The following is a 58,270-nucleotide window of genomic DNA, read 5'->3' on the forward strand; positions in this document are numbered from 1 at the left end:
CAGGTCAGGTTTTACTACAATTACTTGAAATGCGCCTTGATAACATTCTTTTTCGCTTGGGTATGGCTCCGACTATTCCGGGAGCTCGCCAATTAGTTAACCATAGACATATTTTAGTCAATGGTCGTATAGTAGATATACCAAGTTATCGCTGCAAACCCCGAGATACTATTGCGGCGAGGGATGAACAAAAATCTAAAGTTCTAATTCAAAATTCTCTCGATTCATCCCCCCATGAGGAATTGCCAAACCATTTGACTCTTCAACCATTCCAATATAAAGGATTAGTCAATCAAATAATAGATAGTAAATGGGTCGGTTTGAAAATAAATGAATTGCTAGTTGTAGAATATTATTCTCGTTAGACTTAAACCTAACAAAAATAAAATCAACACTAATAAGAATAAGGAAGAATAAGGGTTCGACCCATTTTGCTCCCTTTCGGCGAAGTAAATTAACCTAAGGTTAAGATAAATACAGGTTTGATCCGGATTTTTCTTCCATTTAGGTATCATAGACCGAGAGGGAGATTTTCATTCCTTGTCTACTCTACTCTTTTCTTTACACGGTATTTTCTGTACCACAGCCATTAGGAATAGAGAATCCATATCAAAGAAAGGTCTAACTATTGGAATAGTCGTATCCATTGCTATTTGATCTATTGTGGTTAGTAAGATCGATGAATTAGGTGAAGGTACGGAAAGGAAAGAGAGGGATCCGAACCCTCGGTAAGCAAAAGCCTACATAGCAGTTCCAATGCTACGCCTTCAACCACTCGGCCATCTCTCCTACATAATGATTATGACCTAAAAAACTAAAATCGAGTGAATAGTGAATCATTCTAGATTATTGGGTGGGTACAACCAATCAACTCTAACTATAAAGCGATCAAAATCGAAAATTTTTCATCATAGTAAAAGAAGTATCTTTCCTTCTAGGCTGGGGGGATAAAGATAAAAAAAATTTCTTACAAAAAATGTTCTCTCCTCGACCTGATAAAACCCTTGTCTAGCAGCTCTTGTAGCTGCGTAGACAACTCCTGCATCTCTGGGGGAGCCAACCGATACGGTGCATTGGCTATCGGAGCCGTACCAGGGATCAGGTCAATCCTGAACTCGACCTGTCTCTCGGGAGGTATTCCAGGAAAATCCTTTAGAAATACATCCGGGTAGTCTCACACTACCGGAACATCATCAACCGTCAACTTGCCCTTCTCCCGGGCATCTACAACATAGGCAATATAACCGGCGCAACCCTGCTGGAAGTAGCGCCTCGCTCTCGCTGCTGAACACAGAACTGGTCCGCGTTGTGGCTTCTCGCCCTGAATCACTAACTCTCCCTCACTGGGAGTGCGAACCCTCGCCAACTGTAGCTCACAATCTATCACCGGTAGCTCACAATCTATCACCGCCCCATTAGGGCTCAGCCAATCCATGCCTACTATAACCTTATTCCCTCGTAGGGGAATAGGGACCAAGTCCACCAGAAACTGCTCATCGAATAATTGTAGAGAACATCCTCTGTGTACCCTTGCAACCCTAACGGTCCTATCAGCTGCTATCTCAACCTCAAGTGGAAAATCTAGCTCCCCTGGAGCTCTGCTAAACCTCTTGCTAAGCGCAAGAGAGACGAATGATCGGGTAGCCCCCGAATCAAACAATATTGTAGCTGAAATGTCGTTCACTGAGAACGACCCTATACAAAAAATATAACCATAAGAAACAAATAATAATAAATGCAGAGATAAGGGAGAAATACATACCCGTCACCACATCAGGAGTCGCTCGTGCCTCCTCTGCTTTCAACTGAAAAGCCCTACTCTTCGCCACCGGCATCTCAACTCGGCCCTGACGGCCATCCGTAATCCTCAAAGTGGCAGGAGCAGGTGCTGACACCTTCCCCGCAACAGCTAAACTCAGACACTGGGACTTTTTATGTTCCCTCTGATTGCACTGAAAGCAAATCAGATCTGATGCCGCAATGACGGTAGTAGTGACTGTACAATCTCTGCTCATATGCCCAGTCCGGCCGCACTTGTAGCAACCGGCACTCCCTGCCTTGCACGCCCCATCGTGCAATCTCCCACACTTGGCACACCGATCGTGGCTCTGCTGACTCCTAGCTCTGTGATCTGAACCCTTGGGCTTTTTGCCCTAACTCCCTGAACCTGGACCCGCCTCCGGCTTCTTCTTTCTCTCCATCTCAAGGTCAATCTCTCTCTCTCTCTCTCTCTCTCTCTCTGGAGCCCTAGCAATCATGTCATCCAGCGTTTTACAGCTGGACCGGCTCACAAACTGGCAGATATCACTTTGCAACATCTCATGATACCGAGCCTTCTTTGTTTCCTCATCAGTTGTGTACTGAGGAACGAGAAGTGCTCTCTCCCTGATCTTGGCGGTGATCTCCGCCACTGTCTCTGTCGTCTGGGTGAGGTCCTGAAACTCTCTGGCCAACTGCTGCACCTCAATAACCGGTGCAAACTCAGCCCTGAACCTGGTAGTAAAGTCAGCCCAGGTCATAGCATCCAAATCTGTGTCATCTCCAATGGCATTTCCGACCTCCTCCCACCAATCCCATGACCTATCCTTCAGAAGACAGGACGCCAATCTGACCTTGTCCCCCTCCGGACATCTGCTCGTGCGGAAAGCGTTGGCCACATCCACAAACCATCTAGTGCTCGCTATGGGGTCCCGCACCCCGTGGTAATCTGGAGCTCCACATGCCCGGAACTCCCTGAAAATAAGCGTGCACGACCCCATCATGGCCGCTACCTCAGTACGGAAAGTGCTCAACCTCTCGTCCATCAACTCTAAGATGCCCTCCTGTATCGAACTGAAGATCACAAGAGTCTGCTCAAGTATGGTGCGAGTAATCTCTGAAGAGAGAAACTCCCTAGTCTGCTCATCCAACTGCCCGGCCTCCGGGTTTGATCCTGATCCCCCTCCGGCACCTGAACTGCCGACTGCTGGTCTAGGTCGTAATACCACCATTCTGAAAACACATCATAATAAACTTCATGAACATAGATATATCTCGAGGGATCACTACTACCACAAGTTTCCTGGTCTCATCTCAGCTTTCCTTGATTCGAGTACGGATCCTCTGTTTTCAGTAGTACGGGCCCATACTACCTTCCACATTTATCCGTACTTTCCTCAAGTATTGCCTTGAATCCACCAAGTCACTTCTACTGCTACTAATCTCTGCTACTCTCATCCTAGGCTTGCCCTAGGGAAATCTCTGACTCTACCCAATCCAGTCCTCAGCTACTGAAGGCCTCCTTGTAATGCCAATTAGCCATCACCTGAATACCATCACATGTGGCAAGGCTCAGATAATCCTTTGAGTAAAAGGCCCGTCCCTACAACGGTTAGACTCATACAAGAGCTGCGCAATAGGGCCAAATCTAGCACTCTGAGATTATTCAACCCTGTTCACATGTGACGTGACGTATTCACCTAATGGCTAACTCCCATCACTCAGGCCCCACAAAGCACAAAGCAAGCAACATTCAGACACATTGAACTACTCAAGCAATTCTATCCTCATAACAAGGAACTATACTGGCATACAATGCTAAGCTCATACTATCAGGCATAACCTAAACAGGCTATCCTACTGCTGTCAACTCAAAACTAGCATGCAATTCTCATAAAGCTGAAACACATATAGCATGCACATAAGGCATCCTCCTAGATCCTCAGTCCTATTCTAGCATGTTGTTCTACTGAAACTGAAACTGATAATCATAACATAAACTTGTATGGGTAATTTGGGAGTACTTACTTGAGCTCAGCTGATCGCATGCACCACACCCTTTTCCTTTTCTCAAAATTCTTTTCTTTCTAAAAATTCTTTTTACTTTTCTAAAACTCTTTTCTTTCAAAAAAAACATTTTACCACTTCCTTAGTTTGAGTTCAGACACACCTGAAAGTGTGCCCAAATCCCTCAAACCAAGGCTCTGATACCAACTTGAAACATCCCAAAAATACGACCCAAAATTTTTTGTTTTAATAATAATAAAAATCATTTACTGATCGTCATATCATGAAACCATATGTCAAATATCTCAACACAAAATAAAATGTCATGAACATTTGTGCCAAATCAAACCATGAATCAAAACAAACTCCCAGGAATAAGACTGAAGTTGTGGTGTGTGCAATGCCATTATCCCGAGCTCTTCCCTTTACTTGTGGAAGTACCTGAAACCAAAACCGAAACTGTAAGCACAAAGCTTAGTGAGCTCCCTCCATACTACCACATACCATACAATAACATATAACACATACTGTGCCTTGCCCACTGCATCGGACCAAAGTCCGGAAACTACATCGGACCGAAGTCCGGAACTAACCAGGGCCTTGCCCTCTGCATCGGACCGAAGCCCAGAAACTGCATCAGACCGAAGTCCAGAACTGACTGGGACCTCGTCCCCTGCATCGGACCGAAGTCCGGAACTAACTGCATCAGACCGAAGTCCGGAACTAACCAGGGCCTTTCCCTCTATATTGGACCGAAGTCCGGAAGCTGACCGAGCATAACATAGCATAGCATAAACATATCAACTAGCATGAACACATAACTGCATACTACATCGGGCCGTAGCCCGGAACACATAACACATAAATCCTGCCTGAGCCACAAAGGCATCAAACATACTAACTACTGCATCGGACCGAAGTCCGGAAACTACTGCTAGCTAAACGGACCGGCATTGTGGCCTTAGACCCGTTCCTACAGAAAGGAAACTCACCTCGTAGCCTAGCTGCTGAAAGAACTACTCCAGAATCTGTCTGTTGCGTCTCCGGTTTCACCTCGGCTACAATTTCCATAAGTACTCTCAATCAAATACTGATAATAATACTGAGGGTAAAATGACTATCTTACCCCTGGCCAAAGTCAACCTATCGGTCAAAGTCAACATTCAGTTGACTTGACTCGTCGAGTTGGGTTACCAACTCGTCGAGTCCTTACTCTCACCTTCTTGCTTCTGCTCGCTACTACTCGTTGAGTTTGGCATAGACTCGGCGAGTTCCTCTTTGATACTAACACTCAGTCAATCTGCATCCGACTCACCAAGTTGTATGAACAACTCGTCGAATTCTCCTTCATCAGATGAACACTCTGGCTGTGACTCGCCGAGTTGTATGAACAACTCGTTGAGTCTGTTCTTGAGTTATACCTTACTATACTCTAAAATGCCACAAGGATCTTGGATCTCCTTCTTCTCCTCTTGATCTACCTTCCTTCTTCTCTCAAGATCTTCAAAGAATCTCACCAAATCACACAAAATGCTAAGAGAGTTCTAGGGTTTCGAGAAGGATGCTCTGGGGGTGATGGGGGCTGACTTGATGTCCCAAAAATTTGATTAAATAGGGTGCAAACCCTTGAAATTAGGGTTTCATCCAGACTGGCGGACTCGCCGAGTCCAGAATATGGACTCGTTGAGTCGCCAACTTAAACGTGCTCAATATCCCGACTATACTCGACGAGTCATGCTACTGACTCGTCGAGTTCCTCTTAAAAACTTGAAAAAATAATTATTTAAATAACATACTAGAATTTGGGGTGTTACATAGGGTTATAGGTTTCTTGTTGTTCAATCGAATGTTACTTCAATAGTGTTATGACTAAATCTAATAGGTTGCATGTACCCTTAAGTCTACATTGATTTATCCGCGTTATTGCATGTAAAACCCATCATTAAATTCGCCCGTCATGGAAATAGTCCAATTTGGTTCCTTAAGGGATTGAATGTGAGATTTGGGTATGGGTATTTTTATGTGAAGGGTGAGGCGTTGGGTGGGTTTGTATATACCGACTTGCGATCTAGTTATCACGAGATGTGAAGATGGAAGAGGTGCGTAGTTTTGAGAGTTGGTGGTTTGAGAATCGAGAGTGGCGGATGGTTCCGAGGGTATAGGGTTCTCAGTGGAGGGAAGACCGTGAGGGGTAAGATGAGGGGTATTTTCCTTAGATTGAGGCGTAGAGGAGGATGTTTGTTCGATTGGGGATGATTCAGACAAAAAGAGATCATAAGATTTTGAGACAAGAGTCATCAAGAAAGGAATATGATGGAGATTCTTTGGGAGTCATGGCTTGTAAAGGAAAGATATTTTCTTTGAACAGAACATGACGGGAAATGATTGCTTTACGAGTGGCTAAGTCAAAAAAACGGTAGCCATGATGGTTGGAAGAGTAACTAAGGAAGACATAAGGAGTAGATCAAGCAGCAAGTTTATGTGGGGAAGATGGGCTTGGAAGAGGAGAGTACAAATAATGTTGTTTATGGTTCAAATCATGCGTTCTGACTTCCCGTTTTGTTGAGAGGTACGTGGATATGAGAAACGAAATATGATGTCGTTTTGATCAAACTGATTGTGAAATTGTTTGTTATCAAATCCCCCTGCCCCTGTAATCACATTGGAATTGTTTAATGTCAGATTAAAATTGATTATGAACAAATGCTCGAAAGTGAACAAATTTGCTAAAGACATCGGATTTATGTCTTAGCAGGTACACCCATAAAAAATGATCAAGAAAAAGGATATAATATTTTATGCCACTTGTGCTAGCTATAGAAGATTGCCACAAGCCATAATGAAACTTTTCAAAGCATTTAGAAACATTGGAGTTGGAACTAATAAAAGGTAATTTAATATGTTTTCCAAGCTGAAAAGCAGAAAAATTAACATTTAAAGATGTCTTATTACAAGAAATCAAACGACTAGAAACAAGTTTATTGAAAACATGAGCACTATGGTGACCAAGGCGTTGATGTTGTAGGGTATAAGTCACCAGAGCTGTCACACCTAAGTAGAACTTGATGAGTTTCCAAATCATTCAAAGAAAAGCCAAAGGGATTAAATTAAATGTATGCTTTATTATCATAAGTAAAGCGGCGAACAAAGATTAAATTTTTAATAATATTAGGTGTGACAAGAATATTGGGAAGATATAAAGGGCGATGAGTGGAGTGAATGTGTGAGTGACCGATATGGGTAACGGGAATGGAGTGACCATTGCCAAGAACAAGTGTAATACTACTATTATTGCTAACAGACAATAGTCTACCTGAGTCAGAGGCGAGTGAGATCTTGCTCCAGTGTCTATGTACCAAGTGACATCAGCTCCATCATTAACTGTCATTGAGTTGAATGCTTGAGATAAATCAATCGGTTGATCATGATACATTTGAGGGAAACATTTCCAATGGGGTTGAATTGATGGAGTATAAGAGGCATGATAAGCTTGAGCAACGGGGCCCAAAGGAGCAGTTGATGATGAGGTAGGAGGTGAGCCAAGGAGATTGGGCTGCTAATGATGGCCTGCTTGTCTGCGAGGTGGAAGCTGAGAAAAGTTGTTGGGCCTAGGGATCGTTGACAAAAAGTTGTTGGGTAGGGTTGTTGAGATGATCCTCCAGAGGCAGCAGGTGGTTGTTGTTGATGTTATTCGTTGTTGTTGCGTCTTTGTTGATTTTACCGGCGACCACCACGAGAGGAGCTGGTGGTGTTTCGATTGTTGTTTCCAACATGAAGAATAGTGGGTGAAGAGGCATGATTAGGGATGGGATTTAGAACCGGAAAACCGGACCGGAACCGAAATCGGACCGGAACCGGAACCGTTACGGTTCCGGGTTTAAAAATTGGCTTTATCTGGGTTCCGGGTAATCCGGGTTTGGGTCCATCGGGTCCGGGTAAACCGGGTCTAAAAACCGGAACCGGTTTTTGGAACCGGAACCACTTTTAGGGTCGGAACCGTTTTTTTGTCAAACGTTTAAAAGATGCATATCTCATTCGTTTTAATTCCGATTGACATACGGTTTTTTTCCAACATGTAGTTTAGAGTTTGTACATGATTTTAGACTATAAATTTGCCATTTTTAGTTTTATATTCATTGACTTACAGTCCCCCAAAGTCGATATATCAAAGCTGGAAGTTTTTAATTTTTTAGTTTTTTTGTATTCGGTGAAAGTTTTAAAACATGCATATCTAATTTGTTTGAAGTAGGATTGACATGTGGTTTTTTCCAACTTGTAGTTTACAGTTTGTACATGATTTTAGACTATAATTTTGTCATTTTTGGTTTAACATTCAATGATTTACAGTCCTCCGAAGTCGGGATATCAAAACTGAAAATTTTCAACTTTTCAGCTATTTGTTTTTATACTTTGTATTATGTGAAGATATTAACACATGCATATCACATTCGTTTAAAGTTGGGTTGACATGTGGTTATTTCTAGAGTTTATTTTAGAGTTTATACATGATTTTAGACTATAATTTTGTTAATTTTTGTTTCATATTCAATGCGTTACAATCCCCCAAAGTCGAGATATCAATATGAAAATTTTCAAAGTTCAACCCACTAAGTAGTAAGTAATTACTAAAAAATTCCAATTTTTCCGATTTTTCCGGTTCTAAACCCACTTTATCCGGTTCTAACCTACCCACTTTGATGTTTCTGGGTTTTCCGGTTTTAGACCCACTTTACCCGGAACCGAACTGGAACCGGTTCTATATACCAGTCTGGTTTCCGGTTCTACAAAGTCCCGTTAATCGGTTCCGTGTTTTCCGGGTCCGGGTCCATCCGGTCCAGGTTTGGACCCACTTTCATCCCTAGGCACCTAGGCATGATCCATATGGAGGGGTTGGGTTGGGCGATTGCGATTGATAGTGCGTTCCTCAAAAGATAGAATAGATCGATATTTAAGGAGAGAGGGTAGACGGTCCTGGTGAAGCAGCAAGGTTGCAATATTGTCAAACTTTGGTGACAATCCATTGATAAGATATGTGACCAAGGTTTTCTCGGGTACCGGGGAACCAATGTTGGTGAGTAAACCAGAGATGACCTTCATGCGTTCACAGTAATCAAAAATAAAGAGATCCCCAAGGGTAAAAGTGTGAAGTTCATGATCAAGTTCGATCATTCTTGTTTATTTGTTGTCTTTGAACAAGGTTTCAAGTTTATTCTAGACGGAATGGGCAGTTGCACCAGGTTTTAGGATCATATTGAGGAGGCTTTGAGTGACTGTACCATATATCCACATTTTGACCAGATCATCAAAGTTGAACCAGATGTCATCTTTATCATCAGCAACTTCTGATGTACCTGATAGATGGCCTTTGACCCCGAAACTGTTGCAATGGGTTTGGAAAATCTCCTTCCAGACATCATAATTCAACTGATTTAGAGTCGATATCAGGGGGACATGCAGTTTGATGTTAGTGTCACCGAAGGGATTTTGATTCTTGGAGGATTCAGACATCGTGATAGAATGAGCAGAGAAGAAAGATGTGGATAAATTGAGATATGAGAAGAACAGGGGAGGAAGCAGAAGTGATGACAACAAAGAAGAGAGATGTAGGCGGTAATATGATGACAACGACTGTAGGGTTTAGATGAGAATGAGGGAGAAGAAATCGCCCAGCTATGATACCATGAAACACTATTATTTTCCCATGAATACTTTCATTAAACAATGGAAGATATATACAATGTACATATGGCTCCAATGGACTACATAATACACACAAATGGGCTCTGCATAATATAAACAAATGCGCTAAACTAAATATGGAGAATATAATAAATACATATTTACTAATAATTAATTGTATGAAATAGCAATGTATTTGAGTTTAATTATTAATAGGAACCTTTTATACTTTTATCAATAATAACAATATATTTTGTTTTCTATCGTTTATAGCGATAAACAAATTAAAACTTATAAAATGATAACCATTTTAGGGGTGAGATGAACGTTTTGTTTGAAAACATGACATTTAGTGGGATATTCACAAAAATATTTATTAGAAATGCCTAAATATCTCCATCACACCATCTTTTTCACCATTTACAAAAGGGCAAATGTCATGTTAGCCCATCGAACTTATCGTCTTTTTTTTTTGGTATATTAAGGGAATGAACTATCGTTTAACCTGTTAAAAAAAATCACTTAACCCTCTACAACAGGTTTTAATCTCAATGTAGCCTCATTTCAGTTTCTTATATCCAAATCATTCAATCAATCGGAACCGTATCCTTTAAAATAACAGTTTGACCATTTCCAAGTGAAAAACATTTTCATAAAATAGGAATATGTGAAACTCATCATCTATATGCAATCCACGAGCAATTGCATTAACCCTAATTTGGTGCTTCCCGACCTCCATAGCTGATGTCTGATCATACAAAAACAAATCAAAGTTGCTATTAGGATTTTAGCATAGAAATTTACTTCTTTATATCATTTATAAAACGGATTGAAAGGGATACAAAGATCAAAGTTACTTACTCTGACCAACTGATGAATTCCACCCAAACAAGCACCATATGCAGCTGCACCTGGATATATTCCTCTCGCACCACCAATTATCGAGGTCATGAATACGATCGATCCTCTTGATTTGTTATCCCTCATTCTTTTCGGAACAGCTTTCATCATATACCTTCATAAGTATAGCAATTTACTAGAGCATCCACTTTCCCCAAAATACTCCAAGTTTTCTCCACGGCTTCATCAACTACCGACTCTCTCTCCAATTCCATATCTAATCCAACGATTTCAATAGCAACTTCCTTCAGATCGTTGGTGATCCAATCCGTAACGCCCTTGATGACCTTCTCATCTCCACTAACACCAACCTAAACAAAGAAATAACTACATCAGAATTAGTTCAATTCAGATTTCAGAGGTGAAATCCAATCGAAATTTTAGGCGCAAACATACCTGCATCCGCGTTTTGCTAAATGATAAGCGATGTTTCGTGAAACCGCATCACTGTTGACGGTGAGTAAATGCGAATGTTCAAGAAATCAAGGGTTTCAGAAGGATTGAAAACGATGGCGATGAAATTAGACTTACGCTCAAATTGGACTCCGAACCTTGAAGGCGAATTGAAACAAATTATTAGGCCGATCAACAATGGCGATACCAGCATCACCCCCATCGTCTACAACTCCAAGCTCGAGATCATTAGCCAAACTAGTTTGTATCAGGGCTCTAAAAGGGTTAAGACATATATTTTACAGGCTTACCCGGTATCAGGTCACATAAGAATGTTTTAAAACAGGAAAACTATAGTTCATTCCCTTAATGTACAAAAAAAAAAAAAGTTGAGTGACCTTTTAGAGCAAATACGATAAGTTGGATGGGCTAATATGACATTTGTCCTTTACAAAAATGACAATTGGTTTGGTAATAGACATTTTTGACACATTTCGGATTCCAAACTTATCACCTTTTATGATTTTGAATAAACAAAATTTTTATTTTTCTATTCTAAATGATTAAGAGCGTTCTTTTAATATTATTATACAAATTCAATCATTAGCTTTCTATGTTGTTTTGGCTAAAATAGTTGAAAGGAGGTCATTGAAATTTCAAATTCTCACTCCCTTCTAACCACCTTATCCTCATGTATCATCTTAGGTGTTGTTTTTTTTTGAAGTAAAATTCATGAAGTCTGTGGACCATCTCTGCAACCTTCTGCAGTAGAAGAGGTGGACCAAGCGGCTGCAGATTATAATAAGAAGCGTGTTTGTTTTTTTAACATCTGCATGTTGCTACAGATATTAAAAAATTAAAATAAACTGATTTTATAAACCGAAATAGTTTTTTAATACTGAAAAATTAATAATGTATGATATTTCAGCAAGAATTTATGATATTTCAGCAAAAAATAATGATATTTCAACAAAAAAAAATAATAAAGATATTTTAACAAAAAATAATGATATTTCAACAAAAAAAAAATAAAGATATTCCAACAAAAAAATAATGATATTTCATCAAAAATTATCATTATTCAATATAAAAATCGAAAAAAAAAGAATTCAACAAGAATAAATAAAAAACGAAAAAAAAAAAAATAAGATTTCAGCAAGAAAAAAGAAGAAGACGGGGTTGGAAGAGGCAATACAAGTGTTGCGCCAAACAAAACACGTGCAGAGCTTTTTACTCTGAAGACTTCTAAAAAACATACAACTGTGAGATTAAAAGTGTTACACGTGTGTTGCACTGCGCAGCAATAAGATGTCTAAAGAGATTTTTTACAAAAAAAACAAACAAACACTCACATAACTCTATACCAATTAACATGATAAAATCATTTTAAAACAATAACAAGATTCACACCAAAGCCACATCAATTCATTTATTCTCCTAATTAAATCAAAAGCATAACTTTTTTTCTCACAAAATATCTTTCGACTGGTTGGAATTCACCCCAAATCTAACTGTCCTTCAAGATCCAATGAGCTTAGGACATGGATGATGCACACGGCGATGAAGAACAATATATTTACCAAAGAAGCAGAATATGAAAATATGAAATTGATTTCTAAGGGAGTCGGTCAACAAAGAAGGATATTATAGGAGCTATTGAAGAAAAAAAATGGATAATAGAAACCAAAAAGGGAATCCATGACGTTGAACGATGGATAAAAAAAAATATGAGTGTAAGACGAGGGTTATAAAGTTTGAGGTTTTGGATATTGTAGTTAAAATAAATGGAGTAAAAACATAGGTTGATGAAGAGAAAACAAAAATCTTGTATGACTTCCATTATTTTAGTTTAAATTTTTTGAATATAAGTGATTTTGTACGTATGATCATATTTAATGATCATTTCTACTTATGAAATGTGTATACGCTTTTAACGTTTCATTTTAGACTTATTCGTTCGATAGGTGGGTGTTTTTTTTTTTTGAAACAACAAATATCATTAAATGTCGAAGATTAACAAGTGACTAAATCATGTCAGAAAAACAGTACAAAAGTGTTAACGAAAAAAGAAGCAAAAACAGTTACAATGATAAATGAGTAAAAGTAGAGGAAATCAATTTGGCACAGTCACCACAACCATTTTTACTCATGTGTGCACCATGAGTATGATGGTCTACATCGTGCAGTAAAAGACAGTATTGTCAATCGCTTCTTTGTTTGATAGTTGTGCAATCCTTAACCTGAGTTAAGGAATTGCATGACACTCGAACACGTTCTGTTTCTCAATCCAAGCCATTTGAAAATCTAAGAGTGTACCGTTTGGACAAACTCACACCGAATAAAAGATGATTCACTAATTCGACTTTTTTTGTTGCAGAAAGCGCACATCTTATTAGGAATTTTTATTCCTCTCGCCGTTAGGTTGGTGGGAGTGTGAAATAAATCCAATATATTAAACCAACCCAAATTTTCAAAAAAAATCAGAGACCAAAAACAAATATTCTCATATGTATAATTTTGAAAACAAAAAATGTCTTAATGGGATATATATTCCATATATATTATTTGTTCAAATCCCCTATGATGTATTGTATCCTACTTGAGATATATATCAACTAAACCCTCGTTGTGTCATGTGTGTGAAACATTCTTATGCTAAATGTAATCTTACTCCCAACTATTGTTCTCTATTTGCTTTCGATTGGTGATCGTCTTCCATTCCCATTCTTATCTTTTTAGCTCGCCTTATGTTTGTGTTAAGATCTAATATAATATCATCAAAATTATTATCATCTAGTTAGTGGTTTCTATTTCCTATTGTGATACTTTGATACCCAAAGTTCTTTAGATCAAGAGTAAATTATTGAAATCGTCCCTATGGTCTAGTCAAAATTACACGTTTGGTCTCTAACTTTTTTTTTGCACTCGGATCGTCCCTATGGTTTGATTTTATTACGTTTTTCGTCCCTTGCATACATAAAGTTAGGGACCAAACATGCAATTTTTACCAAACCATAGGGACGAAAAACGCAACAAAATCAAACCACAGGGACGATTCGAGTGCAAAAAAAAACGTTAGAGACCAAACGTGCAATTTTGACCAAACCACAGGGACGATTTCAGTAATTTACTCTTAGATCAACTATTTAATCGTTTGCTTTTTAAAAGATGGCAATCTGCAAACAACAGTTGAATAAAAGTTTGTTAAGCATATGCATGAACTTATAGACAAATAGTTCACGAATAAAAATTTATTTCCCAGGTATTCCACAAAAATACATATAGAGTAGTTGAGAAGATTTCATATAAATTAATGTCTTGATAAATTTATAAAAAGAAACCCCTTAAATCTAGCACTTTTCTACTAAAGTTGATGGTTTTCAATTAAGAGAAGAAACCAAATGCCTTGTCAAAATTACGATACTACCCCTTCCTACATATGTTTTTATTATGATTTATAAATTTGTCACTGAATATATTTAGGGATTTCTCCTTTTCTCAAGAGAGATAAAGAATAGTCAGCTATATCAAACAGATCTTTAATGTTGTGTATGGATCGTTCTTCAGCAGCCAACATGAAAATGGCACGTGCCTGTGCTTTCCTGTGCAATCTTGCTGCTAAATTTAATGGCAGATCAGGTGAATTTAAGCTTCTGAGTATTTGCCTATACAGAGAAAGAACCTTTCCCCTATTTCTTGCCAGATCATCTGCAGTTGCCCAGATAAGCCCTTTCGACATTTGCACACCAAGTGTTTGCTGAAATGTCTAAAACAAGTAAATGTACTCAAAATCCCAATAAAACCTCATCTCAAAAGTCAATTGAATAGTAGAAGGGTATTTTGGAAAATAGTATATTAACTTGTTGCTTAGTTTTATGTTCATTTCAATCAAGCATTAGATCATATTATTGTGGTCTATTTCAGTAATTGTTGTTGTTGCTATTGTTAATTGTTGTGGTGTTTTCAGTCTACAACACATGTTAAGTGGATAATATTTATAATTTGCACATAATTAGCATGTAAACATAAAATACTCACAATTTTAGACAAAATTTAATGAAATAATGTATACAATGATCAGATCTGTTCTTGAACATGTGAATGAAAAAAATGTTGCTAATCTAAAGAAAAAATACACACACAACAACAACTGGAAATTGACTAATTAAACCAATTCAAATCCATAAAAATGCACATAATGAATTCTGATCATTGCAAGTATGATATTTAAGTATTTAACAATCTTGAAAAGAAATGAAGAGATTTTTGCTTTGAAACAACCTGACCCCATACAAGAGCACCTACAGTATGTTCAATAGTATACTCAATACAGCCAGGGGATCATCCAATTCAAACCTTATAAACTTTTCAGCAAAATATCAAAATGTGGAGGATAATTTCAGAAATTTTGAATCAGAACATAATTCGACTCAGAAAAAAATCAGCACAGACTCCTTAACATCAGAACATAATTCGATCAAATAATTTCATCAAAAATCAGATAACAATCGATTTCAGCAAATAATAACCCAATTTCAGCGAGAAATTGGCGATTTCAGCGTATCTGGGGGAGAGAAAAAAAGGAAAATTGAAGAACGGTACATACCTGAAGCAACCTCCGCTGTGCAACGATGGCGCTGGAGGTGTGAGAGGGTGGCGCCGGAGATGCGAGACTGGAGAGCCGATGTGGAGGAGCGGAGTGTCGGAGGTTTGAGAGAGAAGAGGGCGTCGATTAGGTCAGGGCAATTTTGGAAGCGTGTATTAGATTTTTTTATTATTATTAGATACCGTTTTACATCTATTGTTACACTTGTTATTATTATCATTATTACCAAGCAAACAGCGTTAGGCAAATAGTCGTGCGTTGCGGAACGCGTAAAATTACGTATTTAAAATTTTGAAAAATAAATATTAAAATTAATATATGTTATTGAACATAACACCTTTCATATTTTACTATAATATTACATGTTATTCAAAATACAACGCTTTTATTTTTAGAAATATATTAACATTATCTTTTTGTATTTGATGGATTGTTTTCTATCAAAGCCAAAACATCCAATAAATACTACGAAATTTATGTTTGTTTATCACCACACACCTCTACTACTCTGCTTCAATCAAGATTACGCAACTGCAAATGCGCAAAGTGAAATTCATATTCATTAATATCGACTAAATAAATAATGTGATGTACTTATTATTTGTTAAATGCATATCGATGCATCATATTAATTTTCATATTCCAACATCAACAAACTAAAACCACATAGGTATAGTCTGGATACCAACATTTAATTTCTATTAGAGACTAATACAAACATACCCCTACCACAAAAATGTTTGGTTGAGACTAAATGTATATATACAAAAGAACAAAAGCTAAAATGATTACTTTCTCATGACTTGAAATGGAGCATGACAACTCATTTGTATCGATTCTATCAGTACAACATTAAAATATGCATGATGTGCCTTTAGTTCACATGTGATAATTTATAGTATCAAATAGAAAATTATGACTTTAATGGAAACTAAGACCAATTGACATTTAAACAATTTATATGTAGCAATACATTTGCTAATATGACTTCAAATTTTCCAATATCTTCTAGTGTTCAATAAATTCACCTTGTGATGCCAAGGATAAATCCAAATATTAATATTATTCACTGTATTTATACTTGGTCTTGTTATGTTTGATGTTGTTCATGTTATTTTTACATTAAAGAACCAATTAATAATTATTATTAAAAAGTCTTTTGAGTGGTATTAGGGGGTTTCAATTGCATAATAATCAAGGAAATTAAATTAGGGGTTTCAAATGTATAAGAATCAAGGAAAAATGTTTCCATTATTAGATACTAGGCGAATGCTCGTGCGTTGCGCAGAAAGACCTATATAGTTGAAATCTTTACTACTATATGTTTTTTAAATATAACAATAACGTTGTTGTTAAATTTGATATAATAATTTGTATACTAAATTGATATAATATATTGACTATATTGACTTATATGATAATATATACATCTATTATAACTGTATAATTTCAATCATCTGAATGATTTCTACCGGCGGGCTACTCATGAATAATATTAAATATAATATATGGTTTAATGTTATTTATAGTTGTTGTTATTGTTAATTACTTTTTAAAAAATTATTTTTTTAACGTTTTAATTTATATCATTATAATTTTAAAACATCAAACATTGTTTTTTTTTATTTTAAAGGTAACAATATAATCATTTATATAAAGTTGTTTTTAACTATTGTTATTACAAATTATTTAAGCTACTTCTTTGAAAACTTTTAACAATTATAAAAATATATTTAAGAAATATTTTAGTTAAATTGATATTATTATTTAGTTTTTTGCATTTAGCACTACAATTTATCACTTTTAACTATTCACCAAATATTCATTGGGGTTTTTAAGTGGAACTGAAATTTATATTTAAGTTGACACTGTAATGTTATATTTAAATTAATCAATTTAAGTATTTTATCCAAATTGTTCAAAAATTGTTTTAAACTGATGATAGTTTACATATAATAACATATTAAATTTAATAAATTAAATATAATATGTTAAAAGTTAAAGTCATAAGTAGAAGTAAAGAAATTATTTTAATATTGAAATTTAGTTTATTTATGGTTTGATATTTATTTAATGTAATTAACCAAATTATAATCATAATTAGAAAGACATTACAATTTATCATTTTTAATTATTTAGAAAATATTTTTTTGGTTGTTTAAGTTAAACTAAAAGTTATATTTAAGTTGACCATGTAATATGATATTTAAATTAATAATTTATGTATTTTATACAAATTGTTAAAATTTTATACCTTTAAAATGATAATGGTTTACATCCAACAATATATTAAAATTAATAATTTAAGTATAATATGTTAAAAGTTAAAAAAACATAACTTTATATATAAATGTAATTATATTTTTTAATATTGAAATTTAGTTTGTATATGATTACACTTTAAACTTGATATTTATTTAACCTTATTAACCAACTTATAATCATTATTAGAAAGAAATTGAAAAGTCATGAGAGTTTCAAATAAATGTGGTAAAAAAATGAATGAGAGTTTCAAATGAATGTGGTGAAAGGAAAAATGTTTCCTTTATATTATAGTATGATATGATATGATATAGATTATTATTATTATTATTATTATTATTATTATTATTATTATTATTATTATTATTATTATTACTACTACTACTTGGAAGGCACTCGTAAGCAATAATTTAATGAGGCAAAGCAACAATACAAAGTCATATATAAGATGCAAATAGAAAATTAAACATGGAAATAAGAATATGAAACTAAGGTGTCGTTTGGTTCGCTTGTAATTAGAAGGAATTGGAATCTAATTATGTCACTTTCCTTTGTTTGGTTAAAGCTTTCAAAAGGAATTGAATTCCTAAATTACTCAAATTTTCCTTCCAACGAGGGAAAATAAATTTCATCCAAAAACTTAAGGAATTAAAATTCCTTTCAACTAAGAATGTTGAATATTACCATATTATCCATTTTACTTTTAGCACTTCATATGAAACCCCTCTTTCGCCACAATCACTACCACCACCGCTACACACCACCACCATCACCTCCACCGCCACCCACCACCGGTACCTCTGCTACACCACCCTCCATCTACTAGCACCATCACATCAACCACCATTGACCACTACAATTGCCACCCACCATCGTTATCACCACCTCCGCCACAACCACCACCACATCCACCGCCACACCACCCGCCACACACCACCTCTACCACCATCCACCACCACCACCACCGTCACGACCTATACCACCACACTACCTTCCACATCCACCATCACTCACCACCGTGACCATAACATCACTGCCACCATCACCGCCATCACCTCCGCCGCCACCACTAACACCTTCACCACCACCACCGTTACTACCACCATTTCCACCTCCACCACTACACCACCCACCACCTCCGCCACCACCCACCATCACCTCTCTTGCCATCATCATCACTATTTCCACCCTCAACATCACTGCCACCATCACCATCATTTACTAATTTTATAATTTCTATAATATATTTTACATATAAGTTATAAAACAAAGTAAAAATAAGCAAAAAGGCAATTTTGTCATTTTATATTATTTTTAGTTCCATTTTTTGTCAACTAAACATAATATGGAATTAGATTCAAATTTCATTCATGCAAACCAAACAGAATATGAATTCCAATTCATGATAGATTCCGATTCCTTAACAGATTCCAATTCTTTCAAAAGCATTTGGTGAACCAAACGCTACCTAAGAGAAGAGTTGATTAAATGGTAAGATACTCCGGTCTACCCAAGTGTCACAACCAAGGTTGCTTTTCTGTTTAGTCATATATATAACAAGGAGACGATGTTATCAACCGTTTTTATTAGGGGTGTACCACTAATCTTGAATGTTTTTTCATTTTACCAACCATATATTCCAAATTAGACAATAAAACATCATACTTAATATAGATTTCTTTTTTGGACAATTCCCCCAAGCGGTCATGAAATCAATGAAATGTAACAACGTAAATTTCAAAACAAAATTTTCATTTTTCATCAACCAAGTTCATATAAAAACATTCTCAAATATTTTCAACAATAGTTTTTGAAACATAACATATCCCAAGATCATAAAAATCAAACTCTCTTTCTAGTGTGTACGAGTCACGCCGGCGCCTTCCCACGGTCCTCACTAGTACCTGAAACACATAACACAACAACTGTAAGCATAAATGCTTAGTGAGTTCCCCAAAATACCGCATACAACACATACGCCGCTCGAGGCTATAATACGACCCTCCGGTCGACGTGTCTCAGTGGGACCCTCCAGTCCCGTAGCTCGTTGGACCCTCTGGTCCAGTCATAGCTCGTTGGACCCTCCGGTCCGGTCTATAACATCATACAACATACATATATCACATAGCACAAAATCTCATACGTAACACATAAGACCCTCTGGTCAACACATAATACCACTCTAGGTAACGTATAGTGAGAAGACTCACCTCAAGTGTCCCGGTAAGTCTCTGACTCGGAAGAAATGTGATCTAGCCTCCGCCTAATCACATAAAGTAAATACTCTTATAAACATAACTATACTCAAACCTTTGATAACAACCTCATAAGGGTAAAAGACCATTTTACCCCTCTCTTGGCTTAAAGGCCTCATTGTTGACCAACCCTAAAAGTCAACCATAAGTCATCGGTCAAACTTTGACCCGACTCGTCGAGTGCACTTGGGCGACTCGGCGAGTCTACACGTGTCTACTGACTCTCTTAGTCCCTCTTGGCACGTCGAGTCCTTCCCCTTAATCGACGGGTCACACCTGGCATGAATCACGGGGCCACCCCAACTCAACTCGTCGAGTCTCAAGAACATCTCGACAAGTTCTGCTTTGAACTCCAGTCCCCTAACTCTCCCTGACTCACCGAGTTATTTCCCCAACTCGGAAAGTCTACTCACTGAGTGATTTACGGGAAACCCTCATCCTACTCGCCGAGTCTGATCTTCGGACTCGGCGAGTTCATGCCATGCACAAACTCCATAGACCTCCTGAGGTCAGATCTGTTCCTTTAATCCATAGATCTGACCTTCCCAAGCATGATAATCACGTAAAGTTCAGACCTTCACACTCAAATAGCATCTAGATGGTCTTACTTGGTGATTTAGTCCCAAAATAACATCCTAAGTTCATGACTCCCAAAATAACTACAAAAAGCCCCAAGAGTTAAGGTCTTTGGACTCCTTTGAGTCCAGATCCAAAACATGAACTCGAGAAGGGACCAATTGCTCCACAATCTATCCTCTAAAGGGGTTAGAAAACCCTAACTTTAGGAAATCAACACCATAACTGAAGAAGGTCCGAAAAATACCTCAAGATGAAGTCTCTGAGCTCTGAAATCACCAGAATCACACCTCCTTCAGCCTCCTCTTGGCTTCGTTTCCTCCTTCTTGCAATTTCACCAACAAAATGATCACAAATGGCCTGTCCTTCCTCACAAACGTTGTAGATCTCTTAGGGTTTTCTCTCTGGGGTTTGGTAGCCGCAAATAACGGCCCTAAGGGCCTTTAAATAGGTCCCAAACCCAGGAAATTAGGGTTTCATTAAACAGCATGGACTTGCCGAGTCCACTCATGGACTCGCTGAGTCCGGCTGTGAACCCGGATACGAATCCGCGACCATACTCGGCGAGTTTAAACACCAACTCGCCGAGTCTTCTCACAACTTCCAAAAATAATGAACAAAATATTATACCTGGGAATCCGGATGTTACAATTCTCCCCCACTAGAATTAGACTTCGCCCTCGAACTCTCACTCTGCAAACAACTCTGGATGTTGCACCCGCATCTCACGCTCCGGCTCCCAAGTCAACTCTGACCCTTTCCGATGCTGCCACTGGACCTGCACCAGAGGCACCTCCTTGTTCCTCAAAACCTTGATCTTCCGATCCCTAATTGCCACCGGTCTCTCAACATAATTCAGGCTTGCATCCACCTGAATATCTTCTAATGGCACCACTGCCGACTCGTCGGCTATACACTTTCGTAGCTGCGATACGTGGAAAGTGTCATGAATCTGACCCAACTCTATTGGTAACTCCAAACGGTAGGCTACCTTGCCTACCCTCGCGATCACCCTAAAAGGGCCAATATATCGGGGCCCCAACTTGCCCCTCTTCCTGAATCGAATCACTCCTTTCCAAGGAGAGATCTTCAGGAGCACGAAGTCGCCGACCTGAAACTCGAGCTCGGACCGGCGTCTGTCCGCATAACTCTTCTAACGACTCTGAACGGTCAACAACCTCTGTTTGACCTGCTGAATCTGCTCTGTCGTCTGAAGCACGATCTCGGTACTACCCATCACACGATGCCCTACTTCTCCCCAGCAAATGGGGGTCCAACACCTCCTCCCATACAACAGCTCAAAGGGCGGCATACCAATGCTCGAATGATGGCTGTTGTTGTAGGAAAACTCTGCCAAGGGCAAATGCGTGTCCTAACTCCTGCCGAAATCCAACACACATGCTCGGAGCATGTCCTCGAGCGTCTGAATCGTACGCTCACTCTGGCCGTCAGTCTGTGGGTGGTATGCGGTACTAAAATGCAGTTTCGTACCCAATTCTTCATGAAACTTCTTCCAGAATCTGGAAGTGAAACGTACATCTCGATCTGAGACAATCGAGATCGGAACACCATGCCGCGATACCACCTCTCTCACGTACATCTCTGCCAACCTCTCCGTGGAAGAGCTCTCACTAATATCCAGGAAGTGAGCGCTCTTCGTCAACTTGTCCACAATCACCCAAATTGCATCGACACCTCTTGCAGCCCTTGGAAATTTGGTGATGAAATCCATGGTAATCTGTTCCCATTTCCACTCGGTAATCTCTAACGGCTGTAGCTTACCATGTGGACGCTGGTGCTCTGCCTTAACCATGCGACATGTCAAGCATCTCTCTACAAACCATGCGACATTCCTCTTCATATAAGGCCACCAATACTCTCTTTTTAGGTCCAAATACATCTTAGTGCCCCCGGGATGGATCGAGAACTTCGATCGATGAGCCTCTTCAATCAAAATGGTACGCGTTCCGCCCACCGACGGTACCCATATCCGACCCTGAACTGTCATAAGCCCCCGGCTATCGGTAACGAATTCCGATACTAGCCCGACAACTCGCTCTCTCTTCTGGCTTTCTGGACTCATGGCCTCATCCTGGGCCCCACGAATAGCATCCAACACCGGGGTCATCACTGTCAATCTCAAGCAAACATCTCGCATCAGGGCGCCCTCCGCCCTACGACTCAGTGCATCAGCTACAACATTAGCCTTGCCCGGGTGGTACAGGATCTCACAATCATAATCCTTGACCACATCCAACCACCTCCTCTGGCGCATATTCAGGTTGGGCTGATCCATCAAATACTTCAAACTCTTGTGGTCCGTGTATATCATACACCGAACCCCATACAGATAATGTCGCCAAATCTTGAGGGCGAACACGACCTCTCCCAATTCCAGATCATGAGTGGGATACCTCGACTCATGAGGCTTAAGCTGCCTCGATGCATATGCTATCACATGCCCTCTCTGCATAAGCACCACTCCCAATCCGGATATCAATGCATCACAATATACCACAAAATCCTACATCCCTTCCGGGAGGTCTAACACTGGGGCTTCGCATAATTTCCGGTAAAGTGTCTCGAACGAGGTCTGCTAATCCGGACCCCAAGAAAATGCGGCACCCTTCCGGGTCAACCTGGTGAGTGGCACGACGATCTTGGAGAAATCCTTAATAAATCTCTGATAATAGCCGGCCAAACCCAGAAAGCTCCTGATCTCGGTGGGTTATCTCAGCACCTCCCATCTCATGACCGCCTCAATCTTGGCCGGATCGACCAATATCCTATTCTGGTTGACGAGATGCCCCAAAAACTAAACCTCTCGTAACCAGAACTCACATTTGGAGAACTTTGCATAAAGCCTCTTCGATCTCAGAACTCCAAGGATCTCCCTCAAATGCTCCTCGTGTTGTTCTCTAGACCTCGAATACACCAAAATATCATCAATGAATATGATCACCGACCGATCCAACATCGGCCTACACACCCTGTTCATGAGATCCATAAACGCAGCTGGTGCATTGGTGAGCCCAAAAGGCATCACCACGAACTCGTAATGCCCATAACGAGTTCTGAACGTTGTCTTCTGGATATCTTTATCCCGAACCCTCATCTGATGATAACCCGACCTCAAGTCTATGTTGGAAAACCAAGACGCTCCCTGCAACTGATCGAACAGATCATCAATCCTTGGCAACAGATAACGGTTCTTGACCGTTAGCTTGTTCAACTCCCGATAGTCAATACACATCCGATGTAAACTATCATTCTTCTTGACAAAAAGGATTGGCGCTCCCCAAGGTGAGCTACTCGGCCGAATAAACCCCTTCCCTAACAACTCCTGAATCTCTGGTGGCGCGAGGTGATAAGGCGCCTTGGCGATAGGAGCTGCTCCCGGAACCAAATCGATACGGAACTCCACTTGCCTCTCGGGAGGCACACCCGGTAGTTCCTCAGGAAAAACATCCGGAAACTCACACACTATCAGAACCTCATCAATTGAACTTGGCCTCCCAACGGCCACTCGTGTGTCTGACACATAGGCTACGAATCCACTGCAGCCTTGCTGCAAACTCTGCCTCGCCCTGGCGGCTGAACAAAACGCCGACCCACATCGGGTTCCCTCACCGAACACTATAAGTACTCCCCCAATAGGGTCTCGAATCATCACCAACTAACGCTCACATTCTATCACAGATCCATATCGGCTCAACCAATCTATACCCACTATAACACACACATCCCCCATCGCAATCGGAACCAGATCTATCGGAAACTCCACACCGAAGATCTCAAGGACACATCCTCGAATCACATTTGAAGCATACACTGCTCGCTCATCAACTATGGAAACTCGTAGAGGTCGATCTAACGCCTCTCGACGGATACTAATGTGCCGACTAAATGCTACGGAAACAAACGACCGACTCGCACCCGAGTCAAATAATACCAAAGCAAGCACAGGAACTCACAATAAAAGTACCTACGCACATCATCATATAAGCATAATAACTCAACTCAAATAAAAGATGAATATAGGATACATACCAGCCACAACATCGGGCGCTGCGCGGACCTCCTCCGCAGTCAACTGGAAAGCCCTCCCACGAGCCTTCGGTGCCTCGGCCTTCACTAGCAGAACCTTGATAGCCCTAGCAGTAGGCGCAGATCCCTGCGCTGATCCCTGAAGTAGCTGAGGGCACTCGGCCTTCCGATGGCCGGTCTGGTTGCAATGGAAGCAAACCAAAAATCCCTTGGGGCAATCCCTCGCGATATGCCCCTCCTTCCCGCACTTGTAACAACTCGGCGAGTTCCGCTTTGAACTCCAGTCCCCTAACTCTCCCTGACCCACTAAGTTATTTCCCCAACTCGGAAAGTCTACTCACTGAGTGATTTACGGGAAACCCTCATCCTACTCGCCGAGTCTGATCTTCGGACTCGGCGAGTTCATGCCATGCACAAACTCCATAGACCTCCTGAGGTCAGATATGTTCCTTTAATCCATAGATCTGACCTTCCCAAGCATGATAATCACGTAAAGTTCAGACCTTGACACTCAAATAGCATCTAGATGGTCTTACTTGGTGATTTAGTCCCAAAATAACATCCTAAGTTCATGACTCCCAAAATAACTACAAAAAGCCCCAAGGGTTAAGGTCTCTGGACTCCTTTGAGTCCAGATCCAAAACATGAACTCGAGAAGGGACCAATTGCTCCACAATCTATCCTCTAAAGGGGTTAGAAAACCCTAACTCTAGGAAATCAGCACCACAGCTGAAGAAGGTCCGAAAAATACCTCAAGATGAAGTCTCTGAGCTCTGAAATCACCAGAATCACACCTCCTTCAGCCTCCTCTTGGCTTCGTTTCCTCCTTCTTGCAATTTCACCAACAAAATGATCACAAATGGCCTCTCCTTCCTCACAAACGCTCTAGATCTCTTAGGGTTTCTCTCTGGGGTTTGGTAGCCGCAAATAACGGCCCTAAGGGCCTTTAAATAGGTCCCAAACCCAGGAAATTAGGGTTTCATTAAACAGCGTGGACTTGCCGAGTCCACTCATGGACTCGCCAAGTCTGGCTGTGAACCTGGATACGAATCCGCGAACATACTCGGCGAGTTTAAACACCAACTCGCTGAGTCTTCTTACAACTTCCAAAAATAATGAATAAAATATTATACCTGGGAATCCAGATGTTACATGAAATCTCTTATAGATGTGAATCTTTTAATTGTAATCTCACACCACTTTAGGATCCAATATTGCACCGCCTAGAAATATTCACAAGTAACGAGTGTATGCTCAATCGTTTCTGTCTCTTTGTTGCATAATGAGCATGTACTATTAGGTGTGATGACTCCCCTTATTGCAAGAGTATCCGCCACCGAGATCCTACCCATTGTAGCTCTCTAAATGAAGCATCTAACTTTTAGATGAATTATCTTGGACCAACAGATAGGTTGCCCTTTGAACGAAATCAGTTTTGATTCTAATAGCCTCCTTATCGGTACTTGTAAACAGATCACCGACTGAGGAATTTGTAATATCGAAAAGTGTGAGACAAGGAGACCCGCTATTCCTATTCCTATTTATAGTCTCCATGTAGGGACTAAACACTACAATCAATAGTGCTTGTGACAAATTCATAATGCGTATAGTCAAATTGCCAAGAGATAGACCTTCAATCTCACATTTATTATATGTCGACGATGTAACTTTTGATGGGGAATGAGATTATACAAGCATCAGGAATCTGTCCCACATTTTTAAATGCTAATATGCGACATCTGGATTAAAAGTGAACTTTCTCAAATCTCGCATCTTTGGAGTCGGTGTCTCAAACGCATAATTACATGAAATTGCTCGTGTCCATGGATGCCAGGAATCTCGCATCTTTTGAGGCTTTCTATGAAGAAACTAACAAACATTTCTGGTTTGATGAGTTTTTGCAAGTTGTGTGTCGATGCAACAAATAGTATCGGCATTTCGAATGAACTAGTGTTGTGCTTTTAATTTTTCGCATGTTTTAATGTATAATGTCTTATGTGTTTTTTAATGTTTTGTGTGTTTTAATTTCTAGCGTCTTATGTGATTTTAACTTTAAGTTTGTTGTCTTTTACTTTAAAGTGTATTTGTTTTTGGTATTTTATTGTAAATTTTAGTTTTCTATTACTTTTTATATATTTTTTTTGTTTAAAAAAATGATGCATGGCAATAGTGTTCATCCCTCCTAAATGGAAAGATCTTTTAAGAGGTGTGACAAAAATGAGGTGGCACCTACATGAGAGCACTTTTAGTGTATCAAACGTGACATCACTCCTTCTAACTTTATGCAAAACAAAATTTAATCTCATTAAGAAATATTTGAATATATCACCTAAAATAGACTACATCTTATAACACAAAGTAAGCTATAAATCATTTCACGTCCATATAATGGCCATTAAATTATATAAGCGTAGATGTATAGATGTAGCCAAGATTTAGAGGGGAGAAAAATGGACAATAAAGAGGTTTTTTTGTTATCTTTTGATTCAGAAACAATAATGTATGCAATTTTCTTCTATTTTGAAAATGATACCTAATTTAAATTGAAATTCTCCCTAATAATGAAATTTCAATTTTAACCAAACCTTAACAAGCATAAATTAACAAAAGAGAAATTTATTTTCAACAAAATCTAGGTTAAATTAACATTTTGCTAATTAGCAATTCCTAAGATGTAACAATAAACAAACATCAAATCAACAAATAAATAAGTAATCAGTAACCATTAAAATATAAAAAAAATATATTTTTTTTGTAATTTTTAAGAAAATAAATACAAAAATATTTTAATAAAACTCAAAGGCGATAGAAAGTAGGTAGACTGCGTTGTCGGAGCAACGGTTGCAGGGTGGAATCTATGGCGAGGCGGAATAGGGCGGTGAGTCGACGAGGCGTTGAGGGTGAAAGACAGAAGGGAATGAGGTAATGTGTTTGTTTCCTATGGGTTGGGCACCAATTTGCAATAACCAGGGACTGCGTTTACAAGTTTATTTCGAAAATAGTGTATTTTAATATATTAGAACTTTTATAATCATGAGATTTTGAAAAACTAACAGAATCCAATGCCTCCCACCACTGAAGGGCATCACTATCTAGCTTCAATTTTGTATAACTGACTTTCTGTGACTCGGTGAAGTTGCATGAACGGAAAATCCGCCTCATCTTGCGCAACCATTGCATGTATAATGTTGGGTTATCTCCTTCTCGAAAGACAGGGGGTTTGCGGTCCGTGAATGCTTTGAAGGAACTACCCCGCCCTTAGTCACGATCTCTACTAGGATCCCTGCTCCTCTCCTATGTAAATGAGTGGCTCTCTGCTATCACGTCGTGTGGCTCCTCCTTCTCATCTTCTTAATCCTTCGGGGGTAAGTGACCAACAACTTGTATAGCCTGTTGCATCCGCTCTATAGCCCGATCACGTCTCAATAACTCAGCATCGCATGCCTCGAGCTGCTCCTACAGATCAACAATGATAGTAACACTCGTAGTGTTGCGCCCACTACATGTTGGTTGGATTGGTGGTTGACGACCAACAGATGGGGTCTGAAAGATAAATGAAGGTGCCTCTAGGGTATAGTTGACATGGTCTCCGCTAGTACCCCTAACAATGGCATCCTCATCAGCGCGAGAGATGTTTCTAAATAATTAAGAAGTTTTAGGTTTTCGTAGATATTTTGAGGAAATAGAGTTCTTAAAATTACAATCATTATCCTAAGACACTCATCACACACCATCCCCCCCCCCCCCCTTAAGAACCTAAAGCACCTAATTAAGCCCATCTACACTGTGAGTCTGAACACGAGCCTCTATATTAAGTACACTCACAACATGACTTTGATCCAAACTTGTAACATCGTGATTTTTCACCAAAAATTTTTCTTTTATTTTAACCAATTATTATTAGAAAAACGTTAGCGGAAGTCTTATCAAAAAACATCATCAATAGTTATTTAGAAAATCTTTCAAAATCAACCAATCAAAATCCAAAGTTGTAAAATCTAACCAAAACAAACACCAAAAACCCATTGTAAATGAAACATCACATGAAGTCTCAAACTTATATCATCTCTATTATTTAAAAGGACTATAACTACCCATAAGAACCCAACCTCACCAGGCAATCAATAATCAAGCTACCTATACCAATGCAAGCCACAACAACAGGCAAGAAACAAGTGTCAACATCAACACAGTGAGTCAATCTCAAGCACATAAGCATGGAAACAAAACATACACATACATCATGTCAAGTCATGTAACACATCGATCCATGCATTGTTCATCGATAAACATTAACATATACGAATATACATTAATCTGAACATTCTTTCATCATAATAATTATTTATTTATTTGCTTCCATTTAATTACTATTAATGCCCCTCGCTAGCTAAGTTCTATTCATCGCTAACACTCCCCAAATAAAGACTTTGTTCCCTACTAGCGTGACTTGGCGACCCAGTGCACCAAATGGGGCACGACTCCCACGTGTAACATTGTCCCTGGTTTGACGTCTTCGCTACTCCGACCTTGTGCGTATAAGACAATGTGTTGTCGTTCGAGGGTGTTTTAGTAGAACATCTATTGCATGCCTACACCTAAACATGATGCTTGATCCAACCTCATCAATGGCCAGCATCACTCCGGTCTTGGTACACGATTGTACCAATACCATGTCTCGATATAGTCATCTAGAAAACCATTCGATGTCGACTTGGCTTAGGCTCTTTTCCTCGATAGATAATCTTCCACCACGAAAACTCATCAGGGCACGTACCTAAGTGAGGTTTCTACCCTTTAATCCCACTACGTGTATTTACCCTTTAATTTAATTAATTAGGTAATTAATTAACTTTCTCTCATATGAGAAAAACACACAACTCACCAATATAATTATGTAATCATGCAAGTGAATTAATAATATTAATCCATGCCATACTACATCTATCCAACACACAATCCAAGGCATATCAAACACAAGGTATATATAAAAATATATCATGGGATATAATTAGATACACCTTTTAATAACCCAACATCTAGCATGCATTTCCTAGTTTCATTTAAGAGTGAAAAAATAGAAAATATAGCATGCATGACATCACAATACAACCATATAAAAGTCCTCACTTCTAGCATGGACCTAACACTCACATGTTGCATCAATTGATTAGTTCAAGGTTCTAGCATACATCAATTACCTAGTTCAGTTGTGTCCTCAATAATCTTATATGTACATGTTTCATTCTACTTTAGACAATCAATTTCAAACTTCACACAACATCAAAAGACAAGAACACAACATAGGTGTATGCTATCCTTCCAAACTAGTGCTAAAACCACACAAGAAATGACTCGCCTCAAATCCAATTTATGGGAAGCAATGAATTGAGGAAGACGCTCTACAAGAGATCACTAAGAACCCTAAAAGGTTGCACAAAATCTCGATTAGAAACAAGAAATCAAAACAGAAAACAAAGTCTAAGTTTCATATTTTGATGTTTCACATCCCAACCCATGTTCAGTGTTTTGGGTGTAAAACATAATCTACAACTCCAAACGGGGTGTTATCATGCTTTCTGGAAACTAGACTCGATTTCATACAATTTCATATGTATGGGGCATCATCTAATTCAGACCAGATCGAGCTCTACAGCCCTTACAAAACAGATCAAAAATTCTGTCCAGATTTCTAACTTCGACAAACATCACCAAATACTTTAAGAATTAAGACAAGGACTTGAAAAGTAGAGATGGATGGTAAGAAAGTCATTTATACCTCTGAAAATATGATGAATTTCAAGGAGAAGAAACAAGGAAGAAGTCTTGAACCCAACAAAGAAGTATCTCTACTTGAAAGCACCAAAATCACCACCACAACTTCTTAGATTTTCACCACCACCTCAAGAAAGGAAATGTACTCAAGAACTCACTTCAAAGTAGTGTGGATGTTGCCAGTTAGGGTTTAATCCCGGATTTAGGGTTAGGGGTTACTTAAATACATCATAACTTTCATTCCAGACCCTGTAAGTGTGGGAAAATGACTTCATGGCCCATTTATATGATTAAACATAAATTTCTTGCACTTTGACCTCTAAAATATTATTTGTATAAAAGATATTCTTTGTGGGTTAGGTCCTTTGGGAAAACATGATTGTTGTTTGCACAAATGTATTTCTTTGTTAAGATGATCTTACATGGTTTGGTATAAATTTATTATTTTAAAATTATAGATATTCTCATTTGGTTCGATTTAGTAGATTCAGTGGAGTATGCATGTATCTTTGTGTACTATTGATCGACTTGGATTTTGATTTGATCGAGTAATCAAAATGAGTCGGCTATACGCATTCAAACATTAGATCTCCCAATTTTGGCATTAATAAGCATAAAATTACTTGTAAGTGTTTATTAACAGATATATAATTAAAATCTTTTTACACATAAATATCTATAATTTTATTGATTTAACCATTTGAAATTTTGAACATACTTAGGATGCTTTATTGGTTTAAATAAGATCAAATAGTTGTTTGTTTACAAAATATATTGTAAACATTCAATAATATTAATTTAAATAATTTTGATTTATTCTATTGTGTGACTATATTAGACTCTGTCCTTATTATCGTCAAAAGTATCATTTATTTTACAAAATTGATCTTTTTTTATATATAAAATCGATTTGATTTTGTTGATTAAGTTTTGTTTTTATTGGATGATTGTCTTTTTATAAGTTTATCTGTTTTTCATGGTTTAATTGTAATTGTAATCTGTTAATATAATTAGTGGATTCAACTGATTTCGAATCCGTCATTATCATCAACCAATCTGAATAAGTTGGATTTCTAACAAGTTTATTTTAATGTTTTGATGTTACATATTGAATCATATGAATGAAATTGTATGACTTAAAATAATTAACATTATCATGTTTTAAGAAATATATTTAAAAATACAACGATTGATAAATAAATAAAATCTTAACTTCCTCTATCGCAATTCTCAAAGCCTCAAACCTCAAAGCATAACTAGCGGTCCAAGTGGAAGCTATCTTCTATCGAGGCTGATATACGGTCACAAAGAATCGTCTTTGATCCCCAAGCGAAGTTGACCCGCCTCCATAAATACAAATTATATTTGATCCGGATCTTACGTAGACGTCTACATTTCCCCAACTAATCAACACGAATATAGTCTCCTTTTTCCTTCTTTTTCTTAATATCTCTTCGTTTACAGCAACATGGGACAAATCCTGGAAAAACTTCAAGGTGATTTTCTTCATATACCTGTTTCTTGCTTTTCACCTTCAAATTTCGCGTCTGTTGCTGCTAATTTCCATCAATTTCGATTAGGGTTTTGTTTAGTTTGAAGATTGATTGATTTTATGATATTTTTGCTGATAAATATCTACACCTTTTTCATGTAAATTGAATCACTTTCTTCGATTAATCCCGGATCCTGCTTTTGCTCTCCTGTGGTTCTGTTGTAATCAATCGGGGTGGATTTTGGTTTTGTTTGATTTAAAAATTGATCAATTTATGCATGTTTTATGGTATAATAAATGGGTATAAATTTAAATTCGAACCCCTTTCCTTGACTGTTCCCAATTCCAGTTCCTGCTTTTCTTTATGGATTTGGGGTTTGTTGAATTTAAAGATTAAATTGATTCCGTATGATCCTAACAAATTGTATAAATCGTTCCATGCTTTTCAATTTCTTGCAATTTTCACACGACTGATGGGGTATAAGTTTCTACTATTTCCATTATTGTTCAAATAAATGCTTAAATGTAAAAAAGGTTAAAGATGTTTGTCCTTAAATGCCAATGGTTTTAATTTTGACACTTTGTATAGGCAAGCAATGGAGAGAAAAGCAAATACGAAAGATAAGTGACAAAGTTTTTGATCGTTTCAAGAATGATGACGGAAGGGCAACTATGTCATTTGAAGACTTATATATCGCCGTGTTACTTGTGTTCAAGTAAGATCATTTAGCCCCATTCATTACATGACACAACATAACAAGTTGTAATTGTTTTTGCAAAAGACGTAAATGCCCTTACTTACTGTATATACAAAATGTTGTATTTTTCCTTAAAAATCTTGATCTTCAACTTATGCAATTGATTCTATTCGATTGTAGCGATCTCAACAAGAATTTGCCAGGGCCTCATTTTGATCCCCCAAAGAAGGACGAAATCAAAACCTTGATGCAGGTGTTTTCTAAATTCCATTAAAACAAATTGTATTAGTACAAGTATTAGCATACAAATTTTATTTTGTGGGTCCCATAGCGATGGTATTTTCTTTAATTTTTTTTTTTTGTTTGTTTATTTGAGTTAGGAATGTGATATGGATCTTGATGGGGGACTCAACCGAGAAGAATTTGAGGAGTTTGTGAAAAGGCTAACAGCGGATACATTTGTGTATGTGACTCAAGGACTCCTCATCACTCTAGCAATAGCACCAACCGTTGCTATAGCCACAAAGAGGTCAACCGAAGGTGTTCCAGGCATTGGAAAGGTGGTTCAAAAGCTACCCACTTCAATATACGCAAGTCTTATCACTTTGGGAGTTATGATGATCCAAAAAGCTAATGAGTAAATTAGTATTGAAAATTCATGTATGCTGTTGATTTGGGTGGTGATAAGGTTATGTATATAAAGTATTATCAATAATCCTAAAGTTGGATGATGGGTTTTGTGATTTTGTAAGATATATGTATTCAATATACATGTGGAATGTTATTGCATATTTATAGTTTTGGAAATAATGGAATGAAACGTGATCGTATATTTCATCTAAATCATTTTGTTGTATAGATTACGAAAAATATGAATCATGGTTGCCTCACGTTTGTTCCATAATAAAATAAGTAACAATCTTCAACTAATTCCTAAAAAATGTTAGATTATTAGAACAATAGTCGATATTATTCATTCAGGAGTTAACACAAACTTTTACTTTTAAGATCAATGCTTAAGTGCATATGGTGTAAATTTATTTATTTATAATAAAATAAGATACCCGGTTAATAAGGATCTAATTTCTTTTTTAAGTAACATGATCATTTATGAAACTTAATTACAAAAACTAAAATGGCATGCTTACCCTTTCAACTTTTGAAGATCTAACATAGAAAAAACCACACAAATAGGTGAAATGTAATGTTAGCCACACAAGTGTCCAAAAATGTTAAATAAATTACAAAAAAAATCCGAATAGCAAGACCTGGTCTCATGATAGTTTCTAACACATGCACGAAAAATGAATCGGAGATTGAAAAGGTCTATTATGATGTTTGGACATATAAAACAATGCCTTAAAGGAAGGAATGTAAGAAAGAGAAGAACATGTAGAAAAGGAAAGAATTCTGAATGAGAGACACAAACACAAAAAAGTAAAAAAAGTAGTTAAAAATGGGAGATGGAAAGGATGATGACTTCATAATATCTTTAATCACTTCTTTATTATGTTTTCTTGTACTTATTGGTGGTGTTTTTCTTATATTATATTTTTGCGAGCCACATGCTACCCACCCATTGTTCGCAGTGGCCGCTTTACTACTTATCGGCTCTCCTTGGATCTTTTGGTTTTTGACATATTTGTACATGTGCATGAAGGCAACGGGTCGGTGGGCAAGATTGATGACCGGAAGATCTAAGTGACACTGTATTGGTGGGGTATGGTACGACAGCTGTGGTGGTGAGGTGGGTGATGGAGATTGGAGGAGGTTGTGGGTATTTCGCAAAAGGGTTATAACTTCTATACATTCTTTGATGCAGAAAGAACGCGAAAATATTATGGTAGCTTAATTTACAATTGTTTATTTTGCATCATGTAATTTTGCCATTTGATGAAATCATAAATAGTTGTTGAAGATCAAATAAAGAAATGATTGTTGAATGTCGATTAGTGATTGTGATGTTGATGATGATGCTTATGCAAATAAAGTTAGTATTTTTTGTCTTATCATTATTTACTTGAATATGTCTTCTAGTTTATATATATATATATATATATATATATATATATATATATATATATATATATATATATATATATATATATATATATATATATATATATATAAAAGTGAATATATCATCTAATATTGACAAGTGAATATACTATGTAATATTCACATATGAAATATCATTTAATATTCATAAGTGTATATACCATCTAATATTCACAACTGAATATACTATGTTAATATTCACAAGTGAATGCATCGTCGAATATTAAAATATGAATATACTATGTTTATTATATGCTATATTCATATATGAATGATACTTAAATTGTAAAAAAATCATATTTTTTATTCATAAGTAAATAATGAATGTACTATAATAAAACCTGATGCATTTTTATTTACTTATGAATAACGATGGCCGAAAATATATATATATATATATATATATATATATATATATATATATATATATTTTATCTTAAAACTATATCAATATGGATGTCTATTTGTAGAGAATAAAAAATCGTGAATTTTGGTATATTTAAAATCATTTTTTGATAAAAATAGCTTCTAAAAATTGAAAAAAAAACGATGTTTTTGTATATATTAAGGTAATGATTAACATAGTTTAAGGAAATATGGTTTGTTGGAAAACACATGTGCATTCCTTTCCCATTTCCGCCGGTACGTTGGAGGCTTTTGCGGCAAAAATATATGATTGACTGAGAATGATTCTCCCATTCTCAACCTTTGTTTTTTCTCAATTGAACCCTATTCTATATATATATATATATATATATATATATATATATGCTTAGGTTATTCTATTTAAAGTAATTATTGTGTTATTGTATGCATAAATGTGGGTCAATCAAATTTACTTATTTTAAGAAAGTGATTAATATATATTATTGAATTAAATATAATTGAAAAATATCATTTTAATTAACTACAAGGGTAATTTAGTCAATTAATATAGATTTAATAAAGGAAAATTGCATTTTTTTAAGGAATCATAAATACTATTAATTTTCAAAATCTGATTTTACGAATTATAATTTTTTTAATTCGGACATTCTGACAAAATATGTTTATGAGTATATTCAAAAATAAAAATAATCTTGAACCATAAATATTAAAAATATTCTTGAACCTTTTCTTGATCATGACTTTAAAAACTTCTTGTTGAATAACAAATTTTTAAACAATCAATTGTAGAATAAAAACAAAAAATACATTAATTCTTACAGAATACGGGTAACAATTGTTAAGAATTAAATTTATTGTTAAAGAATAAAACTAAAAAAACTTTCAAAACGGGAAAGAAAACATCAAAATCTAACGACACTAATACATTCTAAAAGAATAATGTTGCTTAGAATCACTTTCAATTTTGTGGTCCGTTCTTCAAGCATCAACTTCTGTGAAAACAAAACCAAATTGTAGTTTAGATTCCAACAAAATTAAAATTCATGATTCCATTCCAATAGAATTGGAATTCGTGATTCCATACAATTCGTGAACAAATGACATTGATCTTCTTCAATGGTCCATAATCGATTGATTCCAACCATTCTTACGAGAATGACATTTTGTGAGACTAATACCAGACGAGAATTACGTTCTACAAGAATACCATTCTGTTAGAACACATTTATTCTCCTTATCTAATATACGAAAACTTGCAGTCCCTGCTTTTACTTATCTTCTTTACCAGTTCCAACCTCTAGATCCTTTTCTGATAATCAAAAAGAAATATCAAACTAATAATCCAACTTAAAATTAAAGTTCAGTGAAAATTCCAAATAGTCTTACTTGATACCAGTAAACATAGAAAGCTCTTTCTATATACTTTCTGAGTTTTCACTGTACATGAAAAAACCTGCTAGCTCTGCACCCTCTACATACTTTATTTCGCGAACTAATGAAGAAAATCTAAAACTCTCTATTTCATGGTATCTCCCTAGCTTCCTGCTCGCATATCTTCACCTGGGATGATCATTAAAAAGCATTGTGTAAACCAACAACAATAGAGGAATGGAACATGAATATAGATTCAATTGTGTAGTTGTAGAATTAACCATGGGAATAATGGAATCAAGGGGCGAATTTTGCTAATTCTGGCAAACGAGCAGTAGATTCAATCTCATATATGGAGATTTGAATTCAACACGAACAAAAAATTTGAACATAAAGGAGAATTTCAGATCTAAAATACTTATGAAATGATTCTGATTAAACTACACAAGCTTAATTACAGTCGTAGATGCATAAGCACAAAAATATTCATGATAGAAGCATATATGAGATACTATAATTATATACACGGTGTATGAGAATTGAGATAGAGAAAAAAGGACGAACATGCGGCGGATTCAGTGCTCGATTTTGATTAACGACAGCGATGTCTTCCCGCTGAGAGGCGAAGCCGACTTCTGCAATGACATGGTGCAATCAAATCATCTCCTGTGAATCATTTAAACAGGATAAGAAATGAATCTTCATAATCGCTTGATTCACATCCACCATAAAATTGTTTCTAACATAACTTTGAAGCTTTATGAAGAAGAAAGAGCTACAGAGTTACAGAAAAACAGACCTTCTGTACGATTTGAATAAACTCCGTAGAAACAGATCAAATCAAATTATAGGGTTTTGGAAGTACGATTTGAAAATTGGGGATGATTTCTTGTCCTTCAAGAAGAGATCGATCGATTACCACCACCAATACCACCTGTGTTCGATGCTTGATCGCTCGATTCTTCCCTCTCCCGATCTATGAAGAAGACGATGAAGGGAAGGGTCGCTGGTGTCGATGGATTGAATTGTTTATTGTTTTAAAAAAGGGATAAAGGTAGGTCAATGAATTACCATAATTATAGGAGTGTATTTGTAGAAATTATTTATCAAATTACTAAATTACCCTTATTTATTTGTTTGATTATTTATTTATTTTTTTAAATTTTGATTGACCCACATTTATGCATACAATAACATAATAATTATTTTAAACACCTGAACCATATATATATATATATATATATATATATATATATATATATATATATATATATATATATATATAAAGGAAAAATAAATATATAAAAGTAAGGGTAAAATGGTCTTTTTTAAGTGGATTAAGGATGTCTATTGCAATTTCTTTAAACCACAGGGATGCATCTTGTCAAATTTTCAAAAGTTGGACTGAATGTACGAATTTGACCAAACCATAGGAACCAAAAGTGTAATTTACTCTAATTTTTAAGGTATTTTAGCGAATAAGGATGAACTTAGTCGACATAATGGCTGGGTAGATGGCCGCTAGTACCACAGGTACTGTCGTAGGAATGGATCTGACGACCATAGGGTAATGTTAAATGTATTGAACATGGGCTACATAACCCATCACTTTTCTCTCTCTTTCTCTTTCTCTCCAAAATCTCTCTCCTTTTGTATCAAAATATATTTGTATGTTTTTAATTAGTTTGATATGTTTTTGATATTTTATAAATTTAAATAACTCGAAGGAATGAAGAATATAAGTTTTTCAATGTATTGTGAAAATAAATGAAAGACAAAACGGTGATGTTTTTAGCCATACACAACTTGTGCTTTAGTTGTATAAGTTGTATAGTACTATAATAAATTAAAAAGAGTTGGAAGTGGTGTGAAATTAGGATACCTTCACCCTAACTATTTAAATATCGGATTAGCATAAACGGAGCCACTGCAGCCCAACCGGAGCCCCAGTTGGACCAGGACACTGTCCGTTCATCTCAGCTTGTACAAAGCTCTTTTTGATAGTCATCGATCAATCGATATAATGGCTGCGATTCATAAAACCCTAGTATTTCTCATCTGGGCAGTGATTATATGTTCTGTTGAAGTCCTTGCAAAGAAATCTCCCCGCCCAATTTCTGTAAGATTTCGATTGAAATAATCACAAATTAATCTTTGTTCTCATCTGGGCATACTTAATTTCTGATTTTGACGTCTGTGGTATACACACAGGACACCGAAGTTCGACAAAGGAAACAAAATTGCTACTCAGACATTGAACTGTATGTTCGATCTCCCCCATTTTAGTTCTTCAAAAAACGAAGCAATGATTTTTGTTTTTCATTATCACAATTTTCGCATCCGTTTGTCTATATTGATGTAGTATTCATACTTTACCTAAACAATAAAGCACTAATCACTCTCAAATAGGTTGAATCCCGAAGTCAATAGCCACTAAGTCGACCTTCAATTGCAGAATTTCGTTTCCTTTCTTTTACAGTTTTCAAACTAGATTTATCATTTATTAATCAATTTATCATCATAAAACATGTATGCTTACTCTTCTATACTATTGATGCTGATTTGTTGGTTTATTTTTGTGGGGTGGAAAGTGGATATTGGGGCAAGCAATGCAAATCTTCAATGGTAGCAAAGGAGAATTGTGCTTTAAAATGCCTGTCACCAGCTTGCTATGAGCTTATTTATGAGAGTGATCCGGTAAGAAATTACCATAGTCTGTATATTTGTTACACATGGCGGCATGACATGACAGGTTATACTGCATTTGACTGTTAGGGGGTGTTTGGCTTAGCTTTTCAAACCCCAAAAGTCCAAAAGTTAGAAAAAGTTAGGATTTCCTGATTTTTCCAAAAAGTTCATTTTCCTTGTGTAAAAACTTCAAAAGTGACTTTTAAAACTAGTTTGACAAACATCTTTTGCTTTTTTTTCTTTTCTATAAAGGACTGGCTGTGAAAAGCTAAGCCAAACACCGGTCAATGGTCCCACCCAAAAAGGTGGAAAAGGGATGCAAAAGACGTGAATGCCCTTCTTATTGTCACAATAAAAAATAGCCCTATAAAGTTATATCTAGTGTAACAAATGGAGCCTCATAATATATTTTGACTTGGATTGATATGCTTATTCTTTTATTTGGTGGATGTTTTTTATCAGCTGGAAGAAGGGGAGAAAGATTATGTGAGGAGCCAAGAGTACAAGTACTGTATGCATAGGTTAGTCTCTTGCTTGAAGACTTAATATATAGTATTGTACTTTGAAAATATACCCAATTATAGCTATATTGAAACGAAAATAATTGGGTAGATTGAAAGTACTTTGCTACATCTTATTTGATAGATAGAATCAAATGATTTCAAATTTTGAATCTATTCATCATATTATCATCAAACAATTTGTTTTCAGATTGTCTTTGGGAGAGAGCTTGGATGGTGTTAGAGGTTCTTTTGATTAAACAAGGAATTGAAGACTAAAATGTGTTGTGTTTTTAAACTAGTATTTAAGAAGGTTTGCTTTTTTGAAGGGTTAAAACTTTTTTTTTGTGTAAAGTACTTGTAATTATTGAAGTTGTTTGATTCCTGGAAATGATCATGTGCATTGTCATGTTGTACCTGTTGCTACAGAATTTGTACTGTGTTAAGGTGATTCTTAAGAATGTTGTGCACCCATATAAAGGTGTACAAAATAGTAGAAGATTTGGGTATAGTGTTTACAGGTAATCATAAGTTCTTATGCTCTGTTTTCAGAGTTCATAGAGTAAAGAAAAAATAAGATGGTGACTTAATATAATTTATATTTTTAGACCTTGATATAACTTGTAAAAGATGGACAGAAATTGAAAACCAATTAGGAAATTGAGGCTAAATGGTAAAAATAAATTAAAATTTCAAAGAAGAGTGGTGAATGTCAAGTCTCGCAAAGTTTAGGGACCTGTTTTGAACATTACATTTTGCAACAGAAACAACTCTCTTTGAACGCACAAAACACTTCAAATTATAGAAAATGGTTAATGTCAAAAAATTGCCTCTATATCGATTTTTTTTTCTTTTAATCACTCATCTTTAATTTATATTTAATAGAGCAACAAACCATTTTTGTTATTTCTGTTAAACAGATTTCAATCTGGTAAATTGAGTTCTACTCCTACATGGCAAAATTTGTACATTTAATCTCCACGTTGGATGCCATGTAGGATTGGATACCGGTTTGGATGTTTGAAATCTAGTTCCATAGCTTAATAGAAACACTACAAAAACAAGGTTAACTTCTAGTTAGGCTGGACCTAAGCTAATTCGGATCCAAGCTAGGCAAAACCAATCAGAGTCGAGCAATTAAGGCCGAACCTAATCCAAGTTAAACCTAACAAGGTTTAGCAAAACAAGGTTGATGACAAGTTATACCATACATAAACTAGATTATGACTCGCGCAAAATGCGGATGAACATATAAAAAGTGCATATAATATTATAAAAACTGACCAAAAAAAAAAAATAATAAAGTAACATAAAAAGAGTCTGCGTTATTGGGTATATTGAAATGCCTAAAAAATAAAATGAAATGCATGAATATCTATAATCATTGAAGGATTTCTTTAAAGACAATATTTTTTGTTTTATTAGTTTGATGACCTTTCTGGTCACATAAGTTGTCTTTTTAGTTGAATTATCTATCATATTTCATGTTATTTTATTTATTATTATTATTTTTTTTTTTGGAATTATACGAAAGAAACAACAACATAATTTCGTTGTATGAAAAAATGGAAGTAAAGGCTATAATTGGTATAAAACCCAACAATGATAGTTCACAACATTGACGTAACTCATATAATTTCTTAAAAGTTGTTTTTAGAAACTGATTAATTGATTAGTATTTATATAATTAGAGAAATTTCATTTAAATGAGTGGTCCATATTTATTTTTCGTTCCACAAATCCTTTTCTTTCGAATCAGTAAATTCTTTCCAAAAATCTAATTTAAGAACCAAACATCGTAAAACCAAATTACTTAGGGAAACTTCTTGACTTTAGTTAGATTTTTATAAATGTAGAGACTAAGATGATTTTTGCAATTGTGTAATGTTAAAACATAGTGTCATATTTAACATGTTTCCTTTTAGAAATTAGTTTTTTAAGAAAAATATATTTTTGGCAAATAGTTATTTGAAAAAACATGTCATGCCAAAAATTACATGTAACACATCAAAAAATATTATTTTCATTAAGCAACGGACACGTATAATTATATAAGCGGCAACAATAAATACTTCTCTTTTGAAAGATATCATATTTCAAACAACACAATTTATAGAAAAATATGATTTTCTGTTAAGCTATCTATAATAAATGAAAATTAGCTTCAAAATACATATCATTTACTAAATAACAAATAGTAAAATTTGACAACAAATATAACATTAGTATAAGGTAGTGGAATGGTTTCATTGATTTGCAATTATGTGATCGTACAACAAAATATATATATATATATATATATATATATATATATATATATATATATATATATATATATATATATTACAAAGGATAAAAGTCATGTATTGTCTATACAGCTTCCATATCTATTCATATTTTGGTCTAGGCTAAACATAAATGTGCATTTGAAGAGTAAGCTTGTTTTTTAATCATAATGACAATTTCTTATTCTTGAACCAAAAAACCAATTACAATTTCTTTATTTTTTTAACCTTTTGACAGTTGTTTTGATTAACAACATCCTTCTCTGACAAAACCTTTTTATCCAATGAATATTACGATTTCAACCCTTAACAACAACTTGCACTTTTTTATTTGATTTTCTTCAACAACCAAATAAAACTTTACTGCATTTGATCAAGCCATTTACTATTTTTATCGGTTCAACTGTCTAACGAGAACTTCACTACATAAGTCATTAACACAAAAAATGATAAATCATGTTTAAAACTTATAAAATTCGAAATAAAAAGGGTCTGCCATTTTATAAAGTGTAATCATAAAATCAAAAAAATAAAAATATTATAATTTATAAAACTTATGAAGAGAGAAAATTTTTAAAAATGCAACATTGATCCACATTAATTTTGTTTGAAATGGATCTTTAATTTATAACAATTTGTAAAAGCTCTTTCCTTTACTAAGATTATGTTTTCATGCGTATCTTTTTCAGCATGAGAACCCTGTCTTGCAGCCCATCCATTTCTCTATCATTCCCATGTTCATCAATTTCATGGAAAGGGTAAGAAAATAAGACTCTAATACCATCATCTTCAATTTCATTAACCAGATAATATATGTTTCCACGCACATCTCTACATTCATACAATGCTAGTAAACAATTGATGCAGGCTCAACCAAGACTTTGCTAATTTGAACAACATAAGATAAAATTGATGCAAAAATGATAGAATTTTTGTGAGTTGTGATATCATAGAAACTGATGTGACTACCAATATGACACTATTTGTTTTCTAAATATTTGCAATTTACAATAACATATGGCATGATATACTTGTATAAGACCCATTTTATTTAAATCTTCAATTTAGAAACTAAGACATGTTGATTAATGAATTTATCTTAGGAAACTAAGATGTAATCAGGATGTGGATGGACAGGTAAGAAGTTGTAATAAGAATTATTAGAAAAACATATGATTATCATTATCTATTTATCCCTAAAACTAATCAACTTAGTATCTTCATTGTGTATGTTTTTGGTTATAGTCAATAAACATAAGAAATACTCGTTTTTGGAAGGACATTTGGATTGATAATGTGAGGCTTTCTTCTCATTTTCCTAGACTTTTTGCATTGGAAGAGGAGAAAGAGTGTTCGGTGGCAGATAGATGTAATGCAAGTGGTTGGCTTTGGAGATGGAGTCGTCAAGTACGTGATAGTGGAAGCACGACCTCTCAGTTCTCGGCATTGACTAGAGTTCTTTCTCATGTTACGTGCGTCGATCAGGCAGATAGTTGGGAGTGGGGTGTTGATCCAGATGAAGGCTTTACTGTTAATAACACTAGAAAATATATTGATTCGATTTTGTTGCAGGAAGGCATGATTCAGACGAGATGGTGTAGGCTAGTGCCTATCAAAGTTAATATTCATCTTTGGAGAACTATTCTTGATAGACTTCCCACTCGTTATAATTTGGCTTGTAGGGGTGTTGACATGATCTCGGTGCTTTGTCCTTTATACTCTACTAAGATAGAAGTTTGTAGTCATGTGTTTGTCAATTGTGACGTGGCAAAGGAAATTTGGAATAAAGTGTTTAAGTGGCTTGATCTCCCTTTTCCTTTGTTTGCAAATGTTGCTGAGATATTGGATTGGATGGATGGCATTCCTTCAAGTCTGAAAAAAAAAAGAAAGCTTGAAGTTATTATCAATACCACGATCTGGGTTATTTGGGATTACAGGAATAGTGAAGTGTTCAAGACATACAACATGCGGAAAAACCATATATTTGAAAGCATTGTCATTCATTCTTTCAATTGGTTCTCTAGTAGAAATAGCAAAAGTAATATATTTTGGACCCAGTGGTTGCGAAATCCCCTTTTATATGACTCTTTGTAATTGGTTTTTGTTCTCTAGCTTTTGCTAGTTTTCTTTTTATAATATGTGGTTGTTAAAAAAAATCTCAATAAACAACAAATGAAGCCAAAAAACAAAGCATGATACTAACAATTTCATAAGAATCGAGTAAAATGTTTACTTGAATATAATATCTACCAACAATATTAAGCATTTCATCAAACATATGGTTGGCGAATATTGAAATAGAAATTTTGATAAAATACAACATCCATAATATAATTTATGTATAAGAACATCACACAAAGATATAACTGAAGTCATACTTTTAAAAAGAAATGATTGCAGGGGGCTAAATCTTCAAACAAACCGCAATAATTGCATATGATAAAAATGAATCCTCTATTGACAGAGGGGATGACGAACCTAACTTTGAGTGGGTTAGAGAAAGAAGATGAACATACAATTGAATCTTTGATTCCATTTGAGATCTTAGGACGCATCTGTTGGTAAAGACGATTTTTCAGATTGAGGAAACACAAAGACGATCATGGGATGGTCAAAAAGCTTATCGGTAATGATGATGACTTATTGATATGAAAATCCCGACAGATAAAGAAGAATTTTGAAAGCAAGAGTAGAATTATGATTTTATCCATCAAATTTAAAACATAAACATGGAGATGTGCTAATGAGAAAGAAGTGACTGAATTAGGGTAGTTTCGTCTTATTTATTTTATTTTTGATGAATTTTAATTGTATTTATAGGCTTCATAATTTTAAACATTTAATTTTTGATAAGTTTTAATTGTCTTTATTAGGTTTTCTAATTTTAAACTTAAGATACATTTTATAAAATTAGCGGACAAAAAATAAAAAGGTTTGAACAAACGATTATGTCAGCAAAATGATGCAATGATGCAAAATCTAAGAATAAAATCCAATTAAAGGACATGATTGTTGAAGATGATCTAATCAGGTTTCTCTTTTAAATATATAGTAAATTATTGAAATCGTCCTTATGGTTTGGTCAAAATTGCATGTTTGGTCCCTAACTTTTTTATGCACTCGGATCATCCGTATGGTTTAATTTTGTTGCGTTTTTCGTCCCTATGGTTTGGTCAAAATTGCACGTTTGGTCCCTAACTTTATGTATGTAAGGAACGAAAAACACAACAAAATCAAACGGGACTAGGGGTGCAAACGAGCCGAGCCGAGCCCGAGCCTGGCCAGATGGTGGTTGTCGAGGCCAACAAAATAAATACCTTAAATATTACACACTAAAATAGTGTATAGTGGTAAAGGGATCGTATCCACAGAGATTGGTTCAATATAAATCTCAATGTAAATCACTTGTTCAAGTACTCGTAAAACAAAAGTAAAAGTAAAATGGGGGATTTTGATCTTTTGAGATGTTTAAAAGAAAACTAGAATTGCACTAAGATTTAAAAACACAAATCAACAAAAGAAAATTTTGATGTAAAATCAATAAAAGAAAGATGGTTGACTTTAGACTTTCATTACTTGAACATTTGGTTAAATAATCATGAGAATACCAAGGTGCAATACTTGTGTTTATAATCTAATTTGGCTATAACAATTTATAAACATAACTTGCCTCAACTCTTCTTTTGTATTAAAATGACTAGAGAAGCGCATAGCACATTTCCTAAATCAATGTCACAAAACTAATGAAGCATGTAATTTCGTGAAAATCAATTAGCATTAGGTTTTAAGAGTCACCAAATCCAAAGAGTAATCGATTGCTTTCATTACCACTATGGAGAAAATATTTTCTTAGTCTAAATGAAATGAAAACAAACATTTAAACTAATTGTTGCTTGTTAAATTGAAGACCCATTACTTAGCCAAGAATTTAACCAACAAAAATAATATTCACATATCAATATTCATGACTAGAGATATATAAACATGAAGAAAGTTTTTATAGAAAATATAATCATAGATATTCAACACAAGTTCATGGAGTTCTTCAAAATAACCAAAACATTCAAGCAATTACATCCAAGCCAACCAATGATAAATCTAGCCTAGCATGGCTATGATTAAGCAAACACAAGAGAAATTAGAGATACCAAACATTGTTCAAGATGAAAGATGAAGGAAATCCACAAATCTTCTAATTTTCTAGAGAGAAAAAGTGTTTGTTTCTTCAAGTCTTCATAATGAAAAATCCTCTCAAAACTTCAGTAAAAGTGGTCAAAAATCGGATCCAAAAGTTGCCCAAAAGTATTCCACCAACTTTCCCCATATAGAGGCAAAAGGCTAAAATTCGGGTTCTTCACTGTGCGATCCACGCGGACCATTTGTAAATCCACGCGGACCGCGTGGATTCTGCTGAATGGGCTTTTTGGCCCATTTGATTGGCCTTCTAGATTACTCTTCTTATCCATTGTCCAACCCGTTTGTGCAAGTTCTTGATAGCCTAATTATGTCTTCCAAACTCTTCCAAGATGCTCCAATGCTCCTTTAATCTTCTATAGCTCGAATTCTCGTCGTCCCGCCCGAAATTTAAGTCTGACGCGCTTCTTGCTTATATTGACACCAAGCCCAATTGCACCACTTCAAGTCCATGAACAAATTGCAAGCCTCCAATAGTCCCGCACTCCTTCCAAACCTCCAATAACAAATAGTCTTCGGTAAATCCTGCAAATAAGCTTAAAAGACTCGAAAGCACCCGGTAAAGGAGAAAAATAACAAAAAGAGAAAATATGTATGAAAATTAACTAAAATGAGGTGGTTTTAACTAAAAATAAACTATGAAAAGAAGTAATAAAAACGAAACTATCACCAGGCTCGGCTCGGGCTCGTTTAAGTTATATGAGGCTCGAGCTCGGCTCGATTCGAGCTTTCTTTTACTGAGCTCGGCTCGAGCTCATAAAGAGTTATACAAGCTCAGCTCGGGCTCGGGCTCGACTCGTTTTTATCGGGCGTGCCTAAATAAGCTTAAGCTCGGCTCGAGCTCGTTAAAAAGTTTGTTTACTAATACCCGAAATTCATAATTCACCTAATATGTTTTTATTTTAATATATATAAATAATAATATTATATAAAGGCTCGTTTAGGCTCGCGAGCCTAATCGAGCTTTGTGACATAGGCTTGAGCTCGAGCTCGTTTAATAAACAAGCTTAATATTAAGCTCGAGCTCGGCTCGGGCTCGTTTAAAATCGGTTGCGAGTCGAGCTTTTAACGATCCGATCTCGAGTAGCTCGTGAGTAGCTTGACTTGTTTGCACCCCTAAACGGGACGATCCAAATACAAAAAAAAGTTAGAGACCAAACATGTAATTTTGACCAAATTATAGGGACGATTTCATTAATTTACTCTTAAATATATAAAGATATAAAGATTATACAATAATTTTGATTATTAAAATTCCATTTAATATGTTCAATAAAAAAACATGTTTTTCATAATAAATGTTCAAAAATAAAAAAATTCTTCTGATTTTGTAATCCGTTCTTCCGAAGAATATAAAGAAGCGGTCGATTGACAAACAAAACACACACAGTAAAACCTTTGTCTTTCCGACTCCGGCAAGCTCAAAACCCCCCATTGGATTTATTATAGAGCGACAAGAGAGATTTGCAGAATCTAGAAAGCTTTCATTTGGAGATGCATGAAGTGGAATTAGAGCCACGGGTGAAACCCCTAACTTACAAAGTAAAGGGCATTTCCAGAGAATCGCCATCGCAGAAAGCTTCTCATGTTCTTGACATTGACCTCCGTAATCATTGGTCCACAGCTACAAATACCAAAGAATGGATTTTGCTTGAACTCGATGTACAGTTTCTCTGCTTTATTTCTTCTTTTATTCTAATTGCTTGAGCTGCTTATGGGTTCAATTTAAGGTTTTGTTTTGTTGCGCGCCACTTAATGATAAGGCACTGTTATATTAGCATGGTTTAGGGTATGAGGAATTGCAATCCTGACATTTGATGATCTTTTAAGTAGACATATGCTGCTGTTCCCCAATTACATTCGAGTTTTGACTCTTGTTATAATTAATAAGCGTTCTACTGCTATCTTGCTTGATTTAAATGTAAACTGGGAGATCCATAGCAAACTGTAGTGCCAAAGTTGAGGGGGGACCTGTCTATCATTGGAACAAACAGAAAAGAAACAACATCTGTTCTTACTTAGGCTGTAGTTATGTAGTAAAAGTAAATACTAAATAGAATATCAATTGACTTTTCTTGTGAGTTTGACCTTTGGTGATATGTTAAATCCATATTGGTTAGAAGGATTTGTGATAGTGTAACCATAATTGTAATCCGCCTCTCATAGGTTTTAAAGACACTGGTTTAGTGATTATTGAATTTCTTAATAAGGTTCAGTAATTATTAATTTACATAATAAACCTAATATAATTGAATTCACGTAACGTAACTAGTAACGCGTTGAAGAAACTTAAAAGTTAGCTTGCTTATAAACTGTGATGCATGCTGTTGATTGCTGTTTTATTGTGAAAACATTAAACCAAGCAAAAAGGAGCTTCTTTCTTGTTAATTTCATTGTCATCATCTTCAATAAACATCTGTTATAAGTTATAAGTTACAACCATAACATGTTTATACTTTATACTTTATTAAATCATGTTTTTAAATGTAGGAGCCTTGCCTGTTGTCACACATCAGGATATACAATAAATCCGTATTGGAATGGGAAATTTCAGTTGGCTTAAGATATAAGGTAAGAGTTTTTTGTTTCATTCTAGTTTAATTTCCTTTTTTTTTTTTGCCTCTTTTACATTTTTTATTTTTTTTTACAGCCAGAGACTTTTATAAAAGTTAGGCCACGGTGTGAAGCACCCCGCCGTGATATGATGTACCCCATGAACTACACTGCATGTAGATATGTGAGGATATCTTGTTTAAGGGGAAATCCCATAGCTATTTTCTTCATTCAGGTAATATTTGTTTTAAAAATGATTTAAAAACAAAAAAAAAAAATCTTTTGTTAAACATCTTCCTTCTTTGCAGCTGATTGGTGTTCCTGTTACTGGTTTAGAACCCGAATTTCAACCAGTTATTAATCACCTATTGCCACAAATCATTTCTCACAAACAAGACACAGATGACATTCATCTTCAGGTGGAAATATAAATTGATTGTGTAGATTTTATCAATATTCAATATATATATATATATATATATATATATATATATATATATATATATATATATATATATATATTTATCTAACTTTAATAATTTATAGCTGCTTCAAGATTTGACAAACCGGTTGGTGACATTTCTTCCCCAACTTGAGGTATGTTTTTTATAATTGATTTTGAAGTTTGTGTTTTTTATTTTTTAAAATACTTAGTTACTATTGTGTGCAGGCAGATCTTAACAGTTTTCCAGAGGCTCCAGAATCTAATCTAAGGTTTCTTGCTATGCTTGCGGGACCCTTTTACCCAATTCTTCATGTACTAAATGAGAGGTCAGTATAGGCTTGTAATTTTTATTGTTTCCAACTTTTTAATGACTTCATTAAGTGGTTTAATTTTAATGTATGGGAAGTAAGTGAATGTTACTGTTTAAAATAGGCTGTGTGTTATGAAGTTTCCATTAGAAGACAATTGTACATCAACAAATATAGAAGCATATGTAGCGATGTCTTTGCTAATGCTATTAGATGAAAGTTGTAGATGAATAGTAGGGACAATGTCACTAGATAGTAACTAAGTTTCACATTTGTTCCATACTAGGAAAAACTTGGTCAAATCGGTCAAACTCGGGATTTTTTACTTTAAAAAGAACAACTATTACTGTTTTGTAACTAATACATATCATATATTTAGTTATTTATTAAACCTTTTAAGGTTTTTCCATTCCATCTTTGGAAAATGTTTCCATTTGTTTAAAAATTCAATATTTATAACTATAACTTGACTTAGGCTGTGTTTGGCGTGCCACTGCTAGTTGATAAGCTAACTTATTTTTCGAGCTTTTTTAAGCTGCCAAAAAGTAGCTAATAAGCTAGCTTTTTATAAAACTACTTTGAGTAGCTTTTCAGGAGATTTTTTAAAATTTGGCAAATGTACTAAAAACATATTTTTCTAAATGTCCTTTTATGTCATTTTATATCTTCCAGCTAGCTTATTAGTTAGTTTTACAAAACGTCATTTTTTGCCAGCTAGTAGCTAGCTTTTCACTTTTTCAGCTATCAACTAACTTTTCAGCTAGTCTGCCAAACATAGACTTAGAAGATAGATCTTTTTTATTTTTTTATTTTTTTTTTTATTTTTAATTTTAAAATAACAACGATCAATTTTATATATAAACAAAAATTAAAATTTGTATAGATTATAATCAAAGTTATTAACCTTAGTTAAGAATTAACATATATAAATAATAAGGTTTGAGAACTTACAACACAAAATTGTAATTTCTTAGACAGTGCAAAAATTTTAAAATATTATGCTTTTTGTAGAAGTTGAAAAACATATTATGTTTTTTTTTTCCCTATAATTAAAAAAAGTATTTTGATAAAAAAGTGCATTTGACATTCGAGAAAATAGATTTCACTTTCACACCGGATGTCTGGATGTATTAGGCGCATTAAATAACTTCAATCCAAAAATTTAATCCAGTTTATGCAATGCCATTGGGAGAAGACATTTATACTATAATATAAAGAACATTAAACAATACCAATATTGCTACAATAAAATATATTAAATATGACAATTTAAACTTCCATAGTAATAATTTTAATCCATTACAGGGAAACTGCCAAATCAGCAGGCAACAACACATTGGACACCGAAGCATCTAAAAACAGTCTTCCATCACCAGCTTTAACCGTTTCCTCTAATTTTGAGGTAGTTTCCCAAAATTGCCCCTACATATAGAACCTAGAAACTAGAAAGTTCTCTCTTTCAGATGACTAATATTTTCAATGTTCCTTTTTTACCCTCAGCCAAGGAGATCACGTAACACAATATCCACTTCCCCTCACACTTCCACTTCCACAGTTTTCCGATCAGATGCAATCCTTTTATTGCTAAGAAAGGCATACAAAGATTCTCATCTAGGAACTGTTTGCAGAATGGTAATAAATTTATATATGGTCAAAATGACAAAAATACCCTTGGATCTTACTTATACAAATGGTAATAAACATTGTTCTATATCTCAGGCTTGTAAAGTTTTACTGAAGCTTGAAGTGGAACATCCCACCACAATGCAACAAGTGTCTATCCCTTCATCTGATTCCGATGCCACATCAGCACTTAAGGAAAAAGCCACAAGCTCTGAATCACTTACTCAAACCACAGATTATTCAGACTTATTTGGAGAGGAGTTTCGGGTAGTAAATGATGATCACTGGGACTTTAAATATCTTCAACTGCTAGACATTAAGGCTGTTGAAGAAGGAATTCTACATGTTCTTTTCGCCTGTGCATCCCAAGTAAGTTACTTTATTTTTTTTTAGAAAATTAAAAAATTTACTAAAACACATTATTATTATTATTACTATTCTTGATAAGTTTATTTATGTTACAGCCTCTCCTTTGCAGCAAATTGGCTGGAAACAGTTCTGAATTCTGGCCCACATTGCCTCTCATACAAGCTTTATTGCCAGGTTGTTACTGGAAATTTATCTGTAAACATTTTAATTTTCACTTCTCATCTGATTTTTTTTATTTTTAATATTTTCTTACTTGTTTCAGCACTTCGTCCTAATTTTAACAGTTGGGGTCAAGTTGATGACAGTTTCTCTGCATGGAGACAACCCTTTGTGCAACATGCTCTCTCTCAGGTTTTCCTTTTTTCTTTTTTAAATAATTTAAATCATTTCAAAATTGAAATGTTTATTTAATTTAATTTAATTTAATTGCAGATTGTGGTGACATCAACTTCTCCCATGTATCGTCCACTGCTTCACGGATGTGCTGGCTACTTGTCATCCTTTTCACCATCACATGTCTGTTTTTTTTTTTTTTTTTTTTTTTTTATTTTATTTTTATTTAATTTTGTTTTCACTTACTTTACCATATCACTTTATATAGCTAATTTGTATTATTAATTTATTATATTACCCTAACCTATGGTTTGCAGGCCAAGGCTGCATGTGTCCTCATTGACCTCTGTTCTGGTGTACTTGGACCATGGTTAGGTCAAGTAACCGCAAAGGTGATGCAAGATAAAATATCAAGTTACCTCATATTCATATTACATTATTTTTAAAATTTATTTCAACTACAAAAACTCACATTCTTTCCTGAAATAAATTCCAGGTGGATTTAGCTGTGGAGCTTGTTGAGGACCTTTTAGGTGTAATCCATGTAAGTCTCTACTTCATATAGTGGATTTTTCTCTCTTGAGGCCCGTGTTTTTTCTCCGGTTTTGGAGTTTTCCATTTATATTTAATTTTCTTTGTTGGGAATCCATTTTCCAAACATATTATGTGAAATATCTGATTGATTTTTAGGGTGGTCGTCATGCAATAGGCGACTCATGTGCTGCTCTTAAGTACATTGTTTTGGCATTATCTGGGCATATGGACAATGTAATGGCAAAATATAAGGTATGTCTTATTGTCTTATTACTTATATCATGTTAGATTTTCAACTTACTTTTAATTATATAAACAATTTGTTCTTTTTCAGGATGTTAAGCATCAAATTCTCTTTCTTTTGGAAATTCTAGAGCCTTTCCTTGATCCAGCTCTAACCCCAGTAAAGACCACAATACCCTTTGGAGATGTATCTCCAATTTTTCATGATAATCAAGAACAGAATTGCAATGTGGCATTAAATGTGATCCGTACAGCTGTCACAAAATCAGCCATTCTCCCATCATTGGAATCTGAATGGAGGCGAGGTTCAGTTGCTCCTATGTAAGATCCAATCCAATCCAATCCACCTTTTATTTATTAATTATCATACTCATAAAATCATCATCTTTTCATTATTTCTCTTGCAGTGTACTTCTCTCAATTTTGGAACCTCACATGCAATTACCACCCAATATTGACCTTGGAAAATCTCCCACCTCTCTTACCATGGGCCCTCAACCACCAGATGTTTCCTCTCAGGATGATGTTGATGGAAAGACAACAGACACTTCTGATACAGCTAAGCAGGATACTTTTGATGATGTCAGCGTTCTTTTTGCTCCACCTGAACTCAAGGACATGGTGCTTACACATGTTTCTGATGCAAACACAGAAGAGAAACATTTAATCGATAAAAAAATAACCATGAAAAAGGATGAAAGTTTTAGTGCGATTGAGTACTCTAAGTTGCATACAGAGTGTCTACATCTTATGAGTTACAGTGATTGTGAGTTATGGGCCTCTGAATTTAAACGTGTGGCTTTCGATTTACATTCACAGAGTGACATCACTTCTGAAAGCCATGATGCTTCTATAGATGCTCTGTTATTGGCTGCAGAGTGCTATGTAAATCCCTTCTTTTTGATGTCTTTCAAAGATAATATCATAAAGACTCATCATAACTATAACTTCACAGAAATCAGAAGAATTTTGGAGAAAAATGAAAGTAATTTGGAAGCTATAGCGCGTATTGAAAAAAAGCGTGACAAAATCGTTCTTGAAATTCTTCTAGAAGCTGCTGAATTAGATCACAAGTATCAGAAAATAATCTCTGATGAAAACGATGATGTCATGCAGTTTTCTCTAACAGATACATCATCCATGGATGCCATCACTTTGGTTCGACAAAATCAAGAATTATTATGCAAGTTTTTGATAAATTCTTTGCTTAAAGAACAACACTCGATGCGTGAAATTCTTTTACAAAGTTTGGTGTTTCTTTTACACTCAGCAACTAAACTTTATTGCCCCCCTGAACGTATCATTGAAATCATATTAAAATCTTCCGAGTATTTAAATGATCTTCTTGTATCTTATTGTCATCAAGGGACATTAGAATTGGAATTGAATAAGGTACATGAGGTAGAACGCCACTGGATGCTTCTTCAAAGATTGGTTGTAGCTTCAAGTGGAGGTGATGAAGGGGGGCGATTTAGTAATTTGGTTCCTTCTTCAACATGGGTGAACAAAATATCTTCCTTCTCTTCTTCTTCATCTCCTCTAGTTCGATTTATTGGATGGATGGCAGTATCACGTAATGCAAAACAATATCAAAAGGAAAGACTCGTTCTTGCTTCCGAGTTGACTCAGTTAACAACTTTGTTGTCTATTTTCACCGATGAACTTGCGGTTATCGATGATGTTTCTGGTCAACAAGTTGACCAGTCTTTTTGTGTTATCTACCCTGAAATTAGTCAATTTTTTCCAAATTTGAAGAAACAATTTAAAGTGTTTGGGGAGATTATATTGGAGGCTGTTGGATTGCAATTGAGGGTTCTTCCTTCTAGTGTTGTACCAGATTTGTTGTGTTGGTTTTCTGAGTTATGTTCATGGCCTTTACTGAAAGAAGATGATGACATCATACCTTCTAGAAGATTTAAGGGGTTCCTTGCGAAAAATGCAAAAGCAATTATTTTGTATGTACTTGAAGCCATTGTAAGTGAACACATGGAAGCAATGGTTCCTGAAATACCTAGAGTTGTACAAGTGCTTCAGTCCTTGTGTAAAACCTCCTATGCTGACGTGGCGTTTCTTGATTCGGTTTTGTGTTTGTTAAAGCCAATCATATCTTATTCCTTGAAGAAGGCATTGAATGAGGAAGGTGGTTCATGTGTTGAGTTTGAATCTTTGTGCTTTGATGAGCTTTTTAGTAACATAAGAAATCAAGTTACTCCTGATGAACAATATAGCAGGGCTCCAACAATTCTTGTTTTGGCCTCTGTTTTTCTTGATTTATCAGTAAAAAGGAAACAGGAGATATTACAATCGCTTGTGTTTTGGGCTGATTTTGCTACATTTGAGTCAACAAATTCTTTCCATGACTATCTTTCTGCATTTCAAACAGTTATGGAAAGCTGCAAAAGTTTGCTAGTTAAGAGACTACAAGTATTAGGTGTCATTCCTCTCAAAATGAATGGTGAATCATGTGATGATAATGATAAATCTGAATCACATTCAAGTTTCCTGTTAGACGCATACAAAGTGTTCGATGAAATGCCAAGTGACATTAATCAGTTGTCTGTTGAAGAAACAACAGAATTCTCCAAAACCCTAGAAACTCTTCTCTCCAAACTTAATCCAACCATCGAGCTATGCTGGAAACTCCATCATCAACCTGCTAAAAAACTCTCTGCCATGTCAGCAGAATGCTTTGTGTACTCAAAATGTCTATCATCCATGTTAGAAAAAGATTCAACCTTTTCATGGAACAACAGTCTTGAAAAACTTGCTGAAATGATTCTTGTGCTACAAAAAAACAGTTGTTGGGAGATTGCATCTGAAATTCTTGATTGCATACTTGAGACACCTTGTTTTTATGATTCAGATAAAGTAATTTCTATTATCTGTTCAGCAATAAAGATGTTTTCATGCAATGCACCAAAAGTTTCATGGAGGTTACAAACAGATAAATGGTTGTCATCATTACTCTGTAGTGGGACCCACAATCTTCACTCCAGTGAAGCTTCTTTAATTGATCTGTTTTCTTCAATGATGAGTCACGTTGAACCAGAACAACGTTTCATAGCACTCAAACACTTGGGTAATCTTTTGGGCCAGGAGTCCGAGAGTGAAATGACGATACTGCCCTCTGATGAGTCAGTTTTATCTTCTCTTGTTTCAAGCACATGGGATGGAATTGTTGTTCTAGCTTCATCTGATGTGTCGCCTGTTTTGAGGACACGTGCGATGGCTATTTTGGTAAAATGTGTTCCGTTTGCTGAGAGACTACAGTTACAATCTGTTCTTGGTGCAGCTGATAGTTTTCTCCCGTGTTTGGTCAACCTTGGTCAACGGACATGTGAAGGACCTTTTATGCAGCTTTCATTAGCTCTTATTGGGAACATATGTCTCTACTCTCCTGTTGAAGATGTTCATCTGATTCCTCAAAGTATTTGGAGAAATATTGAAACTTTGGGTCTTTCAGAAGCTGGTATATTTTTATTTTCTTTATTGGAAAGATATAAATAATTATCTATAAATATCACTGATTTTTCTAAGTGTTTATGTAGGAAAGCGTGAAGATATTGTTCGAAGTGCTTGTGAAGCCTTATGTAAGCTTAAAAGTGAAGGGGATGAAGCCAAAGAGGTAAGTATTTCCAAGATTATAATTGTTATGTTTTTAATTAAAGAAAGTGCATTTATATATTAATGCATTATTCTAACATGTAAAATTTTGCATATCAAGATTCTCAAGGGAGTTCTGACTTCAGATTTTTCAAGAAAAGGAGACTCTGATTTTGAAAGTACGCGTGAGACACTTCTTCAGGTAAGCAACACCTTTTCATCGACTATAATACCCTTTGAAAAACACATATCAAGATTAACTATATTTGATCTATAATTTATGTGACAGGTCCTTGCGAATTTGACTTCTGTACAATCATACTTTGATTTCTTTTCGAAAAAAACCGATGAAAAACTTATGGTAAGTTCTAACATTACAATATTTGCATTGTTTTAGAAAATAATAAAAAAATAATAATAATAATAAGATGTATTGAATGATGTGTGGCAGGAAATTGTAGAGGCTGAAATTGAAATGGATCTAATACAGAAAGAGCAGTCTCTTGAAGAGTCATCTAATGATGTCACAGATTGGAGAAAGCTTCCTTTTCTAGCCAGTAACTTTTTTTTTTTTTAAAGAATTTATGAATTTATAATTAATCTCCATGTGACAATATTTCTCATGCCACTTGGTTTTAATCCAGATTATGAGAGGGAAGATAAACGTCTTCAAGAAATTAAGGATCACATTCAGTCTCTGTATGCAATATTTTCTTTTCTATTTCATTTTTTTTTCTTTAATCCTTATCAATAATCTTCCACATCTTTTAGGAGATAATTTTTTTTTAATTAATACTGAATAGGGAAAAGGCTAAGCTTAAAGAAGAAATTGTAGCACGCAGACAGAAGAAATTGGTGATAAGACGTGCACGCCAAAAGTACTTAGAGGAGACAGCTTTCCATGAAGCAGAGCTCCTTCAGGAACTTGATAGGTTTCACCTCTTCTTCATTTTTCATTATAGCATCCTACTTTCATCTCTTCTTATCATATTTGAATATGATAAAACAAATGGATGAAAGTATGTTGCTATTTCTTGCATTTAGTCCATTTCATTTATGAAGAATCTTAACTTGTGATAGGGAAAGGGCAGCTGAAACAGAAAAGGAGATCGAGAGACAAAAGTTGCTTGCAATTGAACGTGCAAAAACTAGGGAACTTCAACACAATCTTGATATGGAGAAAGAAAAGAAAACACAAGTAACATCATATCAATATATTTACACAAACCACCCCTGGATTATTGTAATTTAACACGTTTAGCCCTTGTTATCTTGTAGAGAGAACTCCAACGGGAGCTAGAACAGGCAGAATCCCGATCACAATCACGAAGGGAATATTCCTCTGGTCCTAGTAGGTATGTAATATTTTAAATATGTATTTATATTATATTAATTCTATAAATAAAAACATTAATCAGTTTCTAATTGATCCTATATGCAGTCGGCCTCGAGAGAGATATCGTGAAAGGGATAATGGAAGATCAACAAATGAAGGCAACTTGAGAACAAGCGGCGGAAGTGGTGGTAGTGGTGGTGGTGGTGGTGGTTTGCCGCCTGATTTCACGAATCCGACCATTGTCCTGTCGGGGGGGCGGCAATTTTCCGGCCAACCGCCGACTCTGCTACAACCGCGTGACCGCCAAGATGATGGTGGCAGCAGCTATGAAGAGAACTTTGATGGGAGCAGGGATTCGGGAGATACAGGGAGTGTTGGTGAAGCGGATGTAATGATGGCATTGGAGGGGCAATCTGGTAATTTTGGGTCTGGTCAACGGAATGCTTCAAGGGGAAACAAGTCAAGGCAGGTGATGGAGCGGAGAGAACGAGACGGGAGACGTGAAGGGAAATGGGAGAGAAGACATTAGTTAGCATATTTAATATTTAGTTGTTAGGGGCATAATAGTCTTTTTCTTTTCTTTTGCTATTATTATTGTAAGGCTCTGTTTTTTTTTTCTACAATTTGTAATCAGGCCTCTTAATGTACTTATTAATGCAACTGTTTTTTTTTATAATTTTTTTTATTTAATAAAGTCTGGAAAGCCAAGTTTTCTTTTCAAGTTCTAATTTTTTACAGTTCTTTTTTCATTTTTATATTTTTTAATAATAAAAAAAGAAAGAAATTTGGCTTGTTAATCTAGTCAAATATTGCAAAATGTAGTTGTCACTTTACAAAATTGTCCCTCTCTTTTATTTTAAAAAATATGTGAATAAAATTGACCAATAACTAATAGGATTTCAACAAACATGAAAATTATATTATTATAAAATCTATTTCTCTCTATATGATAATAGGGAAAATGACTTGTAAGGGTAACAAAGTATTAGACT

General features: G+C 35.5%; 5 protein-coding genes, 1 long non-coding RNA gene and 1 pseudogene across 9 annotated transcripts in view; 4 read left to right on the top strand and 3 right to left on the bottom strand.

The window, feature by feature from the left end:
* Positions 1 to 380, top strand: part of LOC122197301 (30S ribosomal protein S4, chloroplastic) — a 666-nt gene extending 286 nt beyond the window's left edge. The window contains exon 1 of the mRNA XM_042901016.2: positions 1 to 380. This exon is cut by the window's left edge and continues 286 nt beyond it. Coding sequence (XP_042756950.2) covers positions 1 to 365 — 365 coding nt within the window. The 3' untranslated portion in view covers positions 366 to 380.
* Positions 381 to 10,054: 9,674 nt separating this feature from the next.
* LOC111883624 (uncharacterized) lies at positions 10,055 to 10,960 on the bottom strand (annotated as a pseudogene).
* A 3,013-nt stretch (positions 10,961 to 13,973) lies between these two features.
* On the bottom strand, positions 13,974 to 15,503 carry LOC111883650 (uncharacterized). The gene is made up of 2 exons (XM_023879974.3): positions 15,344 to 15,503; positions 13,974 to 14,503 (listed from the first exon to the last, which is right to left on the bottom strand). The coding sequence occupies exon 2, from the start codon at positions 14,474 to 14,476 to the stop codon at positions 14,204 to 14,206; it is 273 nt and encodes a 90-aa protein (XP_023735742.1). The 5' UTR covers positions 14,477 to 14,503; positions 15,344 to 15,503; the 3' UTR covers positions 13,974 to 14,203.
* A 16,014-nt stretch (positions 15,504 to 31,517) lies between these two features.
* On the top strand, positions 31,518 to 33,291 carry LOC111883643 (uncharacterized). The gene is made up of 4 exons (XM_023879964.3): positions 31,518 to 31,754; positions 32,340 to 32,466; positions 32,629 to 32,701; positions 32,829 to 33,291. The coding sequence occupies exons 1-4, from the start codon at positions 31,727 to 31,729 to the stop codon at positions 33,087 to 33,089; spliced, it is 489 nt and encodes a 162-aa protein (XP_023735732.1). The 5' UTR covers positions 31,518 to 31,726; the 3' UTR covers positions 33,090 to 33,291.
* A 2,433-nt stretch (positions 33,292 to 35,724) lies between these two features.
* On the bottom strand, positions 35,725 to 37,288 carry LOC122197641 (uncharacterized). Its single transcript, XR_006191253.2, has 4 exons — positions 37,064 to 37,288; positions 36,829 to 36,930; positions 36,280 to 36,453; positions 35,725 to 36,202 (listed from the first exon to the last, which is right to left on the bottom strand). It is a non-coding gene; the product is annotated as an uncharacterized LOC122197641 (long non-coding RNA).
* Positions 37,289 to 38,117: 829 nt separating this feature from the next.
* Positions 38,118 to 39,868, top strand: LOC111883648 (uncharacterized). The gene is made up of 5 exons (XM_023879973.3): positions 38,118 to 38,383; positions 38,476 to 38,525; positions 38,856 to 38,961; positions 39,415 to 39,473; positions 39,664 to 39,868. Exons 1-5 carry the CDS (start codon positions 38,288 to 38,290, stop codon positions 39,710 to 39,712), a joined length of 360 nt encoding a protein of 119 aa, XP_023735741.1. The 5' UTR covers positions 38,118 to 38,287; the 3' UTR covers positions 39,713 to 39,868.
* Positions 39,869 to 47,300: 7,432 nt separating this feature from the next.
* Positions 47,301 to 57,999, top strand: LOC111883646 (uncharacterized). Of its 4 annotated transcripts, XM_023879968.3 has the most exons (26): positions 47,301 to 47,593; positions 48,422 to 48,502; positions 48,582 to 48,719; positions 48,793 to 48,903; positions 49,031 to 49,081; positions 49,155 to 49,255; positions 50,543 to 50,639; positions 50,738 to 50,869; positions 50,957 to 51,229; positions 51,325 to 51,403; positions 51,492 to 51,580; positions 51,662 to 51,745; positions 51,880 to 51,954; positions 52,059 to 52,106; positions 52,253 to 52,348; positions 52,431 to 52,660; positions 52,747 to 55,808; positions 55,888 to 55,964; positions 56,064 to 56,144; positions 56,232 to 56,303; positions 56,394 to 56,499; positions 56,587 to 56,641; positions 56,746 to 56,874; positions 57,023 to 57,140; positions 57,221 to 57,297; positions 57,384 to 57,999. In XM_023879968.3, exons 1-26 carry the CDS (start codon positions 47,426 to 47,428, stop codon positions 57,805 to 57,807), a joined length of 6,054 nt encoding a protein of 2,017 aa, XP_023735736.1. In that variant the 5' UTR covers positions 47,301 to 47,425; the 3' UTR covers positions 57,808 to 57,999. The 4 variants fall into 4 exon arrangements, with proteins under 4 accessions (XP_023735736.1, XP_042756952.1, XP_023735737.1 ...); XM_042901018.2 differs by lacking the exons at positions 47,301 to 47,593; positions 48,422 to 48,502; positions 48,582 to 48,719 and having other exon boundaries at positions 48,798 to 48,903; positions 49,041 to 49,081; XM_023879969.2 differs by lacking the exons at positions 47,301 to 47,593; positions 48,422 to 48,502; positions 48,582 to 48,719 and having other exon boundaries at positions 48,815 to 48,903; positions 49,159 to 49,255.
* Positions 58,000 to 58,270: the final 271 nt, after the last annotated feature.

The sequence above is a fragment of the Lactuca sativa genome, chromosome 4, assembly GCF_002870075.4.
Source record: "Lactuca sativa cultivar Salinas chromosome 4, Lsat_Salinas_v11, whole genome shotgun sequence".
In the NCBI taxonomy this organism is placed as follows: Eukaryota; Viridiplantae; Streptophyta; class Magnoliopsida; order Asterales; family Asteraceae; genus Lactuca; species Lactuca sativa.

Bases quoted from the DNA above. Each gene is read 5' to 3' on its own strand.
- LOC111883646 (XM_023879968.3), top strand. From the start codon at position 47,426: ATGCATGAAGTGGAATTAGAGCCACGGGTGAAACCCCTAACTTACAAA. The intron at 48,904-49,030 runs GTGGAAATATAA...AATAATTTATAG, and splicing joins CAGATGACATTCATCTTCAG to CTGCTTCAAGATTTGACAAA. The intron at 56,642-56,745 runs GTATGCAATATT...AATACTGAATAG, and splicing joins AAGGATCACATTCAGTCTCT to GGAAAAGGCTAAGCTTAAAG.
- LOC111883648 (XM_023879973.3), top strand. From the start codon at position 38,288: ATGGCTGCGATTCATAAAACCCTAGTATTTCTCATCTGGGCAGTGATT. The intron at 38,384-38,475 runs GTAAGATTTCGA...GTATACACACAG, and splicing joins AATCTCCCCGCCCAATTTCT to GACACCGAAGTTCGACAAAG. The intron at 39,474-39,663 runs GTTAGTCTCTTG...ATTTGTTTTCAG, and splicing joins TACAAGTACTGTATGCATAG to ATTGTCTTTGGGAGAGAGCT.
- LOC111883650 (XM_023879974.3), bottom strand. From the start codon at position 14,476: ATGTCGAAAGGGCTTATCTGGGCAACTGCAGATGATCTGGCAAGAAAT.
- LOC111883643 (XM_023879964.3), top strand. From the start codon at position 31,727: ATGGGACAAATCCTGGAAAAACTTCAAG. The intron at 32,467-32,628 runs GTAAGATCATTT...ATTCGATTGTAG, and splicing joins GCCGTGTTACTTGTGTTCAA to CGATCTCAACAAGAATTTGC. The intron at 32,702-32,828 runs GTGTTTTCTAAA...TATTTGAGTTAG, and splicing joins AAATCAAAACCTTGATGCAG to GAATGTGATATGGATCTTGA.